Source organism: Castanea sativa, chromosome 3 (genome assembly GCF_040712315.1).
Source record: "Castanea sativa cultivar Marrone di Chiusa Pesio chromosome 3, ASM4071231v1".
Taxonomy (NCBI): Eukaryota; Viridiplantae; Streptophyta; class Magnoliopsida; order Fagales; family Fagaceae; genus Castanea; species Castanea sativa.
Window position 1 is genome coordinate 10,349,364 of NC_134015.1, and position 61,197 is coordinate 10,410,560.

At 37.8% G+C, this 61,197-nt stretch overlaps 5 protein-coding genes across 7 annotated transcripts; 3 read left to right on the forward strand and 2 right to left on the reverse strand.

Moving 5' to 3' along the window:
* The first annotated feature begins 14,062 nt into the window (after positions 1-14,062).
* Positions 14,063-16,018, forward strand: LOC142628492 (uncharacterized). Its single transcript, XM_075802578.1, has one exon. It carries the CDS (start codon positions 14,063-14,065, stop codon positions 16,016-16,018), a length of 1,956 nt encoding a protein of 651 aa, XP_075658693.1.
* Positions 16,019-28,144: 12,126 nt separating this feature from the next.
* On the reverse strand, positions 28,145-34,117 carry LOC142627416 (alpha-crystallin domain-containing protein 22.3-like). 2 transcript variants are annotated; one of them, XM_075801275.1, is made up of 3 exons: positions 33,986-34,117; positions 29,115-29,485; positions 28,145-28,656 (listed from the first exon to the last, which is right to left on the reverse strand). In XM_075801275.1, exons 1-3 carry the CDS (start codon positions 34,000-34,002, stop codon positions 28,421-28,423), a joined length of 624 nt encoding a protein of 207 aa, XP_075657390.1. In that variant the 5' UTR covers positions 34,003-34,117; the 3' UTR covers positions 28,145-28,420. The 2 variants fall into 2 exon arrangements, with proteins under 2 accessions (XP_075657390.1, XP_075657389.1); XM_075801274.1 differs by lacking the exon at positions 33,986-34,117 and adding an exon at positions 32,075-32,281.
* Positions 34,118-38,169: 4,052 nt separating this feature from the next.
* LOC142629617 (increased DNA methylation 2-like) lies at positions 38,170-43,079 on the forward strand. The gene is made up of 3 exons (XM_075803627.1): positions 38,170-38,292; positions 41,246-42,295; positions 42,680-43,079. The coding sequence occupies exons 2-3, from the start codon at positions 41,275-41,277 to the stop codon at positions 42,931-42,933; spliced, it is 1,275 nt and encodes a 424-aa protein (XP_075659742.1). The 5' UTR covers positions 38,170-38,292; positions 41,246-41,274; the 3' UTR covers positions 42,934-43,079.
* Positions 43,080-43,926: 847 nt separating this feature from the next.
* LOC142627792 (nuclear transcription factor Y subunit C-3) lies at positions 43,927-47,424 on the reverse strand. Of its 2 annotated transcripts, none has more exons than XM_075801696.1 (4): positions 47,351-47,424; positions 47,080-47,122; positions 45,323-46,147; positions 43,927-44,229 (listed from the first exon to the last, which is right to left on the reverse strand). In XM_075801696.1, the coding sequence occupies exon 3, from the start codon at positions 46,135-46,137 to the stop codon at positions 45,349-45,351; it is 789 nt and encodes a 262-aa protein (XP_075657811.1). In that variant the 5' UTR covers positions 46,138-46,147; positions 47,080-47,122; positions 47,351-47,424; the 3' UTR covers positions 43,927-44,229; positions 45,323-45,348. The 2 variants fall into 2 exon arrangements, with proteins under 2 accessions (XP_075657811.1, XP_075657812.1); XM_075801697.1 differs by having other exon boundaries at positions 45,323-46,138; positions 47,351-47,405.
* Positions 47,425-54,398: 6,974 nt separating this feature from the next.
* LOC142627791 (calcium-transporting ATPase 12, plasma membrane-type-like) lies at positions 54,399-58,304 on the forward strand. The gene has a single exon (XM_075801695.1). The coding sequence runs from the start codon at positions 54,666-54,668 to the stop codon at positions 57,894-57,896; it is 3,231 nt and encodes a 1,076-aa protein (XP_075657810.1). The 5' UTR covers positions 54,399-54,665; the 3' UTR covers positions 57,897-58,304.
* The last annotated feature ends 2,893 nt before the right edge of the window (positions 58,305-61,197 follow it).

Genomic DNA, 61,197 nt, shown 5'->3' on the forward strand with positions numbered 1-61,197 from the left:
AAGCCCATAATAGTCTTTGGGTCCAGGTGCAATTGTGCACTTACAGGCCCATAATAAAAGTTACACCACTTGATTACTTTTTTATTAAATCATTATTTTGTCAAACTTTTTTTTTTGTTGGTTAATTGATAGGTGGCTCGTACGCACCAAATTTAACAATAATTTTATCTCTATATAATATATTAAAGTGGAAGAGCAATAAAAATTGAAATTAGACTATAAATGCATTTCAATTTAGTGTCAAGTATCCTTCTAATTTCATGTTAAGTGTCCTTCTACTTACACTCTTCTTTTGTGTAATATGTCTTTACATATAAGTTCATGAATGCAAAATTAGAAAATATCAAAACCCTCAAATAGAATTTATTATGTCTCTATATAATCTTATGCATGTCTACAACTTGTTGTTTACTAGAGCGAAACATTTCATATAATAATTTTGTTTACTATTAAATCTATAAGTTTATTTGTTTAGCATATTGTTTTTTTTTTGTGTATAGATAATTTAGCATATTTAAGAATTGAAAAAACTATTATTTTCAACACTTATAGATAAGAGAGCTTTGAATGCACAATCAACTTAATATTTGGTGAGCATGATAGTTAATTACATGAAAAAAAATTGTGCAAATAACCTAATAATTCAATTGACACTTCTTAGTATTTTCAACTAAGATAAGAGTTAAATTCTTCCCTCCCTTATTGTAACTGTCGAGTACAAAAATTTCAATAAGGTAATTGCGCCACATGCCATATCCATGGCCGAGGAGGACTATTATCCTGCCGAGGAGGCCATGGCCTCGAACTAAAGGGTCCCATCAATAACACGTCATCAAAGAAAGTCGTACCATACCGAAAAAGCTTTAAGAAGGGGGTTAACACTAACGTGACTGAAAGGTTGGTAGCTTTCACCACATTTAATGCATCCCATCAAACCTCTTGGCTGCATTTATATAGAGAAGACCTCTAAACAGTGCTACCTTAGCTACCGTAACTCATAAGGAGTTTAGGAAGGTGTCTGATGGGACAGGCACTCAAGTAGTGGCCTGGATGGTCAACAAATAGAGGGTCAAGATCATTTAAGGGGGGCTATATAATGTAAGGAACCCTCTAAGGACGAGGGATCAAAAGGAGAGAGAAAAATACAGTAGCATCAGGACCAAGAGTTGTAACCAAAAATCAAAAGAAGCATATATATAAAATTTTGCCTCCTCGGACTGTGCCAAGGATGATTTACTTTGTGCAAAACAATCTTATTCTTGTTCTTCTTTTTATCTGGGCTCACTATAATTGTTATCTGATTCACCACAACCTAGTTTTTCAGCCCACTCTCTATAAATTCATTGTATTGAACTCTTTAGGCCAGGATCCTATTACTCTCAGGGCTTGGGACCCAAGTCCAGTCCTTACAATTGGCACCGTTTATGGGGATTACTTGAGCTTTAGTGAGAACGACATAGAGTTATGGTAGGCTCAGGGTCAAATTAGGAGGAATTTGTAGAGTCCCAACGTTAAGATGAGTGGGGAAGGGACAAGGAAGTCAGTGTACACACCACACATACTAGTAGGAGCCAATCCAAGGGTAAGAGTCATGTCTTTCATGAGGTGACCACCATAAGCATGCAACTAGAGATTGATCGTTTAAGAAGAAAGTTGCGCTGAGAGCGGCGTAGAGGAACTCCTTCAAGTTCTGAACATTCTTTGGATGGTGATAATGATAAAAGCTACCAGCATAAGTCCAGGACTCTTCTTAGTGAGTCTTTTTAGAACAACAAGGAATGCCATGATAGGTAAGGGAGAAGAAGCCCGTCACATAAAGGCTTGGGCAATGATGCCATAAGTAGGCTTCTAAACCAGATCTCCAAGTCACCGTTTACCCGAAGAATTGAGGAAGGAAGGCTCCCCCGGTAGTTTACTCAGCCAGCGTTCACCATCTATAATGGTAGGACGGACCCCGTGGAGCACGTGAGCCATTTCAACTAGAGAATGTCTGTGCACTCCAAGAACGAAACTTTGATGTGCAAAGTGTTTCCGTCCAGCTTAGGGCTTGTGGCGATGAAGTGGTTTAACGGCCTAAAGGAGGGTTCCATTGGCTCTTTTAAGGAGCTTACGAGGGCCTTTGGCTTTTGATTCGTAACTTGTAGTAGGGTTCCTCGGCCTTTGCACTCCTTGCTATCTATGGCTATGCAAGAGGGAGAAACCTCAAAGACGTACTCTGACCGATACTGGGAAATGTTTAACGAAATCGATGGATATTACGATGACATAGTTGTAAAAGCATCTCTAGCAGATTAGCCAAATTTTTGTACTATTTGGACAATGAACAGTGGCATTTAGGTTTTATCTACCTACTTTTTCAAATACACATTTCAACAGATTCTCTATCATTTTCTTCATCTCATTTAAATATTATTTCTTCATTTATTCTTTCTTCTTTTTTTAATAATCATTTATTCTTCATATATTCATTTTCAACAATTATATTTTTCAATGAGAAGTGTTACGTCCACAACAATTTTCGTAATACTTAAAACAAAATTTATGTGGAAAGTTGTTACTAGTTCTAATTTGAACCCACCACTGAAATTATTTTTTTACTCACCAAATTTATTGTAAAAATATTGTGAAAATATTGTGGTAACATTTCTCAATTAGGATTTTTTATTCTTTATATTATTTCTCCTTTCTCTCATTTCATTTCATCCATACGTTTTTTTTTCTCTTTTTTTTTCTCTTGTTTTTCTCATTCACACACGTTGTCCAATAACTATTCCCCTTCTTTTATTTTCTTTTTCTCCTTTGTTCAAGAACATACCAGCAACTCTCATTCACTCTTTTTTTCTCTAGCTCTCTCACTTTTTTTTTTTTACTTGATTCCAGAACATTCGTCCCCAACGCAATCCAGATTGGTCATCTTCGTCCCAAAGCAAATGGCCCAGCCTGGAGCCGTCGCTCATCTTTGTCCCCAACGCAAGATGGGAGGAGATCCCGCGAGGCGCAACTAAATCCTTCATTATCAGAAACATCAGGAGAGAAGGCATACTACGGAGGATTGTAGAACCCTATGGAATCACCTGGAGCAGCTGGTCCGAGGTGGTAAGTTAAGGCAGTTTTTATATCACCCCAACGCATAAAGAGGTTAGGCAGGTATCGGATCACAGAGGGATGCTTCTTCAAAGCCACCTCTAGGCACAATCAACGTTATTCTTGCCGCCCTGTGAAGGACTGGCTTTCACCCCTGTAGGGTGTTATCTATAGCACAGCCATGCCCAGAAGACTCCTATCCTGAGCCGAAGAGGAGTAAGGTGGGAGTCCGACCAGTGATGAGTTTCTCTGACAAGGACAAGTTTGGCACCTTGCAGCCACATGACGATGCGTTGGTGGTTACCCTCAGGATAGGGGGTACGATGTAAAGCGAGTATTGGTTGACCACAGTAGCTGAGCAGAAATTATGTACCCTGATTTGTATGAGGGGCTAAAGCTGAAACTAGAAGATCTGACCGGTTATGATTCACCCTTGGTGGGTTTTGATGGGAAGGTAGTCATATCGAAGGGCCAAATCAGACTACCAGTACAGGCAGGGTTGGAGGTAGTAGAAGTGAACTTCATCGTAGTGAACACTTACTCCCCCTATACTACCATTGTGGTGAGGCCTTGGATGCATGCCATGGAGGCCGTCTCTTCTACCTTACACCTAAAGGTAAAATATCCATCTAGCGACTGGGTTAAGGAATTGGTTGGGAGTCAGTCTATGACTAGGCAGTGTTTGGTTTCTGCTATCAGGCACTAGGCTGAGGAGCAGCTCTCGGCCTCTGCCGAGCAAGGTTTATAGCTAATTAAGGGAATCGGCTTTATGTACGTATATGGTAGAAGGGGCAAAGTGCAAGGAATTGGAAAAGGCTGTTATAAGTGATGATGGGGAGAAATTCTTCCAAGTTGGGGCCCAACTGCCTCCTCGGGAGAAGGAGGAACTAGCGGTATTTCTTAGAAAGAATGTTAATGTGTTTGCATAGAGTGCTTACGAGGCTCATGGGATAGATCCGAACTTCATTTGCCACCATTTGAATGTCCACCCAACTGTCATCCCCAGAAAGTAACCATCTCAGCGCTCGTCTAAGAAGCATTCCGATGCTGTCAAGGATGAGGTGATCAAGCTTAAGCAAGCTAGGGCTCTTAAAGAGGTTTTTTACCCTGATTGGCTAACCAACACAATGGTAGTGAAGAAGAAGAGTGGAAAATGGCTGGTATGTGTGGACTTTGCGGACTTGAACAAGGCATGCCCCAAGGACCTTTTTCTCATGCCTCGAATAAACCAATTGGTGGATGCCACGGTAGGACATCCTTAGATGAGTTTTTTAGATACTTTTCAAGGTTATCACCAAATACCCTTAGCCTTGGGTGATCAAGAAAAGACAAATTTTGTTACTCCCACTAGAAACTACCTTACAAGGTGATGCCTTTCGGTTTAAAGAATGCAAAATCCACCTATCTGAGGATGATGACCAAGATGTTTGAGTCACAACTAGGGAAAAACATTGAAATCTATATAAATGATATGGTGGCCAAGAGCAAGTTGGAGTCCAAGCACATTAATGACATTGGAAGCATATTTGGAATATTGAGGAAACACTAACTACACCTTAATGCTTCTAAGTGCTCTTTCAGTGTAGGTTCAGGAAAGTTCTTGGGCTACACGATCACTCATCACTGGATTGAGGTCAATCCTAATCAGATTAGAGCAATTAACGGCTTGCAACCTCCTCGAAATCCTAAGGAAGTCCAGAGGTTAGCGAGGATGACTGCTACCTTGAACCAATTCATCAGTCGTTAGATAGGTGCAGACCCTTCTTTCAATTGTTGAATAAATGGAAGGGTCTTTAGTGGATTGAGGAATGCACCCAAGCCTTTCAGCAGTTGAAGGAATACCTCTCTCGGCCACTCATCATGTCTAAGCCTGAGAAAGATGAGGTCCTGTTTGCTTACATAGCCATAGCTCCCCATGTTGTTAGTTTGGTACTAATATGAGTTGATGATGGCATCCAAAGGCCTGTCTATTATGTGAGCAAATCCTTACATAAAGCAGAACTTCGATACCTACCACTCGAAAAGGCTATATTAGCAGTGGTGCAAGCCACACACAAACTCCCCTATTATTTCCAAGCTCACACAGTGGTGGTGTTGACTCAACTTCCTCTCAATTCCCTCTTGCGGAGAGCTGACTCACGGGGAGGATTGCTAAATGGGGTACTATTCTAGGGGCCTTCGATATCAAGTATATGCCACGCACCTCTATTAAGGACCAAGTCCTTGCCGACCTGGTGGTCGAGTTCGCTGAGCCTTCTATAGAAGAAGAGGAAGAAAGGCAGCGCATGGATGGAAAATTAGTTGGAGTGGTCTCTTTACAAGAGCCTCTGTCTTGGAGGGTATATGTTGATGGCGCTGCTAATCAAAAAGGATCCGAAGTGGAGCTGGTTATGATATCTCTTGAGGGTATCGTTATTAAGAAATCCTTGAGGTTAGGTTTCTCGGCCACGAATAACGAGGCGGAGTACGAGGCCTTGTTAACGAGAATGACCATGGTTCAGAAGATGGGAGGAAAAACGCTAGAAATTTTTTCAAATTCTAGGCTAGTTGTTGGATAGGTAGAGGGTGAATTAGAAGCCAGGGATCCTAGGATGCAGGAATACTTAAGTTAGGTCAAACATTTATGATCAAGATTCAAATCCTTATCCTTGCAGCAAATCCCTAGAAGCAGGAATACTCATGCAAATTCCCTTGCCACGCTTGCAACCTCCTTGGCTCAAAGTTTTCCTCAGGTCATCCTGGTTGAAAATTTGTGTAAACCTACCGAGGTAAAGAAGGATGCAGTTCAGGTTCATCAGATTAGGGTGAGACCCGATTGGATGGATCCTATTGTTATGTTCCTAAAAAATGACATCTTACCTAGGGAGAAAGGAGAGGCTGATAAGGTGTGAAGAAAAGCTCCTTATTTTTGGTTATCTGAGGACCAAGACTTGTATAAACGCTTTTTCTCTGGGCCTTACTTGCTGTGTGTATATCCCAAGGTAGTAGAAGCCCTCCTAGAAGAACTGCACAAAGGGATTTGCAAAAGTCATACGGGTGGCAAATCTCTATCCCACAGGGCCCTCACTCAAGGGTACTGGTGGCCAAGTATGCAAAGGGAAGCACAAGAATATGTGAAGAAGTGTGACCAATGCCAGAGATTTGCCCCAAAAATTCACCAACCTAGGGGTGTTCTCAATCCTCTCTTTAGTCCCTAGCCCTTTGCACAATGGGGCTTGGATATTGTGGGACATTTCCCTAAAGCAGTAGGGAACAGGAAATAGTTTTTGGTTGGCACTAATTATTTCACCAAATGGGTTGAAGCTGAGCCTTTGGCAAATATCAAGGATGTGGATGCTAAGAGATTCGTATGGAAAAATATTATTACTCGGTTCGAGATTCCCCACACCCTCATCTCAGACAATGGGCTTCGATTTGATAGCAATGCTTTTAGGAGATACTATTGCGACATGGGCATTAAGAACAGATATTCAACTCCTACTTATCCTTAAGGAAATGGGCAGGCCAAGGCTGTGAATAAAGTCACTGTAAATGGGCTCAAAAAGAGGTTGGATGATGCCAAGGGCAAATGGGTGGAAAAACTGCCCCCATGTACTTTAGACATATAGAACCACCCCTAGTAGGTCCAAGGGCAAGACTCATTTTTCCCTAACTTATGGGGTCGAGGCTGTGATTCCTCTAGAGACTGGATTCCCAACGCTGAGGATAAGTTTTTTCACTCCGAACAACAATGAGGGGTTACTAGAAAAAAGCTTGGATCTGATTAAAGAGCGGAGAAAAAATGCCATGGTCCAGTTGGCATATTATCAGCAAATACTTAAGCAAAGGTATGACTTAAATGTGAAGTTAAGGCCACTAGCCCCTAGAGATTTGGTATTGTGGAAGGTTTTGGGGACGGTCAAAAACCCAGCATGGGGAAAGTTAGGACCCAATTGGGAAGGATCATACTACATCACCTCAGTAGCTGGAATAGGAGTGTATTTTTTAGAAGATCTAGACGAAAAAATTGTACCAGGATCCTAGAATGTAAATAACCTGCTAATGTATTATTATTAATAAAAGTATTTTTGCTGTGTGCTATTTATGACATTATTTGTTGTACTCATTATTTCTCTAAGTATTAAATAGAACATTGGTCATGTTTGGCCCCTAAGACCACATACCTTGGGTAAATTAATACTCTTCATTATTTCTCTAAATATTAAACAAAACCTTGGTCATGCTTGGCTTCTCGAACCATATACCTTGGGTAAATTAATACTCTTCATTTTTTTCTCTAAGTATTAAACAGAACATTGGTCATGTCTGGCTCCTCGAACCACATACCTTGGGTAAATTAATACACTTCATTTTTTCTCAAAGTATTAAACAGAACCTTGGTCATGCCTAGCTCCTCGGACCACATACCTTGGGTAAATTAATACTCTTCATTATTTCTCTAAGTATTAAACAGAACCTTGGTCATGCCTAGCCCCTCGGACCACATACCTTGGGTAAATTAGTACTCTTAATTATTTCTCTAAGTATTAAACAGAACATTGGTCATGTCTAACTCCTTAAACCACATACTTTAGGTAAATTAATACTCTTCATTATTTCTCTAAGTATTAAACAGAACATTGGTCATGTCTGGCTCCTTAGACCACATACCTTGGGTAAATTAATACTCTTCATTATTTCTCTAAGTATTAAACAGAACATTGATCATGCCTTGCTCCTCGGACCACATACCTTGGGTAAATTAATACTCCTCATTATTTCTCTAAGTATTAAACAGAATCTCGGTCATGCCTGGATTCTCGGACCACATACTTTAGGTAAATTAATACTTCTTAATATTTGCTTAAGTGTTAAACAGAACCTTGGTTATGCCTAGATCCTCAGACCACATACTTTGGGAAAATTAATATTCTATGTTATTTGTTTAAGTGTTAAATAAAACCTTGGCTGTGACTGGTCCCTTAGACCACAGGCCTGGGGCAAATTAACATTCTCTACTACTTATGCGAACTGTCAGATCACCTGCCCTGGGAAAATTAACACTTAGTGAATCCACCAAGGATGGAACTCCAGCATATGTATCATCACATGAAATCAAGGACTCACCCTTAGCCTTGGCAAAGGTGTTCTGAGGGTGCATTAAGATACTCTTAAAATAAGGTACTCTTTTCCTACTAAGTACTTTGCTTACTTCTGAGGACCCAAGCCTCCCCTGTTGATTACACAGCTTTCAGTATTAACACTTAGCCATTTTTCTCATCATTTTCATGGCTCTACTCTATTTGAGTGGACCACAAATCATCAGCACTAACTATTGTTAAAACAAGGGTATTCACCCTTAAAGGCATCATTAACCTAAAGCCTCAGCAAAGGGCAAAGCAAGAAATATAGTGTATCAAATATAAAAATAGCGAACAAAAAGAGAGATTCATAGAATATAAGTTAAAGTCTTTTCATTGAATAAAGGAATGATTACATTATGAATAGAGGCAGATTGCCAAGAAGAAAGAAAATTACAAAAAAGGAAAGTAAAACAAAATGATGCTATTATAATAACAAAAGAAGAAAACAAAGGGATCCTAAACTATGCCTTGGCTTTGGGAGGAGGATCTTCCTTGGACTTGGCCTCGGCCTCTTTTAACTTGGGATCAGCCTCCCTTGGTTTAGCCTTAACCTCCTTGGCCTTAGAAGCGACCTCCTTGGGCTTGAGGGTAGCTTCTAGACCCTTGGCCTTTGACAAAGACTCGGTCTCCTTGCCCTTGCCCTTCTCTTCTAGCCGAGGGCCACCCTGACCAGCCCTCTTGCTCTGGGCCACCTCAACCCCCTGGTCTTGGTCACCAGTTTGTCTAGGCCCCGTGGAGACCTCGAGAAGAGGGAGAGAGGTCTAGGTGTCAGAGGGCTGCTCAGGGGGAATGGGCGCAAGGGCAGTTAGAGGTAGGAAGGTAACTAGAACTGCACAGGTGTCTGAAGGGAAGTACACATTCTCAGCCTTCCTCCACTCCGAGCTAGCTGGGACTCCTTCCACATTAAGGGCTTCCATCCACACCATCTGACAGTAGTCCCTGCAGACCTCAGCAAGCTCCTCTAACAGGCGAACCTTGGTTTCTACCACCCTAAGGTTGTAAGAGGCCTGCGCCAAGGCCTCTGCTGTTTCCTTGATTATGTGGGCAACATCCATGGTCTTGTCCAACTCCGCCTTTAGCACCATGACCTACTGCTTTACTGTGGCCAGCTTTATCTCAGTGTGATAGAGCTTCTTACGTTGATCCTCAACCTGGTCTTGGGCATTCTTAAGCCAGCCTCTACATTCCTCCATGCCCTCTCCTCAGCTACCAACTTTGTGGCGAGCTCTTGGTTTTTTTGCTCGGCAACTCCCAAGACCTTATCGGCATTGGCGCGTAGGTTGGCCTCAACCATGGCCTCATTTCGAGCAGCCATCACCCATTCCTCGGCGGAAAACACCTCCTAGATGGCTAGCATAAAAGCGACAAACAAGTGTGTTACGTAAAAGAAAGAAAAAGTGGGAAGAGATAACCAGATAAGGTGTCAGTAATATTGGCTGAGGAACTTGCCAAGGCTAGATCCCTTTTCAGGGATAGAAAAAGGTTAGGCTACCTCATCTTCTTCAATGCAGCCATGTCCTTAGGCAAAAGGAGGGGCTGCTCTAGGGCATCAGCCAAGTAGTAGACATGCCCTTTCTGGAACTCCCTGATAGTGGAGTTCCGGGGAAAGGCAGCCCCACCCAACTCCAGCCGAGGGGCCCAAGTGAGGTTTTGGTAGCGCACCTCGGCCACGTCATGCTCCTCCCTGCTCTCAACAGAATGAGCCCGCTCTTGGCCCTTGGCCATTTTCTGCTGCTTGGGCTCCTTTTGCCAGACCACCTCCCCCTCCTCGGTTTCGTCCATCTCCTTTCTTTTCTTCTTCAAGTTAGGCATAGGGAGCAGGCTACCTTGAGGAGGAGGAATAGGTGGGAGGACAGGAAAGGGCTAAGACCCCGAAGCGTCTTTCGACGTCTGTCCCTTGGTCTTATCCGCGAGAAGGTCTCTTAAGCCTTTCCTCCTTTGGAGGGCAATTTCTTCTTCTTCTTCTTCTTCTTCTTCTTCTTCTTCTTCTTCTTCTTCTTCTTCTTCTTATTTTCTTCTTCTGTGCCACTATCTACACATGAAACTATAAGGTCGGGGGTGCGAACACCTGAGGCTCTGTCAAATTCGTCATTGGCGTCTAAAATATGGATGACAGGATCTCCCTGCTTCTTCCTCTCTTCCTTAAGCCAAAACTGGTCAATTTCTTCCTCGAGTGATAGTTGTGAGGAAGAAGTCTCTTCCCTCAGAGCCACTGTTTCTAAAGGAGCGCGTTAGGAAGGCCAATCCACTTGCACGATATCTTCTCAGGCTAAGAAATCGGGCACCAAGACGTCTATGCGGGCTAGCCAGGGTTCGCCTGCTCAAATAGCATTGCAAACCTCTTGAAAGGTATTGGACAAGGGCACAAAGTCAAGGATGAGGTGGACAGCCCTCAGTTGCCTGTCTTCACTCACAAACACCTTGGCTCTGAGCAACTTGTTAAGATCGTCAACGTTGACAAATCTGATGTTAGGAGCCACGTATCTTTTATCTGCAAACACAATCAAGAAGAAAAACCACGATTAGAATAATGAACACTTAGTCAAAAAGAAAGAAAAATGGAGAAGAATCATAAAACTAATTCCCATGACAAAGGACCTAAACCTAGGGCACCCCACTTGGCTCCTCCTCCTTGGTTGGGCAATGAAGATCATCGTGTCATTCCTTAGAGGCAATTAGATAGTCATCCTTCATGCCCTTGTTGGACTTGAGAAGACACGAGACAAGCTTAACAACTGAGGATCTAAACTTAAGGTAATATCCCGAGTTAGCAAGCAAATGACGCTCGTACGTCCAAACGACGTCATGCCAGGTAAGGTTCAAGCCCATGTGCACATTAAGAGCGTCTACACTACCCAGGACCCTAAATAGGTTGGGCATGCATTGGTGGGGGCACAACCTATGGGCAAGTATGTGATCCCTAGTTACGTTACCCATGAGGAGTGTCATTCCCCCTTCTATAAAGGCGATCATGGGAATGGTGACCTCTCCCTCCTTCCTATCGATATGCCACTGCCCCGGAGCACAATATCATAGGGAAACTCCCGGGAGGATGTGGTATTTGGCCCTAAATCCCTCCATATTGACTAGAAAGGGGAGCGAATCTACCCATTTAAATGAACTAAAGAGAAGCGAAGAGGATATTTGAGAAAAAAAAAAAAAAAGAGGTAGAAAGTGGAAGGCCGAGGAGACTGGCCAAGGAGAATATAACCTAAAAACAAAGAACTTACGAGAATAAGGGTGAGGGACGCATCAGGAGCTTCTCGAGAACTAGAAGAGTTGGGAAATCTTGAAAGCTTGGGAGTGTGGAAAGTTTGGAGAGTTCGAAGATTTGTAAAGTAGGAAAAATGAACTCTCCAGGCGCTTTATATAGAAGGTGGATTTGGGTGGGAGTTATCCCGCCCAAAATTCAAGGAAAAATGTCAACCGTAGGACCTCCATCTCACTGTTGGATGTGGGGAACAGAGCGCCACCTGGTGCATTTAATGAAGCGCTACGAACTCCGAAGCGTTAGGTACGGTTACAGGACATGCAAAGCGACGTTCTCATGCATGGGAGTCAAAAAAACATGTCAAATTAATTACACGAGGTCAAAACCCCAAAACCCCATTTCTCTCCTCGAATGGAAGGAAAAAAATTGGAGTTTTGAGGGGCTATTGTGGAGTACAGAAATTCCAATATGGTAATTGCGCCACGTGTCATACCCATGGCCGAGGAGGACTATTATCCTGCCGAGGAGGCCATGACCTCGAACTGAAGGGTCGCATCAACAACACGTCATCAGAGAAGGTCGTACCATACCGAAAAAGCTTTATGAAGGGGGTTAACACTAACGTGACTGAAAGGTTGGTGGATGCTACCACATTTAATGCATCCTACCAAACCTCCTAGCTGCATTTACATGGAGAAGACCCCTAAATAGTGTTGCCTTGACTGCCGCAACTCACAAGAGGTTTAGGAAGGTGTTTGATGGGACAGACACTCAAGTAGTGGCCTGGATGGTCAACAAATAGAGGATCAAGATCATTTAAGGGGGGCTATATAATGTAAGGAACCCTCTAAGGACGGGGGATCGAAAGGAGAGAGAAAAATACAGTAGCATTAGGAGCAATACTTGTAACCAAAAATCAAAAGAAGCATATATATAAAATTTAGTCTCCTCAAACTGTGCCGAGGATGATTTAGTTTGTGCAAAACAATCTTATTCTTGTTCTTCTTTTCATCTAGGTTCACTATAATTGTTATCTGATTCACCATAGCCTAGTTTTTTAGCTCATTATCTATAAATTCATTGTATTGGGCTCTTTAGGCCAGGATCCTATTTCCCTTAGGGCTTGGGACTCAAGTCCAGTCCTTACAGTAACTATTGCAATATAAAATAAAATAAAATGAAAAAACATTTAATCAAATAGTGGGTTTAACAAAATATTATTGAGAAAAAGAGTTATCAAGTAGTATAATTTTATTTTGTTTTTGTTATCCTATTATGCCATTTGGAAGGGAATCACTCAACTATCTAGAATTTAGATACTTGGGAATATAGGGGCTATTTGGTAATGTAACTGGAACAATAGTTTTTAGTGTTTAAACAACATTATACGCATTTTCACACACTTTTTTACCCACACGTTTTTCTGAAAAATACAAACAACGTTATCAGAACAACATTACCAAATACCTTCATAATGTTTTGGAATCTATGAATGCCTAATAACGTATTGATACTCAATTTTGGTTTGATGAGGTTTGTACCAATATGAGATTTTTAGTTTTTACTTACTATTATAAATTATATATGATTAAATTTTTATCTCCAAAATAACATTGCACAATATAAACTTGAAATTTTATATGTTTCAATTATTCTTGAAAATACCAATAATATTGCTAGAAAAACTTAAATAAAATAGGGATGAAAAATAAAAATAACATAAGTATTACACAAATTCATGGAATAAAATTTAAATACGAAAGATAAATATTGTTAAATAAAGATCATTGTTGAAAAAAAAAAAAAACATTCTTAAAAAAAGGATCTAGCTACATGATCGTGTGGTGAACCAATTAGGTAAAAACTAAAAATTGAATAGAATAAAATTTAATTAATATAATTGAAAATAAACAATAGAATATATTTTCAAAATAGAATATATTTTCAAAATAGAATATATATATATATATATATATATATATATATATTATATTAGATTATTTTAATAAATTTTAGTTAAGTAATAAAATAGAAGATTTTAGTTGTAGGACTATAAATTTGTGCAAAATTTAAATATTCTTTCAATTTAACTTACACCATTTGGCATAATGTGAGATACTTTAAACTTTTGTAAATTGAATATTCTCTCAATTTTCCCCTTTTACTAGTTAGATACTAAAAAAATGCACTTAGAAACTCTGCATTTGTATATCGTGCTACAAAATTTTGCATTTGTATATCTAAAAATGTATTCTAATTTTTTAGATATTAGATATAAACTAACAAAATTTGCATTTGTAGATCGTGCTACAAACTTTGACAATAATTTATTTATAAGTTAGTTTTGTGGAGGGCAATAACAAAGATTGCTTTACAGGGAAATGACCACAAGGAGAATATAATCCTTTTCTATAAAGACATCAAGAAATTATGGGAGAAATGGAATATCAGGAGCTTTGTTCTCCTTAGCCTCTTTCTTCAATTTTTTTTTTTGCTTTTTACTGCATCCCTGAGAAAGAAAACAGCATACAAATGGGTAACTTTCATAATCTGGACAGCTTACCTTCTGGCTGACTGGGCTGCTAGCTTTGCTGTTGGACTAGTTTTTGACAGTGAAGAGAAATATACTTCTAGGCATGACAAAATGGATGATGATACTGGTCTTCTTCTGGTGTTGTGGGCACCCTTCCTTTTATTACTGGTTGGTGGGCAGGACAGAATAACTTCTTTCGCTGTGCAGGATAATGAATTGTGGCTCAGGCACTTGATTTGGCTCATTTTCCAACTCTCCACCACTGGTTTTGTGTTTATTCAAACAATTCACCAAAACAGACTATGGATCCCAACACTTCTCCTCCTCCTTGCTGGAACCATCAAGTATGCTGAGCGGACAGTTGCGTTGTATCTTGCAAGTTCGGAAAGTTTTGGAATATCCGTACTTAAAGAACCGAACCCGGGACCCAATTATGAGAAATTAATGAGAGCATACTCCACGTTTAAAGAGATGGGACTTCCTACAAAATTTGAATGTCTTGAAGACGAAGAAGGCAGAGTATCCCAGGTGGGAAAATTCCTTAATCCAAAAAAGCTAATGAAGTTGACCAACATTCAGTTGGTGCAGTATGCTTATGGCTTGTCAAATATGTACAAGGGACTCATTGTCAATCTCATGTTCAGCTCTCGTGAGCATAAGGAGAGTCGAGAGTTCTTCTCTGAAATAGATGCAGAAGATACATTGAGAATATTAGAGATCGAACTCAACTTCTTTTATGATCTAATCCATACCAAGGTGGCGGTGGCAACCTCCAAGGTAGGAATTTTATCTCAGTGTACATCCATCGGGTTAGTTGTGGCAGCCTTGTCACTTTTCTACAAAGAAGAGAAACGAGGTTTCCAGAGGATCGATGTTAAAGTGAGCTATACCTTGTTCTTTGGTGTTTTAGGCCTGAATATGGTAACTCTCCTCCTATGGGTGTTCTCTGATTGGGCTATTGCTACTCTAACAAAGTCTCAGAAAAATTCCCTCCTGTCCAAAATCTTCGACAAGTTCCTTGATCTTAAGAAGCCAAGGTGGAAGCAAAGTGCTGATGTCTCCAAGTCCAAGAAATTAGAGTGGGAAACACTAAGATATAGAAGGTGGTCTGAAAAACTCTCACAATTCAACTTCATAAAGTATTGCTGGAAACAAAGGTCAAAAGGGATGTATGAAGCAGAAAGCAACAATAATATCACAAGCATACTCAAATATTTGCACATTAAGGATTTTATAGATCATAAGAAAAATGACATTTTTCTGATGATATCTGTGTCCTCTAAGCCATTAACTAAGATCCTATGGGAATTTATCTTCAAAGAGCTAAAAGGAAAATCTAGAGATGCAGAAGATCCAGAAGAAGCCAAGAGAATAATCTCAGCTAGAGGTGAATGGGTTCTGGAGAATGTTGACTTCCCCAATGGCTTCAATTGCAGTGAATTAATGCCTTATGTCAAGGATGTTGCTTATGATGAAAGCCTTCTATTGTGGCACATTGCTACTGAACTCTGCTATAACCCCGATCCACTTGGTGACAGGCATTCGGATTGTAAGTCTTGTGACTATTGTAATGATCGTGAGTTGAGTAATTGCCTCTCAGATTACATGATATATCTTTTATATCAGCAGCCAAGTTTGATGTCTGAAGTGTCAGGCATTGCGAAACAAAGGTTCACTGATACCTGGGCGGAAGCGCAAAGATTCTTTAGCCAACGACAACGTGAACTGAAAAAACAAGAAGAACCCTTTGAAAGTATTCTTAACGTGGAAACAGAACTCAAACCTGTTCAAGTGAAGGGAAATCGATCCAAGTCTGTACTGTTTGATGCAAGCATGTTAGCAAAAGAGATGAACAAATTGGACACTGAGAAATGGAAGGTAACGAGCAAAGTGTGGGTGGAATTGATGTCTTATGCTGCTAGTCGTAGCAGAGGAAATGCCCATATCCAACAACTAAGTAAAGGTGGTGAGCTTCTTACTTTTGTTTGGCTATTGATGGCTCAGTTTGGCTTGAGAGAGGCTTGGGTTGAGAACCGTTTCAGAGCAAAGCTGATTGTTGGTAAATGACTCAATTAGTATATCCAGTGTAAGTGCACAAATGCACCTGGCCCCAAGAACAGTTATGGGCCCAGGCCCAATGAGCCTTAAACAATATGAATTTGTAGAGTGTGGGCTTGAAACCCAGGTTAGGAGTATATGGGGATTAAATAACAAAATAAGGATTGCAAGTACTTGGAAACAACAAGGAATATCGCAAATTGGCCTCCTCGGACGTAAGCCAAGGGCTGTTCTTATATTATATCTTTCTCCTTCTCTCTTTTCTTTTCTTAGATTACAAAAAGTCTCCCTCTTTCTATTCCAGGTTCCTCCTTAAATACTCCTCTTTTGAACACTTTGTACACGTGTTGCCCCACCTCCCCCTTAGCCTAGATATTTCCCTTCTTAGTGCCTTTGAATAGTAACCAGAAGTTTCTCTTCTACTGTTCAGGTGTCACTTCCCCATAAATGCGGCCAGGGTGGTAGGTGCAGGGTCTTTAATGTGGAGGTAACAGCCTTTATCTTTGACATTTCTTCAACATTGGTACTTCTGGGGCGTTCTAGGGTTTCCCCCTTTTAACCATTGGCCTTAACCACGTCATCCCCTAATCTTTACTATGAAATCCCGAGTTCTTCGGTGTTCATCCGAGGATAAGGTCACCCTCGGCTGGATCCTCGGACCTCGGCGTATGGGCCGACCCATAATACTAACAATTTCTAAACCCAGGATCAGGTCGGCCTTCCTTAACACGGCCCAAAAGGCCCACGTTCCCATCAGGATCTTTTTGCCCCACACAATAGCCCCTCAAAACTCTAATTTTCAACGTCCGAGGAGAAAAATAGGGTTTTGATCCGACGAGAACCTACTCTACTCACTTTACGAATAGTGGCACGTGTGGAAATCGTTTCGCGTCCCAGAATATGCCATTTGGCGGTTTTATTTTGAACAACGCGCGTATTTATTACTGCCAGTTACATTTTGTCCCTCACGTTCAACGGTGAGATGGACATCCAACGGCCCTCATCACTCCACGAAATTTTGGGCGGGACAAATATAATTTCGAGGCCGCCTTTTCGCACGTCGTGACGCTTCGGGAACCTGCGCCTTCATTTAATTCCTCAGGGGGTAATCCCATCAAGACATCAGCCATCATACCTTACTTGCAGAAAACCGTGGAAATTTGCACTCCTTCAACCTTGTAAGTTCTTGCTCCTATTCTTAACCTTTTTCTCCCTGATATTTGTCCTCGGCTATCACCACAAACATTATCCCTCTTAGAGTTTAGTCTATCGTTCCTCTGTAATGGGAAAATTCAAGTGTCTAGTTGATACCGCCGCTGGGATGGAAGGCTTTAGAGCCAAATACCGTATTCCCAGCGACGTAGGGTTAGAATATTGCCCGGCGACAGCCGTGGCAGGTTCTAAGAAGGAGGGAGAGGTTATCATTCCTATGATAGCCTTTATAGAGGGTGGAATGACCCTTCCTATGAAACCTGTAACTAGGGAGTACCTTCGCAACCATCGGTTGTGTCCCGATCAATGCCTCCCAAACGTTTTTAGAGTGTTGGGTAGTGTAGATGCTCTAAACGAACAGATGGGTTTAAACCTCACATGGCACGATGTCGTGTTCCTATATGAGTCCCATAAACTTTCTAAGGTAGGTTATTATATTAAGTCTCGGTCCAGCACCGTTAGGCTAATCTCCTGTCTGCCCAAGTCAAACAAAGGCATGAAGGACGACTACTTGATCGTGTCTGGGAACTGGCACGACGGCCTCCACTGCCCAGTTCAGTGGGGGGATCCAGGTGCGATGCCGTAGGATTAATCTCCCCATAACACAACTTCTTCTAACACACACAGAAATACGTATTCGTACTTACTTAAATTTGTTAAACATTTGTGTGAATCTGACCAAGTTTGTTTGTTTTGACGTTTTTTTGCAGATAAACAGCACGTGCGTCCTCGCCTGAGTCACTGTAACATCGCAGATCTAAACCGAGTACTTCGCTCCGAGGTGTTCGTTAGTGAAGACCTACAACTCCGGGCTGCTCACCTTATTCTAGGGTACACCCCCCTTTCCAAAGACTTCCAGGAGATAGAGAACGCCATAATTGCGGGCGACCGAAGACGAAGGAAGATAAACGTAGCTCGGCCCCACTTTTTGGACGACCGCGACCTCCCGGACGCTCCTAACACCATTTTGTACAACCGGCCAATAGCAGCAGTCCCCCTTGCTGTGCACTCACAAGCAACTGTCGTTCCAGAAGAGCAGGTGTCTTCTTCACACACACTTGACGACGAGATAGATCAATTCCGTCTCGAAGACACCGAGAGACCTCGCGGGAACCAGTTTGTGATACTTTCCGACGAGGAGGAAGAAGCCACCGAGGCTTCTGGAATTGCAGGGTTTGTGGTTGCCCTTCCCGAGGACGAATTTGAAGAAGACATGGGAAGAATGGAGGGTCTCCTCACCAATAGGGCTGCTAAAGTGGCAGAGAAAAAGAAGGGGACGTCCCAAGTTCCCCCATCCTTACCACCTCCCCCCCCCTCCAGCTGAGCCAAAACTTCCAGCCGAGGATCCAAAGAAGAAGAGGAAGGGGGATAACGAGGGTACGACTAATAAAGACCCCAAGAAACCACGACAACAACTCCCACCGGCCCAGCAGCAGAAGGTGGACAAGGGCAAGGGTAGGGCCTGCTCGGTTGAAATCGGGGAATTCAGGGACGAGGCTGAAGTGCGCCGAGCACCGACCACCTGGTCCCCCGATCTAAGACTGGACGGCGCACCCATCTCCTGCCAATCTAGTATAAGGGCGGTTCAACAAGGCCATGCCCACCACCTGGCCGAAGTCCTGGAACGCCCTCTCCTGCTGCCCAAGGACATGGAGACCTTGGAAAAAATGGGCCAGCCACAACTATTCCTCTCCCTAAAAAGAGACTTAGTGCTGGTAAGTGTTTCTCCCTTTAACAATATTTATAAGTAAGTTTGTTTTTTACTGTTCCTAACTCCATCATACTTTATTACAGGCTATTCAAGAGGTCTTCGTAGCTGAGAAGTTTATTGAAGACACTCGAAAAATAGCCAGAACTGAGCTCGAAATCAGGATGGAAATTGAGAAGTCCTTAGGCACAGCCCTTGCTGAGAATGAGAAGCTGACCTCGGAGGTGGCTGATCTGAGGAGAGAGAAAAATGGGGTCGAGTCAAACTTGAAGACCCAGATAGAAGGACAGCGCAAGCTCCTTCGTGAAAGAGATGAAGAGCTCTCCCAAGCTCAAAGGGAGTGCTCGGATCTGAAAAAGCAACTGGCGTTGATGAAGGAAGAAGCCAGCTCCTTCCAACTCTCTCTTCAAGCTGCCAAGCAGGCAAGTTTCGATGAAGGGGTAGCAACCACAGAGGAGCAGCTGACAGAGGAATTTGCGGCTTTATGCCGGGAATACTGTCAAAAAGTATGGGGGGAAGCTTTAAACGTAGCAGGAGTTCCTCCATCTTCGGATCTGAGGAAATCCGAGAACGTTTGGCTTCCTCTGGAAATACAGGAGATTGAAGAGGCTCCTGCTGCAACTCCTACCCCCGAGACAATTCTTCCTGCTCTTCTTCCGGTGGTCACACAGCAGATTCCTAATCCTACAGAACCTTCTGGTTCCCACAAAGAGAAGGAAGGAGGAGAAGATGCGGAGAAGGACTTGAGCCAGACAACAGAACCCAACGTCCTTTCAATGAAGACAGCAGATAAGGGAAAGCAAGTCTTGACTCCCTTTGAGCTGGAGTTGAGAAAGACCGAGGGCACCAGTACCTCTCTGCAAGATCCTCCTCCACAAGTTTAGGACTTTAGCTTAGGGCTTCTCTTTTTCCATTTTTGAATTATATATGTAATGTACATTTAACAGATTAATGAAGAACAATTTCGTTTGCTTTTTACTTGGGTTATATCTATTTTTACTTTATTCTTTTTGTACTTATTACAAAAGCTTCCCATTAAGTCATAGCAAAAGTTTCTCAGAGTACACAAATCTAACTCCAAGGATTGCACAATCATAACTTCCACATAATCACGCGTATATTATTAAAGATTCAATAAAAGGTGACATGGTTAATATATTTGAATAATGCCTCGATTAAGAAGAACAGAGGGCCTCATATAACGATTAAACCCTTGTAATACATAGCTTTGTTTCTAGTAAGATGTAAGATCCGAGTTAGGAAACAGTAACGCATTAACATCCAGACATAATAAGAGAATGACTTTGATAAAAGTTGTGGTCAGAAGATAAGATTTAATCAATTCTCCGTTTGACTCTTAAAGGTTATAACTTCAAAAGTAAAATTCCCCAAAGCAGGAGGTCCGAAGACCCAACATAACTGAGGTTCTGTTTGATTCTTAAAATTGTAACTTCAAATGTTAATTTTCCCAAAGTAGGAGGTCCGAAGACCCGACATAACTAAGGTTCTGTTTAACAAATGACAAGACATCAATTTCTACAAGGTTTGTGGTCCGAGGACCGCACTTAACCAAGTTTCTGTTTGATTCTAAAAATTGTAACTTCAAATGTTAATTTTCCCAAAGTAGGAGGTCCGAAGACCCGACATAACTAAGGTTCTGTTTAACAAATGACAAGACATCAATTTCCACAAGGTTTGTGGTCCGAGGACTACACTTAACCAAGTTTCTGTTTGATTCTTAAAATTGTAACTTCAAATGTTAATTTTCCCAAAGTAGGAGGTCCGAAGACCCGACATAACTAAGGTTCTGTTTAACAAATGACAAGGCATCAATTTCCACAAGGTTTGTGGTCCAAGGACTGCACTTAACCAAGTTTCTGTTTGATTCTAAAAATTGTAACTTCAAATGTTAATTTTCCCAAAGTAGGAGGTCCGAAGACCCGACATAACTAAGGTTCTGTTTAACAAATGACAAGACATCAATTTCCACAAGGTTTGTGGTCCGAGGACTGCACTTAACCAAGTTTCGTTTGATTCTTAAAATTGTAACTTCAAATGTTAATTTTCCCAAAGTAGGAGGTCCGAAGACCCGACATAACTAAGGTTCTGTTTAACAAATGACAAGACATCAATTTCCACAAGGTTTGTGGTCCGAGGACTGCACTTAACCAAGTTTCTGTTTGATTCTTAAAATTGTAACTTCAAATGTTAATTTTCCCAAAGTAGGAGGTCCGAAGACCCGACATAACTAAGGTTCTGTTTAACAAATGACAAGACATCAATTTCCACAAGGTTTGTGGTCCGAGGACTGCACTTAACCAAGTTTCCGTTTGATTCTTAAAATTGTAACTTCAAATGTTAATTTTCCCAAAGTAGGAGGTCCGAAGACCCGACATAACTAAGGTTCTGTTTAACAAATGACAAGACATCAATTTCCACAAGGTTTGTGGTCCGAGGACTGCACTTATCGTTGTTTGGGTTTGATTCTTAAAATTGTAACTTCAAATGTTAATTTTCCCAAAGTAGGAGGTCCGAAGACCCGACATAACTAAGGTTCTGTTTAACAAATGACAAGACATCAATTTCCACAAGGTTTGTGGTCCGAGGACTGCACTTAACCAAGTTTCTGTTTGATTCTTAAAATTGTAACTTCAAATGTTAATTTTTCCAAAGTAGGAGGTCCGAAGACCCGACATAACTAAGGTTCTGTTTAACAAATGACAAGACATCAATTTCCACAAGGTTTGTGGTCCGAGGACTGCACTTAACCAAGTTTCTGTTTGATTCTTAAAATTGTAACTGCGAGCGTCAGAGCTACTCATAACTTTGAAATACAAACTGACAAAAGCTCATTTTATTAATAATAATACCTTCTAAGATTATTTACATTCCATGGACGTGGTACAATCCGTTCGTTTAGATCAGCTAGCCTATATGACTCTATGCCTGCTACTGAAACAATGCGATAGGGGCCTTCCCAGTTAGGTCCCAGCTTACCCCAAGCTCGGTTCTTAGAAGTGCCTACAACTTTCCTTAATACAAGATCACCAGGTGCAAGTGGTCTTAGCTTCACATGGGCATCATATCCTCGTTTTAGCTTCTGCTGATAATAAGCCATTTGGACCATAGCTGCCTCACGTCGTTCCTCAAGTAAATCAAGATCTTTCTCTAGAAGTCCCTTGTTATTCTCTAGGCTAAAAGAACTTGTCTTTAGAGTAGGAAAACCAGATTCCAATGGTATCACCGCCTCGGCGCCATACGTCATAGAGAATGGCGTTTCTCCAGTGGACCTGCGCGGTGTGGTCCGATACGTCCACAGGACATGAGGGAGCTCTTCTACCCATCTGCCTTTCGCATCGTCCAACCTCTTCTTGAGCCCGTTAACTATGACCTTGTTAACTGCCTCGGCTTGTCCATTTCCTTGAGGGTAAACTGGGGTGGAATATCTGTTTATGATACCCATGTCGCCACAATACTTCCTAAAAGCCCTACTATCGAACTGGACACCATTATCAGAGATGAGTGTGTATGGTATTCCGAATCTAGTGACAATATTTTTCCATATAAATTTCTTGGAATCAACATCTCGTATATTGGCTAAGGGCTCAGCTTCAACCCATTTAGCGAAGTAGTCTGTTCCCACGAGCAGCCATCTTTTGTTGCCAGCAGCTCTCGGAAATGGCCCTACAATGTCCAAGCCTCATTGTGCGAAAGGCCAAGGGCTGGAGAGAGGGTTAAGAACCCCTCCAGGTTGGTGGATATTAGGGGCGAACCTCTGACATTGATCACATTTTCTGGCATAGTCCTGAGCCTCTCTCTGCATATTGGGCCACCAATAACCCTGAGTCAGGGCGAGATAAAATAGGTGGCCGAGAAAGATATTGCTTAAGCTGTTGGAAAGCTAACTCGCAGGCCTTAGTCCATTGAAACCCTTTCCACTTGTGCAACAACTGAAAGAAAGGACGACACCGGTGAGCTGACCGAGAAATAAATCTATTCAACGCAGCAATCATTCCAGTCAATTTCTGAATCTCTTTTGGGTTCCTAGGCGGCTGCAAATTCTGAATAGCCTTAACCTGCACTGGATTTACCTCTATGCCCCTATGAGTAATCATATATCCCAAGAAATTTCCGGATCCCACGCCAAAAGAACACTTGGAGGCGTTAAGGCGCAACTTATACTTCCTTAGCATCTGGAAGGTGTCGGCCAGATCTGTCATGTGTGAAGGTACTGTCTTACTCTTCACCACCATATCATCCACGTATACTTCGATGTTTTTCCCCGATTCTTTGCCGTTCAAACATTCGGTCATCATTCTTTGATAAGTAGCCCTGACATTTTTTAATCCAAATGGCATAACCTTATAATGATAGTTCCCTTGGCCGGAAAATGAAAGCAAATCTTCTCCCGATCCTCTAGCGCCAAGGAATTTGGTGGTAACCCCGGAAGGCGTCCAAGAAACTCATCCGAGGATGTCCAACAAGAGCATCTACCGTTGATCAATCCGTGGCATTGGAACGAATCTTTAGGACAGGCCTTGTTCGGATCGATAAAGTCCACACATACTCTCCATTTTCCGTTCTTCTTCTTAACAACAGGATGAGCCAACCATTCGGGGTAGAAAACTTCTTTGATAGCCCCCGCCCTTTTGAGTTTAAGAACCTCTTCCTTCACGGCCTCGAATGTTCTCGGGAAGATCGCCGAGGTGGCCGCCTCCCTCGAGCAATGGCGAGGATTGACGTTTAAGCGATGACAAATAAAGTTCGGATCTACGCACGGAGCCTCATAGGGGTCCCACGCAAAGACATCCAAATTATCCTTCGAAACTTCAACAACTCCATCTTCTCTTGGTGTGGCAAAAGTATGCCAACTTGAAAGAACCTCTGCAGATCGTCACGTTATTATAAACTTCTCTAACTCCTCACAAAGCTTGCCTCGTCTCCTGTCATCGCTCCGGATGCCTCAGAGCTGTGAGTAATTGCTATGACTTACGGTTGGGCAAGGTTGATGACTCAATTTCCACGACGAAGCACCGCTGCCCGATATGCACCGCCTAGCCACTACCCTGGCGCCGAGGATTTCCTCAACATGCTCCCCGAGGGAATTTCACCTTAACATGTAAGGTAGAGGAGAGACAGCTCCCCAAAGCGTGCAGCCATGGCCTGGCGAGGATGGCCGTATATGGAGGAGTACGCGTCAACCACAATGAGAATCTACCTCAACCGTTTCGTGCCGGATTGAACGGGTAAACGGACTGTCCCTTCGGCACAACGGCCCTTCCTTCGAAGCTTATAAGTGGGAGTCGTAAGGGTTAAATCTTCCAACTCCAATCTTAGCCCTTTAAATAGATCGGGGTACATGATATACGCACGCTGCCACGATCTATCATCACCCTCCTCACATCATAGTTCCCTATCTGAGGGTAACCACAAGAGCATCGTCATGGGGCTGGATAGTCCCTACTTTATCCTCCTCGGATAAACCCAAGACGGGTAAAGTACACTTTAATCTCTTCGGCCCGCTACCTACATCCTCGGCACGCGGATGGGAAACCGCCATCACCCTAGTGGGACCCGAGCCGGTCCTACCGTGCAGCGAAGATAACATTAATTGTTCCCGATCTTGGCCGAGATGAACTGTTCCTCCTGGTTGTTTGACCCGACTTGACCGACCCTTGCCCGGTGGGCCGACACAAGTGCTTCGCTTTAACTTTCCCTCACCGACGAGCGCTCTAGATGGTTCCACGAGGGTCCGACGATTCTCGGTAGTGTGACCCACATCCCGATGATGCTGCGAGAAAAGGTTTGATTTCTTCTCGCGGGGTCCCTGCCATCTGCCGGCCATCCGAAGAAGGGCTCCTTACGAACCTTTTCTAATAATCGATGCACCGGTTCTCGGAACACAATATTTACGGCTTCGAAGGTCTTGAGCCGGATTGTCCGAAAGTAATCCTTCCTCGGCTTATTGTTGTGATATCACATCCGACTGAAATCCCTTCTCTCCTGTGGGATAACCTTCTCCTTTCCTTTTCCCTGCTGCTGGTCTTCCTCTACCCTTTTATATTCATCAATACGATCCATAAGACGGCGTACGCTGCGGACAGGCTTTTTCGTCAAGGACTTTCTTAGGTCGTGGTCAGTAGGGAGACCCACCTTAAAGGTATTAAGCGCCACCTCATCAAAGTCGCCGTCTATTTCATTGAACATCTCCCAGTATCGGTCGGAGTATGCTTTCAGCGTCTCCCCTTCCTTCATGGCCATGGATAGCAACGAGTCCAATGGCCGAAGGACTCTGCTACACGTAATGAACCGCGAAGCAAATGCCCTAGTTAGCTCCCCAAATGAGCCTACGGATCCTGATTTGAGACCGTTAAACCATCTCATAGCCACAGGTCCCAAGCTAGAGGGGAAGACTTTACACATCAAAGTCTCGTTGTGAGAGTGCAATCGCCATCCTACGGTTGAAGTGACTCACGTGCTCCACCGGATCAGTCCGGCCATTATATATGGTAAAGGTGGGGCTGGGTGAACCTCCTGGGAAGCCTCCCCCTCTCAATCCTCCGTGAAAACGGAGATCTAGAGAGCTGGTGCAACGCCCTACTCATGGTATCGTTGCCTAAGCCCCTAGAACGAGGCTTCTTACGTCTGCGGGTTAGCTGGTCGTCCTCCTCACCGGAGGATGTTGCGCTGGTGGGGGAACATGACCTTGAACTGTAGCCAGGTCCCCTATCTCTCTCTGAGGAAGAACTAGACGAGGACGGGGAAACCTTACGTTTGGCGCGGCGTAACCTCCTCTTCAAACGATTGATTTCCTTCTACATGGATTTAGAACCCTCATCACGGGTAGTGCTACTCCCTCCATGAGTATGGCTAGCCCCTGGGTATTCTGTATGGACGCTTCCCTCACGATCCCTACGATGTTCAAGACGTTCGAAATGATCTTCCGGTTGTGATCCTTGTGACTCTGCATGGTGAGAGCCTAAGCCTGCCATAATATCCCTACCTCTCCTAGACTAGACTTCCCACAGACGGCGCCAATTGTAAGTGCACAAATGCACCTGGCCCCAAGAACAGTTATGGGCCCAGGCCCAATGAGCCTTAAACAATATGAATTTGTAGAGTGTGGGCTTGAAACCCAGGTTAGGAGTATATGGGGATTAAATAACAAAATAAGGATTGCAAGTACTTGGAAACAACAAGGAATATCACAAATTGGCCTCCTCGGACGTAAGCCAAGGGCTGTTCTTATATTATATCTTTCTCCTTCTCTCTTTTCTTTTCTTAGATTACAAAAAGTCTCCCTCTTTCTATTCCAGGTTCCTCCTTAAATACTCATCTTTTGAACACTTTGTACACGTGTTGCCCCACCTCCCCCTTAGCCTAGATATTTCCCTTCTCAGTGCCTTTGAATAGTAACCAGAAGTTTCTCTTCTACTGTTCAGGTGTCACTTCCCCATAAATGCGGCCAGGGGGGTAAGTGCAGGGTCTTTAATGTGGAGGTAGCAGCCTTTATCTTTGACATTTCTTCAACATTGGTACTTCTGGGGCGTTCTAGGGTTTCCCCCTTTTAACCATTGGCCTTAACCATGTCATCCCCTAATCTTTACTATGAAATCCCGAGTTCTTCGGTGTTCATCCGAGGATAAGGTCACCCTCGGCTGGATCCTCGGACCCTTGGCGTATGGGCCGACCCATAGTACTAACAATTTCTAAACCCAAGATCAGGTCGGCCTTCCTTAACACGGCCCAAAAGGCCTACGTTCCCATCAGGATCTTTTTGCCCCACACATCCAGCTTATGTACTTTTTTACCCCCTAGTATTAAAATAAAGGATCCAGCTTATATACTTTTTTTCCCCCTAAGCAAAACAAAAAATAAGGAAAGAGGGGCTGTGATTTCTTAATAATATGACAAAATTTTCTTAATATTTCTTCTTACATAATTGATTGATTTTTAGATATGATTATTTTGGAACACTTCTTTGGTAAAAGTCACTTTAATAGCATGTAGCAATACATGCGTCTGATCAAGAATTTACTGTTTCATTATAATCTAGTATGCAATTTGGATTTTCTTTTCCCTATTTGTAACACTTCTTATAAAACGTTATTTCTTAAAAATAAATCTTAACTGTCAAAATTAAAACAAAGAAAGCTAGAATATGATTTATCAAATTCATTATTTAAAGCATAATATATAAAAATAATAATAACTTATTGTCTTATTTATGACCAATTTATGACCCAGGGGAGTAAGTTTAGGCGTAAGGGAGAAAATGAATTGTTTAATGAAGATAGGTTATCAATAAATGATTTTAGAGTAAGAAAAAGTATATGGGGTTTAATGGTCACTAGTTATAAGAGTTATTTTTCTTATTACTTTTCTCTATTTGAAACACAAGGCCAAGGTTGTGTTAAATTTTTTATTCCAAGACTTCATTTGAAGTCTCTTATTCCAAGACTTCATTTGAATTAATGCCTTGTGTATCAGTCTTTACCAAAGAGTCATTTGAGTCATATATATATATATATATATATATATATAGAGAGAGAGAGAGAGAGAGAGAGAGAGAGAGAGATGATTTTGAAGCAACCAAGTGGACAATATAAATATGAGTATGACTATAATTGAAATCAGGTTCACTTGCACACTCGCTTTTAATGAAAATTCCTTCTCCATATGAAGTATGCGTTTGCCATTGGTTTAAAAAGCTAGTTTTTTTTTATTATTCAACTTTTTTTTACTACTATTTATGTGTCCCATTACACTTTTTGGTATTATTTATAGGTTCCATTGTACTATTTCAGTTATCTTTTAGCTTTATTTACAGTACTTTTAACAAAAACTTTTCAGTTTTAGCTAAATAAGTTGTTCCTAAACAAACATGAAGAGAAGACATTTGATCCTCATTCTGAGACACAACTCTGTAGCACACATTATAAACTTGTTGAAGAAAAAGTGCATAGCTTAGCAATTAAAACCTGCACCAACCTTAATTACAGAGTCATTTTCAATGTTCCTTAAGCCCCTGCTCCACAATTAATGTGCAGCTGATATGAGCAGCAGTCTCAATTCATGAGCAAAATCATTCTTCTAAATGTACACCATATCTTTGGTTTTAGAACTGATCACATTTCACAAACAGACTAAAATTACTTACAAATGGGTCTAAAAAGGTAGAAAGCATTTCCTTAAATGCGAAACAATTTCAAATTCTAAACTTACCAAACTTAGAATAGACTTGTCTCAACTCAACAGTCTTAAAATATATTTATTTGGGGCAATCTACAGAGATATATTTTGCCATTCAGCTATATCTAGAAACATATATCTGCAAAGTCACTAAACAGCAACCTGAACCACATTTTTCCTAGAGCTCCTCTTATCTATGTTAAGCCCTCAACTAAAACTAGATTAGTCCATACGGATAAATTCATTAGTCTTCAAAATCGGTAGGAATATATGCTCACCAACAATTGAAGACATCTTAGTCACCTTTTCTTCACAATACCTTCCAAAATCCCATCAATTCCGAAAGAACCAGAAAATTGTTGGTTGTCAACTGGACCAGGCAGCTGGAATGAGATAGAGAAGTGCCCTGGTGGGCATAGATTCTGTGATTGCATCTGAAAAATTTGGGAGTTCTTGCAAACTATTTTTTCACCAATTGTTGTTACTCCCTTTATTACTATCTTTCCATCAGGTTCAACCTCACAACTGAAATCCTCTGCAGTCAGAAATGATGGCCAGACTCGATAACCACAGAAAGATGAATATTAGAAGCTAGCAGTAGGAATGAGATAACCCAATCATGATTTTCCAAGCATATGAAACTCAAATGTTCAGAACAAGTAAATTAGATAATTCGTGAAACTCTAAAGTGAAGGATTATAGATAGAAATGAATTAATGTACAGAGATCAGATGTAAGAACAATTCTAATTTGTAGCGAGTCCAAACCAAACCAATGTCAAGAGGCATGCAGTTATGCCAGCAAGCTAATGACTATATCACACAATCAATACCACTGTTCCTCATCTATATACAATAACGCATAAAAGTCCAAACAATCAACTAAAGTTCATACAACATTATTTAGAAATAAAAATTTCCCTAACAACATTTTATTAGCAAGAATTTCAAAATTCAATACTTGAACATAGTTTACTGGTTGAATGAAACTTACTCTCATCCCTTGTTACACCTGGAAGGGAGACACGAAAAAAGTATGAATCATCGGATTCACCAATGTCCATAGGTCCTACAACTGGTCCTATCTTTCCCATAGCTGCACTCCCAGTCAGTGCAACCCCAACTTTAGTGGCAGCTACAACATTGTTCCACTCTTCTCGAGTTGAAAGAGAAGGGAGAAATATCATAGCTGGCCCAACTTTTTCCACAGTCTCACTATTCTTTTTGGCTGGTGATGAAGCAGTATAGCTGTGTGGTGTAGGTGGACCAATGTATGGCACACTATTGAGAGGTGCCACATGAAGAACAGTTTGCTTAGGATTTAAAGGGTCTGGCTCAATGTTGTCACTTCTAGATCTCCCACCCCTGCAAGAAGATCTTAAGTCCATCAGGGATTGCAACTATGGTGTAATATGATCCCATTGTAGCATGATCTATGAATGCATTAATAATTTCAAATTTTGTGTTAAGAAAATTTTGGTGTTCCAGAAACAATGATGTTCACATCACATGAATTGTCTAGATAAATCTAAGTTCTGAAAATAATTAACATAGGAATTGCATTTTAGAATAAGTGAATAACTATATTTATCAGTATTTGTTATCCCTACCTAAATTGTGTCAATAATAATCCCTGATTTGTTCAAGTTGGTATTATTATCTTGTAAGAAATAAGCTTGTGCCATAAGTGATGCAGCACACAATAGGAAAATAGAGAGAAAAGAGGAACAAAAAGAGCAACAGAACAAACCCTAGGCTTCACCGCCTAGAATCTGCCTGCAAGCATCACCACCTAAGGGCGTTTGGCATCACCACCAAACAAAGGGGACAGAGGAGAAGACATTCTCAACTCATCAAAATTAATTCTTATTCAAACTCAATTGTCTTTCACGATTACATGAGTACCAGTTAAATAGTTTTAAGGGATTATACTAATATGGAAAACATCTAATCAAATCCCTAAAAACTGTCAACATTAACAACCAAATTCAAATTCAAAAACAAAATTAATTGCAAATTAAAACAAAAAATCTTGGTTCCCTGCACCAATAAGTTAACCACCAGCATCATCTGTGACTCTTTAGTTTGCAACACACACAATAATTCTTCAATCACATCAACCAATTTAACCTTGGTATAAACACCAAAGACTGAAATTAAACAATTCAAAAAATTTAGTTTATACCATGATATGTTTGCAATCTGATTACTAGTTTACATAAATATAAAAGTCTTAAGTCTTTTGTCAAATAAAAGATATCAAATAAATTTTGCACAAAATTGCATCCCAATGTCAGCAGGTGGAAGTGATTTTAATAATCTGTCCCTTCGATGATTAAAGAAAAAAAAATATTCTCAGACGATTTTTTTTTGAGAAACCAGACTGGAAACCCAGCCTGGGCTTTTATTAAACCAACAAAAACCTTAAGAAACATCATCAAGAGCCAAGGGAATAATGCCCCCCAGAATGTCTTCTAACCATTGAAAACATGATTTGGCATTTTTATGGTCTTAGATCCCCTGCACAAGTTAATGGTGCTGTGCCAAATATTTGGTTACATGGTTAATTCTGTTTAGTCACCATTTCTCCATAGAGAACAGAATGTTCTCCTTTTAATGTAAATCACATACCATGTCTGCAAATCAACATTGATTTCCTCCATTTCCAAATATATGCTTTCTACTAATCACATTGTCGAAACATCACATTTTTCTGAATCCAAAAAAAATAAAGCACTTTTTTTTTCTTTTTATAAGTTAGACATACCTAGTAGGTCTTCATGCCACAACCTCACCCTCCCCCACATTCTTAAAGTCACTTTCCACAACTAAAGATAATTCTTACAATATACGTGCCTAGGAAAAAAACTAATGAATGAAAAACAATTGCCTGGAGTAATGCATTTAATTTATAACCATTTTATTTAAGAAATTCATGGAAAAAAAAAAGAGGGGAATCAACAATGCCTTTTGTCAGTTCAGAAAAAGTATATCTTACTCTGGTTATACCTTGAGAGTGTTTATTTTACGTTTTAACATTTTATACCAAACTTCAGTGAGATTCGTTAATATCTCTGACAAAATCTATCTCATTCAACGATGCACAAATTGAAAATCTTAAATGAGAACTATTTATGGACAAAAACCTAAAAGACCTACAAATAAACCAAAACACTAACAGGTGATATTGCGACAAGATAAATCATCCGACTAAAGTTGTACTATATTACAAAATCAATCTATTTTGTAAAGGATGTTCTTTATCAAACTTCACACACACAGAGATACTCAGTTTACTACTCATGCAGGCCAAACAACAAGAAAAATCATATGACAATATCACATATCATACAAACACTCCAAGAGGATGGTTTCCCATCAAAACCTAAAACACCTTCTGGTCAAAATCAGGAAGCTGGTTTTCTGGTAAACTGTAGACCAGATTCAATCACACTATCCTAATGAATTCGTGGTCTTCATCTTCATCTCTATCTTCTTTTTGGATATTGAGAACCCAATTCAATCACATTTCCCATCACAGGTGAGATATGCTTTCCTTGGGAAAATTATGTCCAACTATATTTAACATAGACATAGAGGTTTTCTATGGCTAAAACCTATAAGTTTGACTTTAAAACAATTCATGTTATCAAGAGGCAATTTTCTGATCACTTTAGCTTACTATTTCCTTTCCAAATTACTCATGCGTCATTTATTTGTTTTCCAACAAATTCACCCTTCTGATCAAAGGTTGAATTTTTTTCCTAAAACAGAAGTGCCAATTTATGTAATGAACATTTAGGAGAGCTTTCGCATTAGAGACAGATAATCATATTGAAGCCAGAAGCGTATAAACAGTAATTGCCTATAATCCATGTCTGGAAGTCAAAGTTTTTGATATGTGTGTGAGGAGTGTGCTCTTGTACAGATAAATGACTAGGTAGGTGCAACAACCTCCACTTTCTTGTACATGTCTTTGCCGCCCACATGTGAACACATGCTCCCGATGGATCTTAAATCCACAACTTCCACCTCCAATTTGCTCTTAAGGGAGGAGGTGCCATTTGGGATAGAGCACATTGGCATGCCTGTGACACGTGCTGATTCACAAAGGAAAGAACCTACATTCCACTCTCCCCAAACAGCTAAAATTATATTCCCATTTTTATTAACTTTATAAGGAGAAGTATGACTTCAAAACTGTAGTGCTGCAAATATTCCTCCAAGGACATGATTCCTTTTGATCCCTAAGATGGGGTTGGAGCCTTTCAACTTATACCAAAAAGCAACTAGTGCTTTCTTCTTCAAGGTTTCACTTTGATCATGATGTAGCAATTTCCTTTGAATGCATATTTAACTTGGGAGGCTACGGAAGTGACTCACGTTTCCAAACAGGACCTCAGTTGGCACTTTTTAATCAGTTGCAACAAAGTATATGGAAATACAAATATGGAGAACTCCTGTTCCTACAATCTGATGCTTGAGTTAATTTTCTACAGGATAATTATGAGTTTGTTCAACATGTTATCACTTAGTGGTAGGGAAATCCCACACTGTATAGCCTTATGTTTTGTTGTCATTGACATGGCTTAAATGAAACAGAGCTGACTGCCCAGTGGAGGTTCTTTTTTTAAAGCTTAATCAGACTTCCCTATATGGTTCATATTTCCGAAGCAACTTTGTACAATCTATTATCTTTTCCAAACTAAAATGATGAAAATTTTACAACAGCAAAAGCAAATCTTTGTCGGTGCATTTGCTGACAAAAATGATAAACCGTTTTATGTTTCCAAAAACACAAACAATGAAAGTGTAAATTGGTTCTCAATAATTCCAAACAAATAGAAAATAAAAATAAAACAGATCCTAATTGGCCTGTTTGGTCACAAAAACTACCAATATAGGTTCCAAAACTGGGGGAGAAAAATGTAATGACGTGTCATTCTTGATAATGCAAGAGAACATATTGATTGGTCCATTTGGTAACAAAAGTACAACCATTTTAGGCTTCTGACGATGGCAAACAAATCTTTATTGGCCAACCCGGCATCAAAGAACAAAAATTTTCAGTGTTTCCCCAAATAGAAGACTTCAAAAATACGCAGGAAACCCAATAAGTAAGTGTAAGACACCATCAAAAATTGTTTCCAAACTAATTTCCACATTACAGGCAATTTTCAAGACATTTAAAGATTGTATTTCTTTAGCAGGATTGCGCCCTACTAACTACTGCATGAGACCCAAAAACAACAATCAAAAAACGAAGTTCATTCCCATCTGTCACAAAATAATTCCTGAATAAAACTAATTTTCATTCACACTACCAAACAGGCCCTAACCGTCCCAAAACAAATCAGCCACTACTTGTACTATAATGGAAAAATCAGATTCAAAAATCAACCATTAAACTGAACAACTCTTTAGAGAAACAACACCAACTAATTCCTTTTTTCTTTTCCAATCATTACATTTCCTTGCAAATTGCTCTATGTAATCAACAAGACCAACACTAATAATAATTGACAATAATAAAAATGAAATCTTTGTAACATTAAGAAACTTTCTTCACAACCATTACACAGTAAATGGAGTCTAATTAAGCTAAAAAAATTAACATCAAGCATTTACAATCATTACTCCAAAAGGAAAAAAAAAAAAATACCCATTACTGTATCAACATCACAAAGCATGGCATTTACCAAGAAGACCCAAAAAAGACCAAATACCAAATTACACAAAGCAAAGTTGGGCATTCAAAAGGACATACATTTATCTAAGTTTGTATATATGTATAAAGATATGAATCTTATGCATGCATGTATGATGAAGATGAATACATATTTATGAATGTATTCACTAATTTACCTGATAGAGGAAGCCATAGTTGGAGCAGAGAACTGAGTTTTTTTTTTTTTTTTTGGTGGGGGAGTGGTTGCAGAGGCGAGTTTTTTGGGAGCTCTGTAAGATTTTGGACTGAGAAAATCAAATGGGTATTGTTTGTTTTTTTTTCTTTACTGTTTGGTCAAGGTCTTATATAGCTGGAGTAGACCTTGGGGGGAGGAAGGAAATGATCGGGTGCTTCAGGAGTATCGTATACTCCTGGGGTTTAAAGGGTGTGAGCAATAATAAGGGAGAGGAAAAAGTTGGAGAGATTAGGAGGAAAAAAAAAAGGACAAATTTCGATTTTAGTATTTAAGATTTTTAAAAAAATATTTTAAAATTTTTTTTAAGTGATTGGTTATGTTAATTTAATTTTTAAAGTTTAAAAAAGAATGTAATCTTATCTTTTTTTTAAATTAATTATTAAAATCATACCGATTTATAATTATATCTCATGTGATTTGCAAAAAAGTAAAATTTAGATTACGTACATTAGGTTGTCGTCTTAAATTTTAGCTAGCTGTATGAATTGTACAATTCAACAAAACAATGTTAAATGGTGAATTAAGAGAGAAAATTTTAGAGAGAGAGAGAGAGTGTGTGTTTTTTTTTTTTTTGGAGAAAGAAGAGGGTGTATAGTTGGTTAAGCCAAATTTCTTCTAAGGAAATCATGGTGCCCATAGGCCATAGTTTGTTTGCACAGCTGTTGGGTTGACCTAGCGCATTCATAATATTTTGCCAAACGGGCGCCTTGCTTTTTGAATGGCATTGTGAGAAAGTTGTAGATTAGAGTACTAACCAATTTTTATGCTTATGATCAACATTGATTTGAGAAGGAAAACCTGAATTATAGTTTTATTGAGGCCAAATTTCTTTCTTCTGAGATTTGGTGAGAGAATGTTGGGGTTGGAGAGATATCTAACTGGACTTTTTTCACATGCCAAAAAAAAACACTGAAAAACAAATAAAAATGACTAAAATTTAAGCAAGAAACTCAAGGAATGGTATCTAAAATACTATATATAAGTTTTATCATTTTAAGAATACATTCAATTCAATATAACCTTTATTTTTAAAAAAATGTATATTATGCAATAAATGCATGCATCTACCATCTCACAACATGTGAGTTCTATTAAGAAAACAACATGAGGTAATCTATGGACCCAATAGGAAAACAAAATGTGGCAAAAAAAGTTGTTGAACCATCTTTACAGTAAACGTCACGATTGGAAATTCGAGGTTGCATGCAATTACAAAATGCCCTAAAGGGAATGGGTGCAACTAATGGGAATAAGGTCATCAAGTATCTTTATTCATAATCAGCACAGACAATTAATATCATCAAGATGCTTAGTAGAAAGGAAGGATGACCCCCAATTCAAAGGGGATTCTTAGAGCACATGAACTTAATACATGAAACAGATTAACATTCACATGCATTTACACTAGACCATTATGCATGTTTCCGAACATTTTGTCCATGATTCCACCATCTTTGACATGCCCCATGATCAAATCATTTGTGTGGTTGCAATCTCAAAGGTCAAGTGGGGATCCTATAAATACTATCGGGCTGATGAATTTGAGAGGTATGAAAAACACACCTATAAGACTTCTATTTACAAGTAAGCAAATTTTTTTATTGCTAATTTAAGAAATCTATTGATTTTGCTTGAGATGTTTCTACTTCTACTCTCTGATGCTGTGCGAGAGTTGAGTAATCCACTAATAGTCATCTCTAATATTGTATATGAGATCTGTCATAAATTACAAGTTTTTTGATCTATGCAAATATCACATGTTAAACGGGGAGATAATAAACCAACACATATTTTAGCAAAATATGCCATAAGGATTGGTAGTTTTGTAACTTGGTAAAAAAGGATCCACTTATCATTAAGTTGACTTTGGGTTAAAATGTATTGAATTTATTTCCATCTTAATAAAGTTACTTGTCAGCATAAAAAATAAATAAATAAAGTTACTTGTCTTTTCATCAACCAAAAAAAAAAAAGTATAGGAGAACTTTTGGCCAATACCACAGTGATGCCTATCTTGAGCGGTACAGTATTTACTCATGCAAGTTCTCATGAGTTAGTGCTAAACATGTGGTCATTAATCTTGTGCATCATCAATTAATATTATTATTATCTCTTTCTCTAAAAATTTGTGGCGCGTTGAGTGTTAATTTGAAAATAAGAATGGAGGTTTATGTCTTTTTTTCTTATATTTTTATAATTTGATAGTTAGGGGAGAAAAGATTTAAACCATGAACATTTTTTTTTGAAACACCAAAAAACATCAATTGAGCTACAAAACTCTTGGCTTAATTTATTATTTTTATTAAAAGCTGAAATGGTTTAAGGCCTTTATCAAAATTGCTAAACATGGCAAATTCTACTGAAGAGTTTTTGACAGCCCAAAGTGTATGATAGGTAAAATTGAAATGGGTCTTCAAACTCTTCTTTATAAATCTTAACCAACCACCTCTTAGGCATATCGCTACCTCTCATGCACATAAATGCTTGGGGGTATTAGGAGGAGTTGGATTCGAGTAGCAGTATTAGAACTTCTAACCCCAAAAAATTTATAATAAAAAAAAACTCTTTTATAAAAAATCTTAGAAAACAAAAATAAGAAATTCAATAGAAGGTGATAAAGGTAAGATAGCTTTAAAGTTATTGAACAATACTAGCCTTATCACACGCGCATGCAATAAGGCTCTCTCTTTTTTTAGATTAGTGTCATAATTTTTCAAAGCAAGATAAAATTTGAGGAAATCAAAGGAACTGTTGAAAGAGATTTAAAAAAGTGAAATTCATAGAAATTTGAGGAAAAAAAAATACACAAACTTACAAAATAATAATTTCAACAATGTAAAGGGAACAAACCTTTCTGAAATTGGAGATGGTGATGAAGTGAGTAAAAAATTAAGGCAATCCAAAAGCGTATGTAAAGAAACGTGTGAGATATATCTAAATAGAGATGGGGTGAACAAATTTTAGAAAAAAGATATGTCAAACGTAGTTATTGGCACTTTAAAATTGTTTCTAATTTTATAATTATTAAAAAAAAGTTTTAATTAGTTAACCAAAACTTTTGGCCATTTTGTTTTGGTAATTAGGAAAAAAACCATAAATTTTATTATTTAAAAAGGGAGATATAAAAGAGGCCAAAATTTAGGAATTTAAATTGAAATGTGGATAGGAGAAACATGGATAGAAAATCTTTTTTTTTTCAAATTATCTAAAATTTTGGAATTTTAAAATTAGCAATTTTACATGTTTAACCCTACGATTTAAACTTTGTAAACATGTGAATTTTATGGTATTTTGGGCATTAAAAAGTAAGAATTCAATGAAGAAATAACCCTTAAATAATAGTATAAATAATAAAATAACTCAAATAATTAATAATTAGCCTCATCATATGTGCTACATACATGGTCATAGATTTTTTCCCCATTGTTTCAAGATAAGTAATTGTTTAGATGTGGAAAAGTTTAAAATTTTTGCATAGTTATAGCTATGTTAGTATTTATTAATAGTTAGAAATATTGATAAAAAAAGAGAACAAAATGAAATTTTGCATAGTTATGTACCTTTTATTTTAACTTTTTTAATGAAAAACTGAAAATACTTTTTTATTCTTAATTTCTGTTTTTTTGAGAAAATCAAATTGAATAAAATGCTAGTACTAGACAATAACAATACAAAATTGGTGAAAATCTTGATTATAATTAATATAAATGTTGGGTCTAAGTACAATTTACCTAATTACACTGGTAGCTCTTATCCTAGGAAAACAGTATATAATATAGAGAGAGAGAGAGAGAGAGAGAGAATTTAATTTAAATATTGAACGACTTTGTTTAAAATATAAGAAAAATGTCAATTCAACATTTCAACTGCAAGGTTTTATTTTATTTTTTTAATAAAGATTATTTTAATCTAACATAAGCATCATTAGGCTATTAATACCGAATATTGGGCCCACATTTAGGAAAAAAATGTATTGGGCCCACCAGTTTTTTAAAAATATAATTCCCAATAGCCCCCTAAACACAAACAGAAACCTCATTACTTTTGTGGTTAAACTGATGTCATGTCACCACCCAAACGGGCCAGACCCAAAGGTGCCACACTGACACTGCTCTTGCCTCTGTGTTTTCCTTTTCAAATGAAATACTCACCACCCCCTGCGCATTTCTAATGCTCTTTACCTGTTTTAGTAACACCAACCCAAAAACAAAAAAGACCCTATCGCTTGAGTTTCAGAACCTTTCTCTGGTTAGTTTCGTCTCCTTAAAACTCTATCTCAGTGTTTGTGTGTTTTTTCTTAAAGAATTCATTGTCTATTGTTTGGTTTGGATTTCTTATAAGCTTGAGAATTGATTTCTGGGTTGTGCTTGAATTTCACGTGGGGATTTAATAAGAAGACCTTTGTGTTTGGCATGTAGTGTTTGCTACTGGGTCAATTTTACTTCTTTCTGGCGGTAATATTGGGTTGGTTGTGTTTCCACCACTTTTTTTGTATATGGGCTTTTGAGAATTTTAAGGAATAACCCAATGCCTTGTTTGGTTTGGTGATTAAGGTGAACTATCCTTAATTGCATGTGTCTTTGGTTGCTGCATGTGTCCTGACTTAGTTATATATGCCTTTGATAGCATTTGGAATTAAATGGGTTTGTTTAATTTACTTTGAGCTTGGCTTCTATTCGTGCAAGTTGAGATTTTGAGGAATGAATTTATTTCCATATCATCTAGTGATTAAGGTGGTGTTTCATTGAATGCAAGTTTGCATATTTGATGTGTGCTATATGGACTAGTCATTATGCTTCTTTGTATTTGATTTCTATTTGAAGTATATATCATAGTCATGAGAATTTTTCAACCTCAAAAAAAAAAAGTGTGTTGATCTGTTTTGTTGTTTGTACACGCTGACAAAATCTTTCACTCGGTTAATTTTTCATTTTATGATGGGTTTTGGATTAAACTTTTTACATTTCTTATTCTTCTGTTAAATGTTTAAAATCTTGACATTATCCAAAGCAACCATCTCTGTACTCTTTTTCTCAAACTCACTGTGTTTTGATTGATTATCCAATACCTTGATCAAAATATGAACTTATTAGCTGAATATTCTAAATTTTGGACCATACTCTTCTAAACTTTGTCCAAGTTTTTGGATTCAGGGCTGAACTTTTACATGCCAATTACAATTACAGGATTCATCCAAGTTGACTGGATTTCTAAATTCCATGAATATATAAAGAAACAACATAATGTTTCACAATCCATTTCAAATATTCAAAGTTGGGATTAAGTCTTGGTTGACTTGCCTTTTCGTTTTCCTTGATCATTCAGGCCATTTTACATACATGTTATGTAAGCAAGATAATAATCCTGTCATCTTTCTTGAGTTTTTGTTTAGCAATGTTCACAAAATATTGTCAGAATTGGGCTCCAAATTCCCATGACAGAGATTAAGTTGGCAAATCTTTTTGTGAAATAAACTCTCATATACAAGGCAAAGTGGTATAATTGTTAATTGTGTCATAGAAATTGTTATTTTTGCAATGGAATTGTAGATTACTCATTAGTTTAACGAGGTTTACAATCAATCATGGTCCACATTGTTTGTTGGTCCCTGCTAAAGTTTTTTATGTATCTAATTCCTGTCATTCTTGTGTGACATGTTTCCGGCCCATGCAAAGTTTGTTAACGTACCTTCATAGGATTTTTAGTTTTGAGAAAAAGCGGATCCTGTCCAGTATGCTCATTTTGACATGATATGCATGTTTAATATACTGTTATGAAATTCAACGTATAAAACCTGAAATTTATTGAATATTGTCAAGTGATTTGGTAGTGCATATTTAAATGCCTTATTTATTTGGATAGTTAAGCATATTATAATTGTCTTTGATCTGAATATTACTTTATAGTTGGAATTTTCCCCATTTTGTGTAGCTGCATGCCTTAATCATCAATGGGTTTATGTTTTAAATGTCTTCTTAATTCAATCTGCATATTGCTGCGATTCACATAAAATTGATTTGTATTGTTAATAGCTAGCAATATTTTTCCCTCATGCTTGTGACGAATAACACTCCCAACTATAGGTAAACAAACTGAGCTCCTATTCCTTCTATGTTGGACTGTCACTATCTAGATAAATCTGCAGCTACCAATTTCGTGTTTAGCAAAGCAGTAAGGTTGATTTTCCAACTAAGAAGAAACACATTCTACAACAGCATTACTCATTGAATATCTCCATATGATCTATGAACTTAAAATTCCTTTGATATGCTTTCAAGACTTGCATCAGGTAAAACTACCCAAAGAGGTGTATTAGTTGTGTTTTTAAAGCAAGATACTCATATTGTATCCAAAACATCGCAAATCCCTCTTTGATAGTGTTATCCAGATTCTTTCTAGCCATTTGTGATAACCATAGTGTAATTTATTGATTGTAATTATTTCAAGAGTATAACTAATGGATTTTAATATGTCAATCTTGTGGCAAATCTTCACTTAAAAGGGTGCTTCAAGAATAATTAGACCATATATTCTGGGTGCTATCCAGCACATCACATCTGTGTTCTGAAACCTTCTTTGGGAACATCTCAGTGTATTTCTGGAGTGGTTCTACAAAGGGCGTGGCTTTTAGAACTTTGTTTAGAGTGCGGATGTTGATATGTGTTGGTTCAGAGCTAAAATTCACTCCCCTAGTAGCTGTTCTTTTCTTTAACAGTGTTTGGATTACTGGCCTGTGTCAAGATCTTAAAATGATTTTCTAAGATCAGCTACACCTTCTTCCCCTTTTTCTCTGATGACCTATGAAAATATAAATTTGGTTCCCATTCTTTATGGTATTGGAAAATGCAGCATGCTCTTTCTAACAAAGATTGAACTTTTGAAGATATTAATCATTTGAAAGGGATTTTTATAGATTCCATAAAATAAAGTACCCTTAAGTCATGGTATTGTGCATTACGTGCCCTCAAATGTTGCAGAGTTTACTATATAGGACAAAGAATTTGGTGAAGAATCTATCAAAAAAGAATTTAGTGAAGAACACAGGAGCCTCAATGCTAAACTCTTTCTAGTAACTTTACTTGCATGTATTTCGTCTCATCCATTGATGCTATGCTTTTTTTCAAACTCTTTTTTATAACTAAAATCATTATGTCTTGTTGTCTTGTTCAATTCTAATAATCTTTGTGGCATTTTTATGCAGACCTCTGATTTATTACATCACTAGTGGCAATGGATGGCTCATCTCAGGTTACTGAACCTATTACTTCTGGGGGATTAGAATCTAACAATGTACAAAGTCATATACTAGATGATAATCAGCTTTTCCTCTTGTACTTCATCATGGGTACTTACTTTGGCCCGGATCTCAAAGGGGAGAGGCTTCAAAAGTCAGTTTTGCAAAGAATAGCTGAGGGACTTCCTCCATATACTTCTGATCATCTAGCTGGGACCCACATGAAAACAGTGGAAGTAGAACGGGTGTACTATTACGTACTTAGGAAGGCTGCTGAATCTGTCGCCGTAAAATTACCGTTGTTGTACCAGTTCTTTGAAGGAAATGTCCCTGTTCAGGGACAGGACCTTGCTGCCAATTACCCTCAGTTTCCCGATCTCTTTCCTCTGCAATTGCATCCTCATTCAAGGTTCAAAAATCAACATAAAATCATTGAGAACATTGTATTTATTAACAACCCGGAGATCGTTTACATTAAGCCAGAGGATATTGAAAGGTTTAAGAGGCTAACTGGGCTGGAGGATTTTCTTTTGGATAGAGATGCAGCAAGGTTGCACACTTCTTTATATGGTTCTGGCTTACATAATGCAGCAGTGCAGGAGGATGAGTCTAACGGAGAGTTGCCTTCCCCAAGTTCTTCCCGTGGTTCTCGGAAAACGAGACGCATAGATGATATCCTCAACCCACAGGATCATCAGCAACATTTCCATTTTGTGGCACCTATCAGTAGTGTGCCATATAGTGGTAACCCTATGATGTATAGTTATATGGCTTCTTTGCCAACTAAAGATGATTCCAATCCCATGGAGAAAGTTGGTCCAGCTATGATTTTTCTTCCTTCTCACCCAACTAAAAAAGAGTGGACTAATATTGTAGCTGCTACCAAAAGTGGATTTGCATTGACTGGGAGTGCAGCCATGGGACAGGTGGGACCAGTTATAGGACTCATGGACATTGGGGAATGTGACGACTCATACCTCTTTCGTGTGTCTCTTCCAGGAGTGAAAAGAGATGAAAGTAAGTTACTAATTAGGAAAAAAATTACTTATGACATAGTTGCTCTCCGTGGTAGCTGTAAAATGTCTTTAGGACTGAGATTTTGTATCATGCATTCTAAATATATGAAACTCCTCTTGTTTATTTTGCATTATATATTTTATAGATTTAGGAAATCTTAAGGAATGGAATTTTAATTTCATAGCAGTGTATAGGAAAATGGCACAACCCCCACCCCCCAATCTTTCTGCTTTTATTTTTGGTGATGTCTTCCTTGTATTGATGACTGAAAGTGCTAACTTGACATCAAAATCATCCAGTGTTTCCCTATTGCTCTTATAGCCTCTTGTTTCACCCTGATGGGTCTTACTATCAATGATTGATATGATTTTTCTCTCGCTGCAGGGGAATTTAGCTGTGAAGTTGAAATTGATGGCAAAGTATTGATACAAGGAGTGACAACGACAGGGGAGAAAACAGTGTACAGGTACTCCCAAGTGTTTGAAATGCAGACACAGAACCTGTGTCCACCTGGACACTTCTCCATCTCATTTCAGCTGCCTGGTCCAGTTGATCCTCAACAGTTCTGTGGTAATTTTGGCACTGACGGGGTTCTTGAGGGAATTGTGATGAAAGGGAGACATGAAAATGACCAATAACCTCATGTCTTGTTAAAATTCATCATCTTAATGAATTAGAGGGGTCACTGTATATTCTGTTTAGAAGTTCTAGGTTGATGAGTTTTGAGAACCATTGTATATCATCTCCATCTTTTGTTAATTTTATTTTCCTTAAATATTGTTTTCCTGTTGGGATTTTGATGCGACAGTGGCTTAGTTTTACGCCTTCCATAACCTCCTTTCTTTGGCCCCTGATATACCCTACAACAAATCCAAACCCATGTCATAGAGGATTTCCGAAAGAATATTTGAGGATGAGTCATGGCTGACTATTCTTGTTTATACGAATACAAAAATTAGTAATAGAGATTAAGCATGTTGACGCTTATTTCTGGGTATCATCTCATTGTATAAGGTTTTTGTACCCAAACTCAGGTGCTCTACCCCATTCAACAAAGTATGTCAACCCTTTGATGCACATGCGATTTCTGGCAAAAGTCAGCATATGATTTTCTTGGCGCTTAGGAAATTCCCAATTAAAGAAAAGCAACAGTAAAATTGTATCGCATAGAAGGAAGACCCCACTCAAAAGGATTACCTAAATAATGCATGCAAAAAAAAACTTTCAAGAGTTTGTGTAGCCCTTATCCTTAAAAAGAATGTTTTAGAAGTGTCTTGGGCTCATTTTGATTGTCATCTCCAAGAAGGCAATTTGGGTAGGTTTAACCACTCAGGTTCTACCGAACAAAACTCTCCGATGTCAAATGAACTGGGTCATGGAAGAATTACACAAATATCTTCTCAGCATTTTCATTACAAAGGTATTAGTTCCCAGCCTACTGATTGGCACTAGATTATGTTGGTAGAAAAGTTGCATCTCTATCTTACAAGATACAAAGCACCTTGCCTGCACGGGCAGTCCAGGCCTTCGATGACAATTTCACATAATTCCAACATCCCAACTGCTACTATTACTTCCTATTAGCTAGATGGAAATCATCTTGCATAGGCAAAGAAAGAAACAAATCCATAGAACGAGAAAACTATTGTTTCATTTGTGCTCATCAAAGATGGAGGCATTACTTTTAAGTTAAATTTCTATTCATTCATCTTAAGTAACAAGTTTTGGCTAAAACAAGAAAGAAATAAAACAAGCAAGAAATAAACTCCAGCTCAATCCAGCCCAATCAAGATTGGCTATTCTTCTCAAGCATAGTTATCTACATAAAGTTTGCTTGTCTTTAGCTCAAATCTTGATCGATTGAACTTCTTCATTACTAAGACGTCCCTAAACAGTGCGTTGACATTCCCCAGATATCTTGAGAAACAACAACTCTGCCAAAAAAAGAAAAAAAAAAAAGAGGTAAGCAAAAAACAGATGAACATGAAATGCGAAACGGAAACAATAGTCTTAGAAGGACAAGAATAAAAGAAAAAAATATTATTTTTATGTTCAAAACATATCAAATCCACCTAAACATTAAGTAAGACTCATCTTTATGTTTACGAAAAGTTCGAAATGCCTCACTGCATTAGAGGATATTTTGACTGACAAGTGCAGGAACTCATGTAAGATTTTTTAAATCAATATAGCATGCTCAGGTTTCTCATATATATTTTAAAGGGGAGGGAAAAATCCACACAAGGGGTTGGAGGCTTGGAGCATGTTATTGCAAGCTTCTTGTTATTCCTTCCCCGAGAAAACTTTCTCAGAGCCTACAGCTCGATCCATCTTAAGTCCAAGATATTTAGATCGTCCTTTTACTTGGTGTTGCTTTTGCTAAACCCAAATGTAGAACTCAAAAGGGCACAACCTCCAGCAGTGACAACTCCAAAGTAAAATGGCATATTTTTTGTGTTTATACCTCTCTTAATCTAAAAAGAGAATGACAAAAAACTAGACTTTAAGGTGTCAAGGGATGAATAGTCAACATAACAACTAGAGTTCTGACTAGAATAAAGCAAGCCAAATTTATCATGAGAAAAAAACATTGTAGCATGAGAATTATCCATAAAACTACAGCTAAATTTATGAAGTGAAATAAATGCCATGTCATGATAAATGAGAAGGTCATAAAATTTGGCTTATCAAAAAGAGAAGAATGTAAAAATTTGGTAATCTAAATCACCATAGTTCCAATTTTCATCAGAAAAATCTAAGACAAGATACAATTTTATTTATTTATTTATTTTTATAGTTGGATGTGGAGACTTAAACCCTGAATGTCTCTATTGGAAATACCAAAAAATGCTAGTTGAGCTACAAGGCTCTTGGCAAGACATAAGACAAATTTTGAGGGGAAAAAAAAAGGAAGGAAAAGTGAAATTAAAGCAAAAACACTGATCTTTGCTATAACATGTTTAAATGACCACTTAACTATTTCAGCTTTCATACACAACCCAGCAATAAATGGAAAAGAATACTTACGCTACTCAGCTTCCATGCAACAGCTACTAATGATCTGAGGGCGATGGCTGTTGGTCTGGTGCCTGTGGCCACATCTGTTGAGCCATGTAGGCATGCGACTGTTGAGCATACATAGCTGGGTCCATCACAGGCTTACCCATGATCATCCCAGGAGTCCCAACCTGTGGAGCATGCTGAGATGGCATATAGCAGTAAGGGAGAGCATCAGCAGGCCCTCCAACAGGCATTGTTCCTCTTGGGATTGATGCAAGCACTTCATCTTTCAGATCCTCCCTTGGCACAATGTCAACCAAGAAATCAAAGATATCAGTCCTTGTGATTGCTGCTGCAATGTCATTCTTTTGAAGTGTCCTCCTTTTGTTCTCTTCTGTGTGATTCCAAGATCGCAAGGTCAACTCCAAGATGAACATTTCGCATGCCCTGGCAAATATTACGGGTGCCTCAGCTGATATCATTCTTACATCCTCATCAGCCTTCATAATCTTTTTGATCCTTGCCAAAGGAAGGCTATGGTTCTTGAAATCAGTCACCTTCTCAATTTCTTGGTACTGATTAGCCCAAAAGGTTTGGAGTTGTTGCTGAAGTTGCTGTTGTTGTTGCTGGTGGATGTGCTGGTAAGCAAGTTGGTGTTGTGCAAGCTGAGCTCCAGAAGGCTGACTTGTAGATTGAATAGCCCCGACTGATGTAACGACTGATCCATGAGCCGGTGCCCCAGTCATTTGACCAGTCTGATATGGGTTAGTGGCATATGGTAATTGAGCTCCGCTACCAATCACTCCCATAGATGGGGCCTGGCTATGTCCTTGCTGATCCATTCTGATCAAACTAATAACACAAAACTTAATTCCTTCAATTTAATACAACCATAACAAAACATATAAATTAGAATTAGGCACATATTTTGAAATGAATAGTCAATATGATATAATTTTATTTAATATTAAATGCATGAATGGAATTTGCATCAACAAGTGTAAAATCTTTTTTTTTAAATGGTAAGTTCCACAAGCATCTAGTGAGCTTGAACCGCAACCTCACCCTCCACCTAGCACTTACAAGAAGGAAGGTGCCAGTTGAGCTAGAGCTCATTGGCCACCAACAAGTGTAAAATCTACCTTGTCAACAAGGCAGTAGACTCTTAACTTTATCATTCCCAATAATGAAAGACATCAAACAAATAAAAATTTGATTCTGAATTCATCAAAATTACAAGAAAATTCGTCAAAACAACAAACCTCTTGATTTATCATTCAGAACCAAGCAGAAGCTCCTAGGTGCAGATATATAAACAATGATATGCACAGAAAAATAGTAAATGGGTGGACATTATGAGCTTCTATTTTTTGGGTAGATGAAATTTTTTTTGAGATTCAATACAAAGGTTGGAAATTTATACCCAACAAAGCATAAGCATTATACAAAAATAGGCCTTTCTACACTTTCACTTCAAACCAGGATTTACTTACCTCACAACCTGTACAAGAGATCTTCCATCTATTAATCATGAGGAGAAGCAGACAATATCTAACAGATTAAATTTAAACCTAACAATGATATGACTATTATTGAATCAAACAGCACAAGCCCCATTATAGCTCAAAAGGCTACCAAATTTACCTATGCCACAAAGATTCACATTCCCAAGAAACATAACCCAAAAAGAGTGTCATACAGAATAAACGCACACATGAACACAAACATACACAAACACATACATCTTTGCATGTAAATATTAGAGAAAGATATAAATTTGGAACCTTTTTCAGAAGGATATAAGCTGTGTTCTTCAAGATTAAGGACCTGACAAAAGAAAGGAAAGAAATTTATGTATCAGAAAAATCTTTCCAGAGATCTGTTCTATACAACAGGAATTTTTATGGGTCGAAGCTATTTTTGGAAAATTGTCAGTATACAAAAAGATCCCAAATTGGTTTTCATCCCAAATTTAGGGTTTCAAAAAAAAAACAATTTATTTATTTTTTGTTAGAAAAAAAAAAAATGATCAATGTTAGTTTTCTGGGAACGAACCTAAGAAGAAAGCAAAGGAAGAAAGGTAACGAAAAAGCTGAGTGTGTTTTTCGATTCTGACTTTAATACTGTCACAACCGAACTTTTATGGGTACCTTTGTTATTTCTGACTATATTACCCTTCAGAAAAAAGTTGCATATTTTTACCTCCATTAATAGCTAGTTTTTAGTTTTTACTTTCTTCCATTGTAACACTCTTTCCAAATAACAATAATATTTTAACAATTTTGTTAGTTGTCCAATTTTGAAAAAATATGTGAAACTAGTATCTCGAGTTTTTAAAACTCGAGATTTAATTGGAACTCGAGTTTTTAAAACTTGAGACCCAAGTGGTAGAAGCTGACATGAAAAAAATTTCATGTAGAACTCGAGTTTTAGAAACTCGAGTTCCACCATTTTTTCCTTTCGCTTAGACCTCGAGTTTTAGAAACTCGAGTTCCACCATTTTCCCCTTTAAGATCATCCTTCGTCTTCCTCGTGTTCTTCTCAGACAGACCCATCGTTCTTCTTTGTACAAATCGTCCAATCGAAGCTCCAGTGTTTTGGGTTCTTCCCTCTGTTCTTCATCGTCAGATCGTTCTGGGGTTTCTTCATCATCTTCGTTCTATTTTTCTTGTACTGGGTTCTTCCTCGCGTTCTGGGGTTTCTTCATCATCTTCGTTCTGTTCTTCTTCTACTGGGTTCATCTTCGTTCTGTTCTTGTTGTTTAATTTTTGATCGGTTCGGGCTTCATCTTCTTCGTTCTGGATTTCTCTCTTCTTCAAAGTTCTGCTGGGTTCGCAGCTCGTTTCTTTCGTAGAACTCGAGTCTAAGAGACTCGAGATTTATGTGACATTTCTTGACATTTCTATCTAAGTCATCAGTACAAAGCGAGTCTTTGAGACTCGAGTTTTAAAATAGAACTCGAGTTTCTAAAACTCGAGACGCTAGTTTGTTAATATGTTTCAAACATGTGTTAACTTACTATATTGCCCTCCCTCACTATGCTAGTTTGAAAATCCCCTCTCTTCCATTGTTAACACTAGCTCTTCTAAACTCTCTTGTCAAAATTATATCTCTTATTAAAAAAAAAAGAGAGTTAAATCTCTTCAAACCAATAAAAAATAATGAAAAGAGAAAAAGAGTGGTTAATATCAATTTGTAAAACAAATTTTTAAATAAAGTAGATGCAATTTTCTGCCATAATCAGAGCTTTTAACACTTATCATAATTTTGATGTCTTATTCACTTCTTCCTTTTTCTTAAGAAATACATGAGAATACAAGTTACATAATGTTTTTAATATTTTATTATTTCAAAATAATTATTTAATAATTTATTATTTTATTTATCTCTTTCAAAAAGTCAAAGTAACTTATTTTAAGAAGTACACATAATTATTTTAAATTAGCTTTTTCTACATTAATGACAAATCATTTATAGGTATATTTTCTCTATATTTTCATAATATATAATTTCTCTATATGAAAGCACGAGATTACGAGAGATAATTAAATATTTAATATTCCTTAGCTTTAGAGATACTTGCTAACAAGGCCTTTTGAAATTATATTGCTTATTTTGTTAAAAAATAAAATATAATTAGGCATTTTGGGGCAATATAAATATATATTATTTTTTAAAAAAAGGTAAAAGATGAATATTTTAAAGAATAAAAAAATTTCCAAAAAGAGAGGAAAAGAAAGAAATGAATGAGGAAGCCACATTTGTAGTTAAGCATTTTTGGTAGGGGTGTCAATGTTTGACCCAACTTACGAATACAACACGGGTTTTTGCTAGTTAGGATTGGGTCTTAACGGGTTTGGGTCATAAACAACCTGATAAGAAACGTGTCATAAGTAGGTCAATCTGCACGATCCGCAATAGACATTTTTGACACGTCAATTTATCAGTGTCAACCCGAAATAAGCCTTTTAATTCGTATAACAAATAAATATTCATTTTATTTTATGTTTATGAAATACCTTTTATATCCAACTTCTACTTTAAACTTAAAAAGAAAAGTGGGTAATTACAAATACTTACAAGTGATATAATTGTAAATTGAAACTTTATAAACACTAGTCATGATCAATTTACTATTTGCACCAACTCTTTCAATATTGATACTTAACAATTGGCGAGTTTTGTGAATATTATATTTTTGTTGAACTATGTTATTTTAAATTTAGGTTGAAGTGTATGCATTTCTTTTGAAAAGTAAAGAACTTATTTCAATATGAATGTTATATTTTCATTGAACTGTGTTATTTTGAATGTGGGTTGAAAATTTGAAGTGTATGCATTACTTTCAAGATGTAAAGAAATTATTTCTATATGAATGTTATATTTGATATTAAGCAGGTTAAAATGGGTTGTCTTACATTCGTGTCAACCCAACATGACTCCATTTATTAAACGTGTCAAGTGGGTCGGGTTGTATCAACCCACTTCATTAACAGGTTAGGTTAGGGTTAAAAAGTCATGACACGATTATTAAATGGGCTAGATTTGAGTTGAGACATTTAGTCGAATACCCCTATATTGACATGACACGAACCCAACTCGTTAACCTGAATTGACACCCCTAATTTTTGGACAATGAGCTTTTATTGAGTTTAGGTATAGACAAGATCTTGTCGAATATGGGAACTTAGTTTGTTTAGTTCCATTTGTTTTTTGCCCAAAAGAAAGAGAATTGTGTCTTCCTACAATTGGCCCTATAAACTTGGAGTGGAGATATTTAGCAAGAATTAATTTAACAAAAGCAATTATGAAAACCTGCTTTCCTTAGAACCCATCGACGGTGGGCAAATCAAACCAACCATAACTTTGTCTTGCACTGATCACATTTAGGAACTTTTGTGTGATTTGGGATGTGTCAAGCTTACACATGTGATTCCTTGATAGTTGATACTAATGATTTACTTTTTTGTCTTAACAATAACAACCAGTAACAACCTACCACTTATGATTCGTTGTAAAATGTTATGAAAATATTGTGAACATATCATTTTTCTTTACAGAAAGCACGAACTTGAGTGTTTTAATAACTAATAGCCCCTTGACTTGTTTGGCTCATGAATGGCTAAGGGTCATTAATATTTTGGATCATCCACTTAAAGTGGATGTAAATTATTTAGTAAAATTAGGATTGGTCATGGGTCAATCAAAGTTAGATACGGGTAAACTTGCCACTCAACCAGCCACTATGGTGAGGAGAAACAAAACCCATCACCATTTGACTCAATTAGAACACTTAACCAAATTGGGTTTTCATGTTGGCATTTGGATGTGATGGTTTCAACTTTTGGTGAGGACGATTGAACAATTAGGGAGTTTGGCAAAAGGAAAGGGTGGTGTAGATCGCAGGGAAAAAGGGACTTTGGTGGTTGCTGATGCTAGATTTGTAGTTGTTGGTGTTGAAAACATAGTCTTAGGTGGCAAGGAAGGAGGCTAAGGTTACATTTGTTTCAACAGTAAAGGAAATCAGGAAAATATTTTCCACCGTGCTTGTTGTTTCGGATGCTCAGAAAATTCGGTCAAAGGGAAAATTAAATCAATTGACTGTAAAATAAGAGGGCTTCAGGCAGAAATCAATTTACACTTTCATTTTACCTTCAAATAGAATTTTTCAGACTGAAAACAGAAAAGGAGAGAGAGAGAGAGCAACGATAGTCACACCAGAAAAGAGAGAGAGAGAGAGAAGAGTGAGAAGAGAGAGTAGAGAGAGTGAGCTAGATCGTGCCCCAACCCGCGCCTACGAGATTGTGCCTTTGAGAAGGCACCGGCGAGATCGCGCCTTCGCCATCACTGATCTGATTCACGCCGCCTCAATGCTTAAACTCATCTCCGATGAACCCAGTCTGATCTTGCTCGCCTTCGCCTCCGCCGCACAATCTCGCCTCAACGTCGAACCCAGTCACCTTTCTCTCTCTCTCTCTCTCTCTCTTCATTCTTCTTTGACTGGATTTGATGAATTTTTTTTTTTTTTGGGTTTTGTTTCTTTTGTGTTTCTGTATGGAGAAATGATATTATATATTTGTTTGGAAGCTAAGAATGTATGAGAAAATGTGAGCAACAAGTAGAAAATGTGTTTTTTATAATATTTTCAAGAACACAACCAAACACTAAAAAATATTTTTCAAAGTATTTGTTTAAATGCCACCAAACACTAGAAATTATTTTTCTTTCCCGAAAATATTTTCATCTGAAATTATTTTACACCCGAAAAATATTTTACACTCAAACAAACGCAACCTAAGCTTTAAATGAGAGAGTTGAGCCATTGAAGGAGCAATGGGGGAAGGGGGATATACTAGTGGGTCGAGTTTAAAATTTGAAATTTGTTACCAACCGTCGATCCTATCAAACCGTTTGTTACCCTAACCATGATAAAATTTTGGAATAGAAGTTCATCTTGGTGATACAACTAATGTCCCCCCCCCCCCCCCACACACACATAACCCTTATGTTTAATGATCTAACATTGAATATATATATATATATATATATATATATATATATATTTATACAAGATAAAATTTTTATTCTAGTCTTTAGTCTAATCTAAATATATATGTGTGTGAAGATCCCTCTTGGAGAATTGAACCCCGGCCCTTGCCCCTCACACCCTATAAGCATCTATACTTGTGGAATAACCATCATTTATAATATTTAATGATAGGAAAATAATGGAAATTTGAGATACAACAAAGTGGTCCACTTCTGAAGAGTTTTCTTTCTAAGAGGTTTGTTTTAGACCCTTGATTTATAGCCAATGTAGAGTTTTAATTAGAACATCATGACTCTTCATTGCCAGTAGCAACTTTCTAAAATCAGGACTATTCAAAGTTAATTCATAACCCTTCAAAAATAGTTATTCAATGCATCTCATCTTATTTTAATAAAATAAAAATTATCATCTAATCTTTATCACAAGTGGCACGTGAGCATATAATTATACTATTTTCCATGGATTCTTGAAACATTTTCACCTGAGTAATGTACCTTTTTTTTTTTTATATATATAATAATTCTAGGAACATACTCCTCACCCTAAAATCTATACCATACTTAATAGCCGATAATAGCATGTTATTTAAGATTTTTTTTGTGAAAATTGTAAAAATGTTGTGGACATAGTACTTTTAAAAATAAAAATATTCACAAATGAGTTACATAGAAGAGGGGCCAAGCTACAAATATTGGGCTAAGGATTTACATGAGTTCGGGCTAGACTGGAATGAGTTAGGCAAATGATTTTAGAGGGGAGAGGGCCAGGCTACATAGAAGAGGGGCCCAAATATAAATTTTTATTTTGTTTTGGCTGAAAATCTATTATGTATATGGTCTGGTTAATGTATGTCTTTAGGGCATACAAAAATCATTCATTTTTAGAAATATTTTATAGGAAATTGAAAAAACTGTCAAAAAAATTGGTAACTTTTTCATTTTTCCATAAAAATTTTCTTAAAATTTTTTACTAATATATGTCCTAAGGGCACAAATTAATAAAACTTATATATATATATATATATATATATATAAAACGTTTAAATAAAGATGTTCTATTTTGTTATTTTTTTTATAGGAACCCTAATCTATTGTATTTTTTAAATAATTGAAATTCAAATTATACTTGATACGTAAGTCTTGTTTGTATTTCATCACTTAACAACTTTGTACAGGATAACTTGTATGTATTATATCAATATGACCGTTAACGCCTTTGTAATGGATGAGCTTTTTTGTTGTTGTTGTTGATGACAGATTCATCGTTGTATTGCATTGTATCTATATACACTTTATATTTGCAAAATATCAAGATAATCAAAAACTTATATCTATCCCATATATAAACTATTTAAATTTCAAGTTTTAAATATATTAAAATCATACTTATTGTGTGTTTGGCATTGATGAAAGTTGCTAGCTTATTTTACTATTCAACTTATTTTTGCTACTATTTATAGGTCTCACTACACTTTTTGAAATTATTTATGAGTTTCACTATATTATTTTAGCTAACTATTATTTTTATCTACAATAATTTTAATAAAAAGTTTTCAACTTCAGCAAAATAAGCGAATTCCAAACAGACTCTTACTCTTAGAATAGAACGTGATTTTATGAATATGATTGTAAATGACATTTGATTGAAACAAAATTTGAGGTATGTATTATGAATAAATGAAATGTGAGATTCAACAATGAAATTTTTAAAATAGGGTCATGTTAACGAGTGCTATTAGGGCATTAGTTAACCATCTATTTTAGGTAAGTTTTGACATTACTTTTATGAAAAATGAAAAAAAATTGTCAAAACATTAATTGCTTTTTTAATTTGTTTTTCTATAAAATTTTTCTTTAAATAGATTGTTAACCAATACTCTAAGGACATTTTTTAGATTTCTCTTTAAAATATTAGGAATAATGTTACTGAAACAAAAAATTTTACAATTATTAAGTTTTTTTTTTTGAAACAGGACGTTTACCATTATTAAGTTGAGAGGTTTTTTATTTTTATTTTTATTTATTTATTTTTTTAATACAAGATAGAATTTCTATTCTAGTCTAATCTAAGTGTAAATGTGTGTGAAACTTCCTCCTGAAGACTTGAATCCCGGCTCTTGCCCCCTACACTCCACAAACATTTACACCTGTGGAGTGACCATCGCACCAAGGGTGTGTGGTGGTAAGTTGAGAGGTTATTATAAATTCTTATATAAGTCTGTCATTAACACTATTTTGCCTCTTTAATTGTGAAATTTGTTGTAAATTATGGTGTAACTCTAAACTTATTGTATACGTAAGTAACGTAATAACACACCTCAAATAGGTGATGACCATCACATGTGAAAGTTAAAATCCTAACTCAAGCACCATGCACTCTTGGTGTAATGATCATTCCACATCCACAAGTATAAATGCTTATGGGGCGTGGGGGGTAAGGGTCGTGGTTCAAGTCTCTAAGAGGAAGCTTCACACACATATACATTTAGATTAACATATACATTTAAATTAGTCTAGTGGAGAAATTCTATCGTGTAAAAAAAAAAAAAAAATCCTAATTCAAGCAGGGGGCTAAGCCCCTAATGAAGCAGATGAATCAATTGCTGTGTAATTTCGGGTCACGATGAAATTACGCGTCTTGCAGCAAGTTGAAGTCGGCAAAAGACGCTTGTTTGTTTTTACTCTTTGCTTTGTTTCAACGACCTACTTGCTGTGATACTTCAGCACAAACTCCATGCAGTTTCAAATTTAATTAAGCAAAACAGAAGAAAAAAAAATACTTCAATGGCATTCCTACTGGAACTTGCATTCTAATACAACAATGCCCCAGATCCAAACGATAGTTATAGCAAATGTTGCCATGTCTTCTTTGAGCCTTCAACAACATAGCAAGATAGCCATTTGTGATCAAGAAATCAGGTTGAACTCCAAAACTCACAAGAAGAGATGGAGGTTGGCTTACATGGCCATATTTTTCACCAGGGTTCTTGTTTCTTTGTACAGGGAAGTTGCTAACAAGAATGGCCCTCTCTTGGGCACTCTCTCTTATGTTGCCATTGAAGTGCAGCCCGTAGATGAGGACTCTCTGAGTGACAATTCCATTTCATTTCTCGATGGTGATCGGGAAAAGCTAAGAAGGGAGAGAGTTTCTGAGTCCTCGAGGCAGTGTAAAGTTCTTGACAAGAATGGCCCTCTCTTGCCTACCCTCTCTTTTGTTGCCATTGATGTGCAGCCTATCCATGCGGACTCTCTAAATGCCAAACCTGTTTCGTTTCTAAATGTTGATCGGCAAAAGCTTGATGACATGGTAAGGGATAAAAATTCTGAGCTTTTAAAGCAGTTTGGAGGGGTAAAAGAACTTGTTTCACTTCTTGAAACTGACGTAAAAGATGGTATAAAAGGTGATGAATCTGATCTTATTCTTAGGCAGAACGTTTTTACTACCAATAGATACCAAAAGCTACCTCCAAAAGGCTTTCCTAGCTTTGTGTTATTTGAAGTATTTGAAGATAAAACTATTTGTATACTTTTGGTATGTGCTTTACTCTCTCTCGTCTTTGGTATAAGAAAAAATGGATTCAAAGATGGGTGGTATGGTGGTGGCAGTATCGTTGTTGATATTGTTTTAGTTGTTCTTGTGTCAGCAGTGAGTAAATTTGAGCAATCAAGACAATTTGAGAAGCACTCAACAAAGAGTAGCGATATCAGAGTGGAAGTTGTGAGAGATGAGAGGCACCAGCATATATCAATCTTTGAGGTTGTTGTGGGTGATATTGTGTGCTTGGAGATTGGTGATCAGATTCCTGCAGATGGATTATTCTTAGAAGGGTATTCCTTGAAGGTGGATGAGTCTAGTATCACAGGTGAAAGCCATCACATTCAGATTGATGAAAGGAATCCCTTTTTGTTATCAGGCACAAAGGTGATGGATGGCTTTGGTTTCATGGTTGTGACTTCTGTGGGGATGAACACTGCATGGGGTAAGATGATGAGTTCAACAAGCTCTGACTTTAACGAGGAGATGCAACTGCAAGCACGCCTCAGCAAAATAACATCTTATACTGGGAAGGTTGGGTTGGTGGTGGCTGCGCTTGTTTTTGCTGTTTTGCTGATTCAATACTTCAAAGGGAACACTGCAAATAACAGAAAGACTAAGTTTGTTGACGTAATGAATTCAATGGTGGGAATTGTCGCTGCTGCTGTCACTATCAGCATGGTGGCTATTCCGGAGGGCTCACCTATGGCTGTTACTCTGGCTTATTCTATGAAGTGCTTGATGGCTAATAATGTATTAGTCAGAAAACTATCTGCTTGCGAGACATTGGGCTCAGTCACAACAGTCTGTACAAGCAAGACAGGCGTCCTTACACTAAACGAAGTGAGACTAACAGAGTTTTGGCTTGGAAAGGAAGAAGTGAAGAAAGCAGTGAAGGATAACACTTCTTTGGATATATCAGACGATCTTCTTAAACTACTGCAACAAGCTTTTGGTTTAAACACAGCTGGTACAGTTCACAAACCACATTCTACATCACTTCCTGAGATTTTTGGTAGCCCAACTGAGAAAGCAATACTTTCTTGGGCTGTGTTTGATTTGGGTATGAATATTGAAGAAGTAAAGCAGAATCATAAGATAATCCATGTAGAGGCTTTCAACTCAGAGAAAATGAGAAGTGGGGTTTTGGTGGAGAGGAACAATGAGAAGAAGATTCACACTCATTGGAAGGGAGCTGCTGAAATGATATTGGCCATGTGTTCAACTTATTATGACAGAGCAGGGGTGCTGAAAGTAATGGATGAGGAAAAAGCACTGCAACTTGGGACAATTATTAAGAATATGGGAGAAAAATGCCTGCAATGCATTGCGTTTGCCCACAAAGAAGTTGTAGAAGAAAGTGGACAGGTTATTGAGAAATTAGAAGAAAATGGACTAACATTATTAGGGTTAGTTGGCTTGAAAAATCCATGTCAGCCAGGAATCAGAACAGCTGTGGAATCTTGCACAACTGCTGGAGTGAATATCAAAATGATCACTGGTGACAATGTGCATACTGCAAGAGCTATAGCTTTTGAATGTGGGATTCTCAATCCTGAAGAGGGTTTGGACAGTGAAGCTGTAGTAGAAGGAGTACAATTCAGAGATTACTCACTTGAAGAGAGAAAAGAGAAGATTGATAAAATCCGTGTAATGGCCAGGTCATCCCCTTCTGACAAGCTTCTGATGGTACAGTGCTTGAAGGAGAAAGGCCATATGGTTGCAGTTACAGGTGATGGAACTGATGATGCACCTGCTCTAAAGGAAGCAGACATTGGACTTTCCATGGGGATCCAAGGAACAGAAGTGGCAAAAGAGACCTCAGATATAGTAATCTTAGATGACAATTTTATCTCTGTGGTGACAGTGTTGAGGTGGGGAAGGTGTATATATAGCAACATTCAAAAGTTCATTCAGTTTCAGCTCACGTTAAGCATCACTGTCCTTGTCATCAACTTTGCCACAGCTGTTTCTTCTGGTGAGGTCCCATTGGCTGCAGTGCACACATTGGGAGCTTTAGCATTGGTCACTGAGAAACCAATTGAAGATCTCATGAAAAAGCCACCTGTCGGTCAATCAGAACCTCTTATAACCAATATCATGTGGAGGAATCTGATTGCTCAGGCCTTGTATCAGGTAACAATCTTATTGGTTCTACAATTTAAGGGAGGATTCATTTTTGGTTTGGATGAGAAGGTTAAGAGCACTCTCATTTTCAATACTTTTGTCCTCTGCCAACTATTCAATGAATTTAATGCAAGGAAACTGGAGGAGAAGAATATATTTGAAGGGTTACTTAAAAACAAACTGTTTTTAGCAACCATTGGGCTAACCATAGTTCATCAACTGGTAATGGTAGAGTTTTTGAATAGGTTTGCCAATACTAAGAGATTGGATTGGGGGCAATGGGGTGCTTGCATTGTACTCGCAGCATTTTCATGGCCAATTTGTTGGCTCGTAAAGTGCATTCCAGTTTCAGGCAAGCAGTTGGCAAACCAAAGAGATTCTGCATCTTGAAAGACTGGCCAAGATCAGCTATTGCCAGAAAAAAATTGTATTTTCCTTTCTCTGATGGAACTGAAAGGAAAGTTTTGGTACTTTATGATTCAGCTTCATCTCTGTAAAGAATCTCTCTCTATTCAAGTTTATGTAAGCATTTAATCCAATTATATGGAATTTTCTTGAATAGAGTATAACAGAAAATATATTACAAATTTTTCTATGGTGCTTTGCTATTGTTTTCCTTTTAGTATTTGTGGAGTTCTCAACTTAAGATACAGTAACTTCTTTAGAATGCAACCAGCAACTGCCTTTTGGAAGAAAGAACAACAGAAAATTCAATAACCAAGATTGCTAGATAAGAACTTCCTAGTACTCTTTTTTTGCATCTGTAGACTTTCACATATAAGGTCTCCCAAAGTAGGACAATATTTTGATGCAACCTATTTTTCCACATAAAGGTATATAAACAGCCCTAGTATGTGTCTCTGAGGAGAAATGGACCCTGATGTGCATTGTTCTACTAGGGGAAAGGGAAGTGATGAGCCACATTCTCTAAGAAGACAATTCAAGATGCAGATTCATGAAGTTTGGCATTGTTTTTCGTATTAAGTACCATTTATACTCCCTAGTCATACTGCCAAAAGATGCAGGGTAAACATTTCAAAGATTGGGAACACCCCTACAAATAGGTCGCATCATTGTTTTGTAATTTACTTCCTTCAGAGACATTGACATATTACCATGGAAGATCCAAAATTGCTCTTATTCACATAATATTTGACAGGCATATCCTAAGAAAGGATCTTTACCAGCTGAAGCAGTGACAAAGTACCTGCCATTGACAAGACCCTATGAAATAGGAGTTCATTTGGAAAAGGAATCAGAGGAATTTTATCCTTGATTATTCTTCAAAACAGGATGGTGTCAGATTCTTCATACCATGCATAAAGAGGAAGAGATTAGAAACCAATGCTATATATGATCCCCAACACCCTGCTCAAAATTCTGGGCACTTTAAACCTTATGATAGAATACTCTTTTAAACGATGCCAGTAAAACAAACAGAATAGAAAACAAGTACTGAATCCGCTTACTCTTTTAAATGTTACATAAAAATTTAAGACAATCTGTTGTTAGTTGGTCAAAATATTATATAAAATGTGTGTCTATCCATTTATATTATTATTTCCCTTCTTTAGCTGAAATAAAAAACCAGTCAGACACATGGTACTGATATTACAATTGAAAAAAAAAAGTATTAAACCAGATTTATATGCATAAGAAGACTATTATGGTAATAAGTTTTTATAAAATGACCAAAAGAGAAGATAAAATAGAACAGTTAAAGGACAGAGAAGAGGTGAAGATGGTTGATGACTTGATGTAACTTTTATCTCTGAAACTGCCAATCTACTATGCTTAACCTCTATTTTGAAGCTCAACATAGTGAGAACCCAGAATATTGCCTAAATATTCTCCATCTACTTGTCTAGAAATTTGAAAGGACATTATTTAAGTACTTCTGCCCTTCGAGTGATTTTATGGCTACTATGATAGTGGCTTATTCAAAATTCTAAAATCTGAGAAAGCCTGACTAGCTTTCCCAAAGTAAAGATTGATTTCATCCTCTTTTTGCTTGGTTCTGTCATCATTTTCCCATTTATTTTATGTGTATTTGGTATTTAGATTCCAAATATAAATTGCTATCATATTTTTTAGCTGTATCATAACAGATTATTACCATATAAAAACAAAAGCAGCAGGTTTAAACCATAAGAAATCGTTTCATAATTATATCATTCTTTCAAGTCCATACCACTGCAGGTTGAAGAAAAGGCTACCTCTGTGTGTGGTTCCAGAATAAAAAATAGGTTAAAAAATTTAGGAAAACAAGAAAATAATTGGCAATAAAATTATACCATTTGAATATAGAAGTAAATTTTGAATTGGACATTCCTTTAATAATTTGCGAAGTTTTTTGAAATGATATCAAAGAATTATAGGAGTTTGAAGATATCATCTATTGCACTGAAAGAGTCTCTAGTTAATTTTTGGCATGTTCATTCAAGCCATTATAATGGAAAATAATGCCAACTTAACACAAAATTTATGGTAGATACCATCCCTTTCATCTGAATATCAGTCTTCCAAGGTCACACACACACACACACGCCATACATTTTATGTAATTTCAGCATTCAAATATCCTTAAAATATGCAAAATACTCATAAATGCTGAGCCAAAAGTGCCAGTCTATTACTTCTGGAGAAGCTTAGTCATGCTTTTATTTGTATTTAGAAGTGGCAGATTCAGAAAATGTAATTTTAAAATGCAATACATGTACATATCCTAACACCTCAAAAACCCAAAAAAGAAAGACCAACAAATAATATTTATGACCAGCCTTACGCTATGTTTGGAAGTTTTGAGAGAGAGGAGTAGAGGGAAGGAGAGTAGTGGAGGGTAGAGTAGAGGAGCATGGTTATTCTCTACCTTATTTGGATGTTTTTAAAATTAAGTAAGAGAGGGGAAGAATTAGTCTTTTTATTTGTAATTTTATTAATATGGTAAGGGTAAATTTGATAATTCATTTGGTCAAGCATTTTTACGCTCCACTCTCCCTTCAAATCTCTCCAATTTGGGAAATTAAAAATAAGGGTTAGAAGTAATTCAAACCCCTCTAAACCCCTCCAAATCTCTCCCCCTCCTCCCTTAACAAAATCCAAATAAAGTAATTAAATTACTCTCCCTCCCTTTACTCTACTCTCCCTCCTTCCCCCAACATCCAAACATAGCGCTATTATCTGCTATCAGGAAACTTTAGGTAAAGAAACCGCAGCCTTAAGAACTAGTTGTCATCATGCCTTAAAATTACTCTCTGGTTTTGCAGGCACATCATCATATGAGCCTGAGTACAAGAATTCAAGTAAAATTTTATTAAATATAGTAATCATAATTCATAACTAACCATTAGAACTCCATAAAAGCACGAGTTGTCATATAGGGAGCTTCATTTAGAGCGTCCCTCCCAGCTTTGCTCTGCACCTTCTTCTTATCCTTGAGTTTTTCATCATGTAGCTTTGCTTCTGCACCTTCTTGTTATCCTTAAATTTTTCTTCATGTTCTGCAGCCAGCACTTCCTCAAACTTGCCCTTTGGTTATGTACTTGTGATGAATTCACGCACTGAAAAAGCAATTTAACCAACTGGTCATTCAAATTTGACGAGTTCATATAAGCACCAAATGCAAGATTGAAGGTGTCAATACACTTTCTGATACAAAGGAGCCTCATCTTCACGTTTGAAAGAGGAAGAT

Coding starts and splice junctions, on each gene's coding strand:
- LOC142628492 (XM_075802578.1), top strand. CDS start 14,063: ATGGATGATGATACTGGTCTTCTTCTGGTGTTGTGGGCACCCTTCCTT.
- LOC142627416 (XM_075801274.1), bottom strand. CDS start 32,109: ATGTGGGCGGCAAAGACATGTACAAGAAAGTGGAG. Junction 29,486..32,074: donor ACATGTACAAGAAAGTGGAG/GTTGTTGCACCT, acceptor ATCTTCTTGCAG/GGGTGGGAGATCTAGAAGTG. Junction 28,657..29,114: donor AGGTGTAACAAGGGATGAGA/GTAAGTTTCATT, acceptor TTCTGACTGCAG/AGGATTTCAGTTGTGAGGTT.
- LOC142629617 (XM_075803627.1), top strand. CDS start 41,275: ATGGATGGCTCATCTCAGGTTACTGAACCTATTACTTCTGGGGGATTA. Junction 42,296..42,679: donor AGGAGTGAAAAGAGATGAAA/GTAAGTTACTAA, acceptor CTCTCGCTGCAG/GGGAATTTAGCTGTGAAGTT.
- LOC142627792 (XM_075801696.1), bottom strand. CDS start 46,137: ATGGATCAGCAAGGACATAGCCAGGCCCCATCTATGGGAGTGATTGGT.
- LOC142627791 (XM_075801695.1), top strand. CDS start 54,666: ATGCCCCAGATCCAAACGATAGTTATAGCAAATGTTGCCATGTCTTCT.